The 72,089-nt window shown below is 32.3% G+C and overlaps 4 protein-coding genes and 3 pseudogenes across 4 annotated transcripts; 5 read left to right on the plus strand and 2 right to left on the minus strand.

Moving 5' to 3' along the window:
• Window positions 1–1,623: 1,623 nt before the first annotated feature.
• LOC120125754 lies at window positions 1,624–5,453 on the plus strand. Its single transcript, XM_039144105.1, has 4 exons — window positions 1,624–1,914; window positions 2,092–2,226; window positions 3,130–4,976; window positions 5,082–5,453. Exons 3-4 carry the CDS (start codon window positions 3,249–3,251, stop codon window positions 5,250–5,252), a joined length of 1,899 nt encoding a protein of 632 aa, XP_039000036.1. The 5' UTR covers window positions 1,624–1,914; window positions 2,092–2,226; window positions 3,130–3,248; the 3' UTR covers window positions 5,253–5,453.
• A 158-nt stretch (window positions 5,454–5,611) lies between these two features.
• On the plus strand, window positions 5,612–6,476 carry LOC120125805 (annotated as a pseudogene).
• A 461-nt stretch (window positions 6,477–6,937) lies between these two features.
• LOC120125762 (protein PROTON GRADIENT REGULATION 5, chloroplastic-like) lies at window positions 6,938–10,919 on the minus strand. The gene is made up of 2 exons (XM_039144109.1): window positions 10,603–10,919; window positions 6,938–7,122 (listed from the first exon to the last, which is right to left on the minus strand). Exons 1-2 carry the CDS (start codon window positions 10,885–10,887, stop codon window positions 7,018–7,020), a joined length of 390 nt encoding a protein of 129 aa, XP_039000040.1. The 5' UTR covers window positions 10,888–10,919; the 3' UTR covers window positions 6,938–7,017.
• Window positions 10,920–14,421: 3,502 nt separating this feature from the next.
• LOC120125772 lies at window positions 14,422–14,859 on the plus strand. The gene has a single exon (XM_039144116.1). It carries the CDS (start codon window positions 14,422–14,424, stop codon window positions 14,857–14,859), a length of 438 nt encoding a protein of 145 aa, XP_039000047.1.
• A 167-nt stretch (window positions 14,860–15,026) lies between these two features.
• On the plus strand, window positions 15,027–15,479 carry LOC120125773. Its single transcript, XM_039144117.1, has one exon. It carries the CDS (start codon window positions 15,027–15,029, stop codon window positions 15,477–15,479), a length of 453 nt encoding a protein of 150 aa, XP_039000048.1.
• Window positions 15,480–33,115: 17,636 nt separating this feature from the next.
• On the minus strand, window positions 33,116–36,564 carry LOC120125760 (annotated as a pseudogene).
• A 3,236-nt stretch (window positions 36,565–39,800) lies between these two features.
• Window positions 39,801–53,639, plus strand: LOC120125774 (annotated as a pseudogene).
• Window positions 53,640–72,089: the final 18,450 nt, after the last annotated feature.

A 72,089-nucleotide genomic window follows, 5' to 3' on the forward strand; every position in this document is an offset into this window, starting at 1 on the left:
GATAATAATACTCATAGTGTATTTTTTTCAATTCTTTTATATTTGACCAATTAATATGATTAATTTAATTTAAATTTTATATAATTTATTTTTGAGTTGATAATTTTTATTATATTTATTATTTATTAAATCCATAGATATACTTCCTATTTAGCAAGTCTACTCACTGTGTTTCCAGCTCATTCTCTGTTCTTTTCTTAATGCATTTTTTAATGGTTTCTTTATCAAGATTTTCCCTTTCCTTATCATTTCTAATTATTATCTTCAAACTTGACTAAAATAAAATAAAAAATATAAAAACAAAGTAAATTTCATTCAAGGTCACTTAACTATGAGTTTAGTAATAAATATATCATTTTTCTTTTAAAACTTATAAACAAGTCATTCAATTAAAATATTGTTCCAAGCATATTTCTCGATTATTAAAATTGAAATGAACATCAAATATGGTATGATATAATAACAATTTTAATCATCAAAATTTATATTTTCTATCAATATTTTTTATAATTTGAATTAATTCTTCAAATACAACTTCATCGGATCAAAGTAGTGGTTTAATAACTACACTTTACCATAAAACAATACTACTAAACTGTTATTGTACCATAAAAATGTGGAAAATGTATAGTATTTTAAGAGAAGAATAAAGATTAAAATACTTAAAATTTGAATTATGAAATGTTAAATTTATTGAATTATTTTGAATCGGGATCCCGTAAATGGACTATAGAAGTTTCAAAGGCTAAAACTGTTATTATACCATATTACATTAGTGTTCTCGTTTAATATCTAACGGCCAATGATATGTTTATAATAATATTTTAAATGTGTGGCCTATTTATAACTTTTAGAATAAAATTGACTCTTTCATTACTAAACATAATTAAGTGACCTTAGGTGTAGTTTACCCCAAAAATAAAGGATAAATTACACGTTTAATACCTAAACTATCAATTTTAATCCATTTTAGTACCTAAACTTTTAGTTTTTTCAAAATCATACCTAACATTTACTTTTTATTTTATTTTAGTACTCGTCGTTAAAAACTTAATAAATGGATTGATGAGGCATAGCTCCGATGGACAAACGACTAATCTGAACGGTGGACCATAGTAGAATGATGAGTTGACCAACATAGTCTAGTTTCAAGGTCCATCGGACAATTGACGATGAAGATCGAAGGATGAAGAAGTCGAAGAGTCCGTTATTGATTTAGGGAGATTGAGGTATTTTCCAATGAAATAGAGACCATAATCACGTTCAGATGGTCGAAAAGGTGCGGGCTTAAAAGTTTGGGCTTCATCGACCGATGAATGCGATAGTCAACAACTGTAAACGCTGCAGCTGGCGAGCCCATCCTTAAGTTTTTAACTGAGGGTATTAAAATGAAACAAAAACTAAACATTATGTATGATTATGAAAAAAAAATTAAAAGTTTAAGTATTAAAACGGATCAAAATTAATAGTTTATGTACTAAACTGACAATTTACCCAAAAATAAAATAAATCAAAGCGGGGGTCCTCCTGGAAAGTTGAAAACCATGGAGGAAACATGAACATGGAAACAAAAAATTCCACAACTAAACGTGCCTTACAACACCGTTTCTTCCTCCTTCACGCCTCCCACTACCTCCTCTGCTTAAGTAACATCGCCGTCGGAACCCGCATTCTTTATATTCATGTCGTGTTCATATTATTAATTTCAGTATTTATAATAATATCATAACGCTTATACAGCAAAGCAAAACAAAACAGTGTTTTTTGGAACCTAGCACAACACACTTCTTTCTGACAAAAAAAAAACTTGTCTCTGTTCATTCTTTCATTATATTGGTTGAATACTCGTTCCTTCACTCGGATTAAACTCAGGGTTAACAGGTGATTAGAGTGCTTTTGCCCTTTTCTCTTGAGGTAAGAGGAAAAAAAGTGAATCTTTTTACATATTTTATTCATAAAAGTTTGCAACTTTCCTCTTTATTTTTTTTATTTTTTGTCAGTTTTCTCCTGTTCTTCAACTTTGTGTTCTGGACTGAAATTTTCTGGGTTCAGTGTTTGATTTTCTTTGATTCAAAGTGTTTTTATGTTTAGCTGAGTTGCTGGTTGGACTGGTTTGTTTACACTAAGTTGATATGCTCCAAAATTCTGTGCAAATCAAACTAATCCAGTCCATAAGAATTCTTCTCATCAATCTGGTTTGGGGTTCATCTCCTTGCTGCTTTGAGGGTAAGGTTTTCTCATGGCTTGAATTTCCAGCCAACTTTCTGGTGTCTTTAAACTAATGAGATGTGATTTTCAATTTGATTTCTTTGTATATGTTCCTACAGTGAGATTCATGAACATGAGAATTAAAGACGAAGCCTTTTGATTCTGGTTATGTATGTTGATTATTGTTCTGTATGTGTTCGATTTGAGTATGCTTAAATTTTCGTTTATATTCGAATAATTAGAGTGTGTGGAGTGTTGATAGTTTAGGAATAATGAAGAGTCAGAGTACCGTAGATGATTTCGGAGCAAAAATGTTTTGTATGTCACTGATTTTGATTGCTAACTAACTTACCTTTGATTGGCATTTGCTTGGAAAGTAGGATATTTGTTAGTGTAGCTCTTGTTCATAATTTCATACAGTTTATATACATATATATATATATATATATACAATTCGTGTTCGACATGGTATGTTTCAGTTTGTAGGATATTTGTTAGTGTAGTTCTTGTTCATAATTTCATACGGTTTATATACATATATGTACATATACAATTCGTGTTCGACATGGTATGTTTCGGTTTGTAGGTTATTTGTTAGTGTAGTTCTCGTTCATAATTGCATACAGTTTATATACATATATTTACATATATATAAAATTCGTGTTCGACATGGTATGTTTCGGTTTGTAGGTTTTTTGTTAGTGTAGTTCTTTTTCATAATTTCATACAGTTTATATACATATATGTACATATATATACAATTCGTGTTCGACATGGTATGTTGTGGTTAGTAGGATATTTGTTCTTGTACTTCTAGATGCAGTAAGAATTGGTAATTCATGAGTCATGGCTTTGTTTCCATTTGTACTTTCTTCTTGTTTTCGGTTCTGTATCAATGTGATCATTCGTATTTTTCTTCAGATTTCTTGTGAGTTACGAATCCGAATAGTTGGAGCCTTATATAGCACGGAATCATCCACATCGAGTCAGAAAATGGTGATCAGTCATGTCTGTTGCTAGGCACCGTATCTAATTGGAGAATGAAGATGGAGAAAGCCTTTGTTACCGGCCGGAAAGATAATGGGGAGAATGGGGATTCGTCTCTACACAGGGATATCTTGGGAGATAATGGAATGGACTATTCCGAATTGAAGTTGAAGAAGCTGGTGAGAAAGGTAAATCCATGGCATGCTTTGATCTTGAGTGTTAAAAGATTACAAGATGGAAAAAGTCTTATAAAGGAGTCATTCCAACGGAGTATTTCCGGCATAAGTAGTAAGATTCCAAGGCATGTCGTCACTCTAGACGAGAAATATCTTCGCTGTTGCCTGGATTTGATTCATATCAATGCTGCGAAAGCAGCTCATTGCAACATCTCTGTGAACTTGAGCTCTCTAAACACAGGTATTTTAGCCGATGGACTGGATTCAACTAAAATCCCGGATGAAGGTGCCTGCGATTTTGGTAGATTTGTTTTCGACTGTCCACTCGAGGTTGAGACCGGTAGTGTCGTCATTGGTCCGGTGGATCCGTGGGTAGTAGGTTCTATAATGGGCAGCAAGAGTATGGCAAATATATTGCAGAGCCCATTGTTAAAGAAATTTGGTGTATTGGATGTTGATCCGAGTTTGAATGATGTTAAGGGATCGACGATAAGTTACGATTTCACAAGCTCTCCTGGTGGTTTCATGAATTATTCCTCGAATAAGCTCGGAAGTGAAGCACGGGTATCAAATACTTGTAAATATGGATCTGAAACTGTGCAGAAAAGGCTTGTTTCGTTGTCAAGTTCGAACTCGACATGCTCTGATCAGTCCTTTTCTTGTACTTCTTCAAAAGTTTTGCAGGGAATGCTTCACTGCACATGGAAGGGTGGGATTCCGTATTTTGTTTTCTCCCTGGATAATCAGAGAGAGGTATATGTAGCCAATTTGTTGAAGGAAGGGTCAGCTCGGAATAAAGGTCTGGGCTATACGTACTTGTTCCGTTCCAGCAAGGGTAGTCGTATGGAAGATGGGATTACTGAGAACGAGCTACATCTTGTTGGCAAGATGAAGGTATCTACTTCGTTCTCCATCGTCCCCCGAGATTCTAACATCATGGAGACAGAGTTTGTTTTGTTCGGTGGCAACGGAACTTTTAGTCCGGATCTGCAAACTTTGAGCCATAACCACAGGAAGAATAAGGGTCTAACGAGTAAGGTGTCGCAAGTATTCAAGAGTGGTCCTTTGTCCAAGCAGAGAACAATGTCTAGATTTCGACGATCAGTCTCCTTGATCGAAGGCTCTTCTTTCGATCCATGCCATGATACGATCAACAATTCTGATGCACTAGATGGCACAGATCTTTTAGAGGAACAACTTCCTTCGAATTCTGAATTGATTGCTATCGTCTCAAGGGACCATTTCCCCAAAAATACTCATTCAGAAGTCGGAGGTTGGGGCTTAAACTTTCTTGGGAAAACAGGGGTTAAGCAAAAGGTTGACCCTTCAGAAACCCCGGTTCGTTCTGCTTGTTCTCGCGATACTGGTGATTGCTCAAGAAGTATGAACATTCTAGTTCCAGCAGGTATTCATGGTGGTCCAAGAACCCGAAACGGCGGCCCCTCAAGCCTTATTGAAAGATGGAGGTCCGGTGGACATTGCGACTGTGGTGGCTGGGACTTGGGATGTCCGCTGACTGTACTTAAAGCCAGATCAAGTAAAGGAGGAGGCTCGTCTCCAAGTGAAGCATCCGTGGCCTGCAAGTTATTTGATTTTTTCATTCAGGTACACACAGGTGTCCCTGTTTTCCCTTAGATTATGGTATTTTAAACACAAAAACTATAATATCATAATCACTGTGATGACTGTCTCCAGAATTCCATGTTTCAGGGTTCCGAACACGGTTCGCCGACATTGACCATATCAAATGTTCATGATGGGCTGTATTTCATTCATTTTCAACCCACACTCTCAGCTCTACAGTCCTTCTCGGCTGCAGTGGCATACATCCATACCCAAAGCCCCACTCTCCGACCGAAAAATGTACAGCAGTCGAGGTAGCACAATCTAGAATTGAAGTTCGTGTAGTCGTAACCGAGCCCTTACTGAATCACAGCCGTGTGCAGATCGTAATTTAGGTGTTCTATACTAGAACTCGAGATTGTTAAGTTTTCATGTTTTGTTGCAGCTAGTTTGACTGTTCTTTAAGATTGTTATGTTTTCTAGGCTTTGATTTACCCTTGATTCCTCCTCATGAACAAAAATATAATGTATTTTGCACATTTTGATCGAATGTATAACTTTTAGATAGAGTGTATTGTATATTTGTATACCGTATACATTCTTCGTATGTTCGTATTAATCTGTAGATTTTTTCATGATATATCGAGTTTTAGTTAATCCGTTGAATCACGTCTGTCTGAGGAATCGGGGGACACCTTAACCACTTGCCATTGGCTTGCATTGGAGACATGGTGATGGCTACTGTTAAGAAAGGGAAGCCTGATCTGAGGAAGAAGGTCTTGCCCGCCGTCATCGTGAGGCAGCACAAGCCCTGGTGCCGAAAGGATGGTCTTTACATGTACTTTGAAGGTAGATTGTTTTATCCTTTCTAGATGTGCGAATTATCATTGTTTTGTGGTCATGGGAGCGTGAATTGAAGTTACAGACCTATCGATTTATGTCATTCGGTCTCGGTTTCAGTATCGGTCATAAGCGTCTGAAATACGAATGTTCATAGTTAGTTTAGGACTTAGTACTAGTAAAATTTGTATGGTATGGTGGTGTTTAGACTGTTTGCTGAAGACGGCTTCATTGTTAAAGGGTGTCGAGATGTATATGCTACTCTCATTTGATGCTTCCTGGCCCGCAAGCAGCATAACTACCGATTTATGTTGCTCGGGCTCGGTCGTGAGCGTCTGAAATACGAATGTTCATTGTTGCAGATGCGTTGAGCCGTTGACGCTTGCATCTGCTCCATTCGACGCAGCTACTAGTTTTGAAAACCAATCACCTCCCTTATTGTAGATGCATTATGTTCTTGGAGCATTCATCTGCTCCATTTGGGCCCTGCATTTGCTATCAAGTATATGTTCAATAGATGCAGCTGTCCGCCGTTCTAAGTTTGTGTTTCGATTGCATATAATGCCGGCGTGGTTGTCAATCCGAAGGGAGAATTTGAAGGCTCCGCCATGACTGGTCCGATCCGAAGGAGTGCGCCAATCTATGGCCAAGGATTGCAAGTGCAGCCAATGCCATTGTTTAGAGATTTTTTCCTCTGAATCATAGTTTCAAATCTTGTTGAATTAGAACAATTTGTTACCTTCATGGACGGGGGCGGAACACAAGCTGAACTTGAGGGGGTCATGGCCCCAAAATTTAAATTTTTTTAATTTTGATCCTTAAAATTAAAAAAATCAATTTTCCCCTTTAAAATTTTTAAAAATTCTAATTAAATTCTAATTTTTTAATGTTCTCAATTAAACCCTCTCATATAATTTTTAAAAATTCTTATTAAGCCTCTCAAAATTTTAAAAATTATAGTTAATCCTTAATTTTTTTTTTGGAAAAAAATATAAACTAAATCCTTCAAAAATTTTAAAAATCTTAATTTAAACCTCAATTTTTTAAAAAATTTTAAGTTAAGCCACCCAAACTCTATCACCAAATTTCGCCATTATAATCAAGGATGAAGTTGTTCCATTGTCTGAAAACTATACTATAATACAAACTAAGACTGAAGGATGTTCTTGACATAAAACTACATGAAGTTGGAACATTCGTGATATTAATCAAAAGACAAAAATACCCGTGTAGGGTCATAAAATCATGCAAGGAATCCAAGCCTCTCTCCATTCTTCTTTGCCAGTCGAATCAGGCCTTGCCTTTGTTTACCATCAGCCCCTATTGCTTTGCAGAATTCATTAATTACCTGAAAATCATTTCAATCTTTCAAAATCTCTCATTATAGTTTCAATCCTTAATATCATGTTCAGATTTATTTTTGGAAAATAAAAAATTTGATAACTGAATTATATTTTATCTCCTGATTCATTCATTGTACTTTAAATTTATTTAATTTCCTCACTGAACTTAATACATTAGATTTTTTTGTCACTCAACCGTTTTCTCACTAACAAAGTTATAAATGAATTGTTATATATATGCAAAACGAAGACGTTTTGGTGAATTTTTTTTTAAAATGGTTTCATTTTAACGCCGTTAACTATTATTTAATAGCGGAGTGAACAAAAATCCTAATATATTAAGTCCAGTGAGAAAATTGAAAACCTTTAAAGTTCAGTAAGTAAAAAAGAGAGAGAAAGTAAAGTTCAATGACGGAATTTATAATTTACCCTTTATTTTTTCTACTTTACTTTGGTAAAATTTAATTATTATTTGATAATTTTTAAAATTTAAATAATCAAAATCAGTATTTAAAATAATTTTTAAAATTTAAATAATCAAAATCAGTATTTAAAATAATTTTATAACATGTAAATATGAATTTATTATTAATCAAATAATTAGATTTTCATGTTACTCTCAATATATGAACGACATGTTGAAGAAGTTGATGTAATACTTAATTAGGGGTGTTCATTTTTCGATTTTAACCGAATTAACTTATCGAACAGAATTAACTTGGTTAATTCGGTCGGCCACCAAATTAGTTCGATTGAAGAACAATTAACAATTTTTTCAATATTCGATTGACGCTTAATTCGGTTCGAAATCGATTAATTAACCGAAATTATTAAATATAAAATATATTAAATACATATTTTAAACTCCTACTCATTAAGAAATCAAACTTAATTATTTTTTTAACCACACTAAACTTATTAAATTATCAATATATAATTAAAATTTTAACCCAAATAAAAAAAACTTCTATTATATTCTAATTAATCTAATTGAAAAAATTATAGAAAAAATTATAAAAAAAATTGGTTAACCGACCGAAATAAACAAACTTTGTTCGGATCGGTTAATATTTTCAAAAAAATGTTCAGTTCGGTTAACGGTTAAAAAAAATTCGGTTAATTCGATTAATAAAAATTTGGTTCGGTCGGTGGCCGAATTAACCGTTTGAACACCACTACATTTAACGGGATTATCAGTTTGGACTTATAAATAAAATTAGGTAAATTATGTGTTTAGTGCCTAAACTATCAATTTTGAATTATTTTAGTAACTAAATATTCAATTTTTCTAAAATCATACCTAATGTTTAATTTTTGTTTCATTTTAGTACCTTGTTCAAAACTTAATGTTAAGTTTTGAAAAAAATTGAATGCATTATATTTTTAACGGCGCAGTACTAAAATTAAACAAAAACAAAGCGTTAGATATGATTTTGAAAAAATTAAAAGTTTAGATACTAAAATAAATAAAAACTGATAGTTTAGGTACTAAACGCATAATGTACCCAATTTTATTTATAAGTCTAAACTATAATCCTATTAAATGTTACATCAACTTTTTCACTTGTCGTTCATATATTGAGACTAACATGAAAATCTAATTATGTTTGATTAATAAAAAATTTATATTTACATGTTATAAAATTATGTTTAAATAATCATTTTGATGATTGAATTTTTAAAAGCTATAAAATAATAATTAATTTATTAACTTTTTAAGTTTATTATAATATTATAATGACTATTTTATAATAGTATGTAAATTTTATTGGGTAAACTACGTGTTTAGTATCTAAACTAACAGTTTTGATCCGTTTTAATACTTAAACTTTTAATTTTTTCAAAATCATACCTACCATTTAGTTTTTGTTTCATTTTAGTACCTGGTTGAAAACTTAATGTTAAGTTTTTAACCAAATTGAACGCGTTAAATTTTTAACGGCGCAATACTAAAATAGAATAAAAACAAAATGTTATGTATGATTTTGAAAAAATTAAAAGTTTAGGTACTAAAATAGATTAAAACTAATAATATAGATACTACACACATAATTTACTCAATTTTATTTATAAGTCTAAACTAATAATTCCGTTAAATGTTACATCAACTTCTTTCACCTCTCGTTCATATACCGAGACTAACATAAAAATTAAATTATGTTTGATTAATAATAAATTTATATTTACATGATATAAAATTATGCTTAAATAATCATTTTCATTGTTGAATTTTTAAATATTATAAAATAATAATCAAATTTATTAACTTTTTAAGTTTATTATAATATTATAATAATTATTTTATAATAGTAACTAAATTTTATTGGGCAAACTACATGTTTAGTATATAAACTATCAGTTTTGGTCTATTTTAATACTTAAACTTTCAATTTTTTTCAAAACCATACCTAATGTTTAGTTTGTTTTCATTTTAGTATCCCGTTAAAAACTTAACATTAAGTTTTGAAGAAAAAAATTGAATAAGTTAAATTTTTAACAGTGCGATACTAAAATGAAACAAAAATAAGTATTTGGTATGATTTTGAAAAAATTAAAGTTTAGATACTAAAATGAATCAAAATTAATAATTTAAATATTAAACGCATAATTTACCCATTTATAAGTCCAACCTGATAATCCCGTTAAATGTTATATCAACTTATTTCAACTGTGGTACATATACTAAGAATAACATGAAAATATAATTATGTTTGACTAATAATAAATTTATATTTATATGTAATAAAATTATGATTAAATAATTATTTTAATTATTGAATTATTAAAAATTTAATAAATTTTTTATGTAATTTATCCAATTACATTTAGTCGAGTGGATAAGATTGTTTTTAAAAGAAATTAAGTAAAAGTATATTAAAATCTTCTAAATTATGTTCAAACGATTATACTCATTTATTAATGAACATTTAAAAGTTACAAAATAAATGATTAAATTATCTCATATAGTTATAAAATAGTTATTTAATTTTATTAAATTTCATTGAACTTTTATTTAATAATAAACTTTATAGTAATTGTTTTGTAGTAATTTTAATGATTTTTAAAAGTTTCGGCATAAAAATAATATATTCTATCCAAAAATTTTATCAAAAAGTTCCATGTAACTGAGTATGTTACTAGGGGAGGAACCCAAAATTTAAAAAATTGTAATTTTAACCTTTGAAATTTAAAAAAATTTAATTTGACCCTCAAAATTTTTAGAAATTCAAATTAAATCTTAATTTTTTTAATATTCTTAATAAATTCTCTTCCATAATTTTAAAAATTCTCATTAAATTTATCAAAATTTTAAAAACTGTAGTTAAACTCTAATTTTTTTTGGAAAACATATAAATTAAACCTTCAAAATTTTTAAAATCTTAATTTAAATATCTAATTTTTTTTAAAATTTTAAGTTTACATCCAAACTATTTCACCAGTTTCGTCATTACTATTAATAACAGGGACGGAACTGTAGATGGTACCTGAGAATGCAAGGCAATGGCTTTTCCTCTAAGCTGATTGAACCTCTTCTTGCCAACAATCTGGCGGGTAACCACCGCGAGCGGTGCGAACAACCCTTTCCCTTCGTTAACGTTCTTCATCACCGGCTGGGTTCTAACCGCCTTTCCGACGCGAACAAAGTTCGGAACCGATTTAGCCAACATGCCATAGTCTTCACCTCCACTAAACGATTTTCCCAAACCTCCCTTAAACCCGACTACGGAAACCGAAGAAACCGCCATCGAAGACATAGTCGAAGATCTCATCTAGCTCTGATGTGAAACACTGGTTTTCTTCTTTTCTTTGTTGTTCACTGGCTTGATATTGGTATTTTCTTGTTTATGTGAAATGATTGATATTTGTTTTAGGGTTTGGTGGTGTGTGGAGGAAAGAGAGCCATTGAAGCATTTTGTGGTGGCTACATATATACGGGTGGCTTACTGGCCATGGAAGGCGAGAATGACGTATGTGTGTTTGGTTACTGTTTTGCGATTTACCGTCCACCATTTTCCAGGAAAATCTGGATCTGGAAATCTAGTGGTTCTTCTTTCGATGGTATGATGGCATCCATTGGATTGTTCATACGACGATCGTCACCGTCAAATTTAGATTCCACTCCAAAATTTTGATTTCAATATATCAATTTTAAAATTTATTTTTAGGTTAAAGTACACATATGGTCCCCTGACTATAGGAAGTTATTTTATTGAGTCATTCAACTATTAAAAGTTATGAAATGATCTATTGATTATAGGGCATTGCTTTGTTGAGTCTCTCGACTATTAAAAGTTACAAAATGATCATCTAACTATTTATATGTTCCAAATTTGTCTTTATTTGTTAAAAAAATTGAAGACAATCTAAGTTGGATGTTAATCTGTTGACTGAGATATGATAGTCGTTTGAGATTTTATGATCAAATTTTATCATATCACAACCAGCAAGTTAATGCCTAGCTTAGAATGTCATCAATTTTTTAACAAAAAAGGACAAGTTTTGAAACATATGAATAGTCAGGTGACCATTTTGTAACTTCTAATAGTCAAGTGATTAAACAAAGCAATATCCTATAGTCAAAAGACTATTTTATAACTTTTAACAGTCGGAAGATTCATCAAAGCAACACCCAATAGTCAAGGGATCATTTGCGTACATTACCCTTATTTTAGGGTAAAATAAACTTTGGGTCATTCTATTATTAATTCGGCTACAAAAGAATCAATTTTTAAAAATAAATTATAATTTAATTTAAATATTATTGTAAATATGTAATTGGTTGTTAAACTAATAATGATAACTTGATAATTGATATAATAATAGTTTTAGTTATCAAAACTTATACATTCTATCATTTTAATTTTAATTCAAAATAATTCAATAGATTTAACCCATTCATAGATTTTTTTTTCTTCCTAAATTGCTTGTCATCTCTAATAAATTATTATTTGGTGGTAAGATACAATTATCCAACTTTTATTTTGATATGATGGATTTACTTGATTTGACAATATTACAAGTTTATAGTTGGTGCTGAAGAACCCTATTAACTATACTGATGTAATTTTTAAATACTAAAGCTTAAACTTATTGAATTAGGACTAACTTGATTGAATGTATGAGTTTTGAAACCTAAAAATATTATTATATAATGTTATAATATTGTTCTATCTAATATTGAACTACTAGTAATATGTTTATAATAATATTTTAATTGAATGATTATATTATTTTCTAAAAAAAATTTGGCCAATTTATAATCAAACTGATAATTGATAATCGAGTACCCTGACGTGCATTTTCCATAGGGATGGGTATGGGTCGGGTATTCGATCAACCCGACTTGATCTGAAAATTATACACCATCCACTTGATCCAAATCCGACTCGAAAAATATACATCCTTCATCCTACCCGAATCTAACTTTTCTTTTTTGAGAAAAAAATCCGAACTGACCCGACACGAAATAATATATTTATAAAAATATTACTTTTATTTAATTAAAAATATGGATTTAATTAGAAAAAATAATATATAGAGATGTATTATTGTAGTTATCCCTAAATATAAGATTAAATTACTTTTTTTCGGGTCGGGTCGAATATTTTTTATAAACCCGAACCAGACCAGATTTGAAAATAACCTCTAAAAAACCAAAACCGACCCGACTAATACCCAAATTTAAAAAAAAATCTATCCTATAAAATTGAGTCAAATCAAAACCCGTCAAATTCAAATATTATGCCCATCCCTAATTTTACCCTTAATCTTTTAACATAACTATTAGATTTATGAACATCAATTTGGTTATTATTACAATAAAAAGGAGTAATTGAGATATGTAAATACAAAGGATAATTAATTAGTTTTTTTTAGTTTAGTGTAGTCCATTGAAGTAGGGGTGTAAAAAGTTGGCCCAAGTTGTAAAATTGACTGAAACCGACTCGAGTTAAAACTAATTTTGACTTACGTTGTGACGATCTGAAACTAACTCGAGTCAGAACTAGTGTTGACCTGAACCCGAGTTGGACCTAGAAATTGTGGATTTGAACCCGACCTGAGAACGACCTGAACCCAAATTGAATCAAAAATATGATACTCGAACCCGAATTGCATCCGACTGATATGAACTCGAACCTGAACCCGAGATTGACCTGGTAAATAACTAGTATTATTCGATCTATTTTCAACCTGACTTGTTATGAACCTGACATGTAATTGACTCAACTTGTAAATGATCCGACTTGTTGAACTGATATGATATTTACCTAACTTTATATTTACCTGACTTATAAGAAATAAGTTACAATTAATATAATTATGTTATTTTAAATTTATAATAAACTTATGATAATTAAATTAATATGATTACTTTTTGAAATTTAGTTTTTATATTAATTATAATTTGTATATTATAAATTTGGCTTTTATATTAATTCCAATTCTTTATATTCTTTATAATTCTTATATTATAAATATTTTTATAATCATTAAATTAAATTTAGTTATTTTCTTATTGAACATGATTTTATTAGGTTATATAAATTGGATTAAAATATTCATAACTCTAATTTATTTTTAATGTGAAAATTGATTAATAATTTAACTTAAAATTTTAAAATAAATATATATAAGATGAAATGATGAACTTATTAAAGATTTTAAACTTGAATAACATAACAAATACTAAAACAAAAAATTTATAAATGAATAAATAAATTCTATCACCCTTTAATACACTAAAATTACAATAAAATCAACTAAACAAAATAAATTTATGTTAAAATAAATGCTCTCGGATCTTATAACTAAGGTTTTACAAGGATAAAAGCCTAACTTTACTACCAGAAATTTCATCATCAAGCCTTTATACCTAAATGTTGCCAACATGTTTAATTATGGGCAACTTCTAGCTTTAAAACCCAAAATGCCACCAACATAATTTAACATGAGTAACTATTTAGATAAGAATTTACAAGGTACAAAATTGATTTAAGTCAGACCAACAACAATAATTTACAAGGCATCAGTGAGCAACAATATAACACCAATATCCTGTATACCTTTCCGTATACGAAATACATATGTCACATCACCTTTTAAAGTATTTTTTTTTCAAAACTTGTAAAAATTTTGTTTTTAGATTTCTTAAAATATAACATTTAAATATAAAGCAAAACATTAATTGTAATCTAATACGAAGTTCTACTTAATTACAATTTAAAGCATTTTTCGTACTTTAATACCCTCTTTCTCCTATCTTATTTGTTCTTGCTATGAATGTGCTCTCTAAAATTCTCAACATGGCTACAGTGAAAGGCTTGTTCGGATACCACCCTAAATGTAAGAAGATCGACCTCACTCACATTTCTTTTACAGATGACGTTCTAATCTTCTGTAAAGGAAATATTGAATCTGTTGTTGGAGTCATTAGTGTACTGGACCATTTCTATGAAATGTCAGGTCTAAAACTTAATGCTGCCAAATGTGAAATATATACAACAGGAATCACTTCCAGAAATCTAGAGCATTTATTACAATCAACGGGATTCAAACATGATTACTTGTCAGTGAGATACTTAGGGGTTCCTTTAACCACAAGGAAACTCAAAGAAAAGGACCGTGTGGTTCTCATTGAAAAGATCAAATCAAAGCTTCATCATTGGTCGGGAAAGTTCTTGAGCTATGCAGGAAGATTAGAACTCATCAGAGCTGTCATCTTCAGTATATCAAACTACTAGTGCAGGCAATTAATTCTACCTCAGACCACGATTAAGAGGATTGAACAACTTTGCTCTAGATTTTTCTGGAAAGGTACCGATAAGACCGCCACTGGAGCCAAAGTTAGCTGGCAGAAAATCTACCAACCGAAATCTGAAGGAGGGCTAGGACTAAAAGATGTTAGAATATGGAACAAAGCATGTATGATACAACTTATACGAAACATCCTTGTAGGGTATGGATCATTGTGGGTAGCTTGGATAAAAACTATGTTATTAAGGATAAAGACTTTCTGTTGATGGAAGATGTGACAAATTCTAGCTGGTGTATCAGACGCATTTTGAAACAAAGGGCAGTTGCCATCTCAATTTTATCTACAGGAGCAACTAAAACAAAAGATATTTGGAAAGCACTCCGGGTGAAAGGAGAAAAAGTCTCATTGTACAAATTGATATGGTTTCCTCTTCACATTCCAAAACACAACATGATTACATGGATGACACTTCTGAATAGGCTCCCAACTAAGGAGAGGCTTCTTAGAATGGGAATAGTTACTGATGGCACATGTATAATCTACAATGAAGTTACAGAGACTAGAGACCACATGTTCAGTGAATACTCTTTGGCAGTTTCCCTATAGAAGGTCATCATGAATCTCTCCGGCCTGAACACTCCAACTTTACCATGGGTGAACATGTTAGTCTGGGCCAATGATTCTTGGAAAGAAAAGTCACTCCTCACTACTATCTTGAAACTTGCTTGGTGTGCTTTAATCTATACCATATGGAAGAAAGAAATAGAAGATTGTACCAAGGAAGCAAAAGAAGTGTTGAAGAAATTCTGAATTCAATTAAAGAGATTATAGGTATTCAATTCAGAAAAAGGAATATAAATAGATTAGATAGTATCAATATTTATCTTTGTAATCGTTGGGGTGTTGACCACCCATCTCTGTTGTAAGTAGGCTTTCCTTATCCCATTAATGGGATTTTGTTGTAGCAAAACACTGTATTATTGGGTAATAAAATTAAAATTATAAAAAAAACTAAGTTTTTTCAAAATAAATCAGATTGTCCTATTGTTACTGACGATTCAACCTTAATTGATGATAGTCGCTGCTACTGCTGCACTCCTAACTTGACTAATCTCTGTCTTTACCTACGCGTGAAATCAACACACGTTAAATATGTACTTAGTGAGACATAATATTGTAAAGAAACATTAATATATATTTAAGTATAGCATGATTATTTGATTTCGAACTAATTCATATCATCCCTAAGGATTTAATAAGTCCCAATTATTGAAACCAAACTTCTTTCATACTATCATCATAAACATTCTTAGTATGTCCAACATACCTTTCTTTCTTTACATTTTCCCATTTTTCTTGAGTAATTATTCATTATTTTCATTTATGACTTCCTTTCATGCCTTTAATGCACCGTTATGCATTTCATTTATGGCATCCTTTTATGCCTTAATGCACCGTTATGCATTTCATTTATGGCATCCTTTTATACCTTAATGCACCGTTATGCATTTCATTTATGAATTCGTTTTATAATAGTTCATACTCTAAAACTCATTCATTATATCCTTTCCATACATATAATGATAACATATTAATACTATAAAACATACATTAAATTAAAACATTCTAATTTGAATCATTGTGAATCTTCTTCATCTCGAATAATTACAATAAATGTACTCACCTGGTAATCCCCGCTAATAATATGTAGAGATGTCTGACTAATCAGCAACTTTGTCTTTCCCCTTTGTCTTGCTAGATTCAGGAGCTTGGTTATGATCTACACAAGCATCCATTAAAGACATATACACACCAAATGTTAGTATATTCCCTAACATTTATACTTTAATAATATTCAAAAGTACCATTATTTCAATAACTATAACAATTTCAATCGATCTAACAGTTCCAGGCTTAATAGTATCGATACCCCTACCATGGTATCGATACTTCTATACTATGGTACTGATACCTTTCTCTCAGTATCGATACTACTACACTATGTTACCGATACTCCCATTCGGTATCGATACCATTTTGGCATTCTGTTATCCATGGTATTGATACTTCCCCTTGTTAGTATCGATACCCCATCAGTATCGATACTACTTTCATAGGTACCGATACTGTTTGTCACATTTCTATCCATTTATACCTATAGTATCAGTTAGGGGTGTGCAAATCTGGGTACCCGGAATATCTGGGTCAGTGATTTCTCAGCCCGTGTCCCGACCCGGATGTTTCGAGTACCCGACATACCCAAAAATTTTCATTTTTTTGATATATAAATAATTTATACTTGTACATTTACAGAAAATACATGAGATTCACAACATTTAGATAGCATCTATCATAAAATAATAGAGCAAGTAGGAACAAAGAGGTTTTAATATGTATATATCTTCAAAGCTGCAAACCAGATGCCTACTTTTGACTATTAGAAACGAAGTGTATTAAGCATATTAAACAAAACAGGGAAAAATGTTTTACCAAATGTCAAGAGTTTCCAAACAAACATAGTAAGACGGGACTGCAGGTAAGCTACTTTCAGAGAAACTTGGAAATGAATATGAGGGAGCTTCGTGGGATTGGTAACCAACCAGAAAATGTGGTGGTTGATCTTGCTGATAGGTTTGATAGTTGTATGGTTGAGGGTATATGGGATTTTCAGATTAGTTTCCAGGAAATGATGGATGGAAGTCTCGTTGGGGTTCTTGCAGGAAAGATTAATCGTTAAAAGGGTAATCGGTATAAGGAAATGAAGGAGGTACTGATGAAATATTTGAATGCTGGTTGTCGATCTTATCATGGAACTGTGGTGATGGTGGAATATTTACCAGAATGCTGGTTATTTGCTTCATGGAAATGAGGTGATGGTCGAATATCACCAGAATGCAGGTTATTTGCTTCATGGAACCGAGTTAATGGATCGGAACTTTGATGAGGAATGGTAGCAGCAGGATCATGTGGCCTATATTAAAAAAAACTTAACCGGGTACTCGGGTAACCTGGAACCCGAAAAAATCAAATTTTGTGACCCGGGCCTGACCCAGCCGGGTAATTTTTTAAAGAAAATTACCTGCTTTTTTTTATCCGGATCGGCGGGTCGGGTAATTTTGCACACCCCTAGTATCGGTATTGTTCTATCAGTACTGATACCATTACCCAGACTTACCATTTTTCAGCTCGATTTTCACTTAATTTTTCCCTCTAATCTTTTACTTTTACCTCCAACAATACTATAAACTCTTCTTTACTTAATCCAACTAACTTTACTTCATTTAGCCTCTTACAACATCTAAAATCTCCATAGAACATCTCAACCCAAGAATCATATCACTTTTTCTAACATGTTTTTAATCATATCCAATGTTTCTAATCTCTTATTTACTCCTTTGACAAGTCAATTCTACTAATAAACCTTAATAAAAAACTCATATATTAACATATCATTCAAAAACTCATTTCCTTAAATCTCATATAAAATATCCACCTCTTTGTTTTAATCTTCTTTACCCCTTCCTAAAGCTTACACATCACTTAAAGTTACAAGAGCAAACCAGAATCGGAAGGAAGAACTAGCTAATTGAAGTTTACCTTATGTTATGGAGAAGAACACTACCCACATGAAGAAGAAGAAGAAGAGTAACATAAATTAACTTTCCTCTTTTCCCTTATTTAAAATCCCTAATAAAGAATGTATTTTAAATTCATTTCCCCTTAAAAGACCAAAATGCCCTCTTAATTCATCTATTATTACAATTTAGTCTAAAACACTATTCCAAATCAATTTCTTATCTTTTACCATTTATTCAAATAAATCTTCAAATTTTAAATCTTTTTAATAAAGTCTCTGACCAGATATTTGGGGTATTACAAACAGACACCAGCAACTGACAAGCATCACTGTATCAATTCAGCAAGCATCATTACATCAATTTAGCAAGCATTATTGCATCAATTCAGCAAGCATCCTTTATTCAGAATGCATACAATCAGTGGTAAAGCCAAAGGGAATTAGATGACCAACAGTTCCAAACATTTTCGACTTTACCAAACCCTTAGAAATATCAAGCAGAATAAACCAATATCAAACATAAGTAAACAATATAAAACATAATCAAGCAATATCAAGAAGAATCAAGCACCAACTATTGTATGTTGCAAGGCACCCTACAAAAAAATAGAATTATTAATGAACTATTTGAAACTTTTATTAAATAAACATAATAAATATAAAATATTAAGTTACCTTTGAAGGGACATTATATCCAATTCCAATGGTTCCACTAACCGTTAGATACCCTAAAAAATAAAAGGAAAATTAAAATAATTAATAAACAATTTGAAATATTAATGACATTAAAAAAATTTGGCATACCTTTACATAGAAGACTCATTAACCACAATAAGATATTCTTCATCATTATCCTCCGACTCAAAACCATACAACTAATTACGAATTGTTACAAAAATCTCAACATTTTTAGGTAAGCGTTTAGCTCTTAATTTGTTCAAAATTTAACCCCCATACTAAAGAACGATTTAGATGCAACTAAAGTAATTGGAATGACCAATACTCCAAAATATCAAAGTTAAATTCTCCAGTATGAGGGACAAGGGGAAAACTAATGTAAGAATCAACATCAGATCGTCCACTCCTTGAAGCATCTAAATTGGCATAAAATTCTAAAAAATAAAAGACAAAAATTAGTAAATGAAAAAAGGAAATAAATGAGATAATATTCAACTCGAAATTATAATAACTAACCTGAAATAGATATAAAATTAGCTGACCTTATTCCCATATGTAATGGGGTAAGGGGGAGGTAAGGTAGTAGGTTGCCCCCAACGGGTTGAGAACAACTTCCGTGGAAGACCTCCGACAGTCAGAATTATGAATTGCCCACCGTGGGACTCAATCCTACGACCACAAGGTTAATAGCCTTACGTTCTACCAACTGAGCTGGACGGGCAATTCTAACCTGAAATAGATATGATTTTCTAAATGTTCGAGGCTGATTGGAACTTGAGTCAATTCTGCCTAAGGATGTGTTACATTGGAATAAGAAGAAGAGAAAGAACCACAAGGTGCATTTTTTTTGAATAAAATACATATAACTCAAGAAACACATTATAAATGAGACTTACCCTCCGTTGAACCTCATCCTCAATAAAAAGAATGTAACACCCCCAACCCGTACCCGACCCGGATACAAGTCCGAGATGTCACATTAACTTATTAAAACCATATTCTTAACAAAATAATAAAATATTTGGACTTATATAAGTAAAATATTATAGTACACATTGGTTCATATAAGTTTGTCAAAATACTCAGAGCATACACAACTTGACCATTTGATTACATGCCAACATTCATTTACATAACAAAATGACCTACTGATTAAGTTGCTTCTGATCTGATAGTTGCAGGAGTAATCTTGTCCAGCTGCTTAATCTATCTCTTCTACTTCTTGGATCCTACGTGTGAAACACTCACACGCTAAGTCGTTGACTTAGTGAGGCAATATAATAATAGTAAGTAAATGTAATGAAAATGCCATAATGAGATAAAGTGAAATGAGAATATGTATTTAATCAATGCAATATCCATAACCATGTATCTTACACATAAGCATATTAATTTAACATTCATGAATTCACAATAATAAGTTTATTGGCCAATGATACCATACTGAGAACCTAAGGTATGCGAGTAATGTGAGGTTGTGCACTATGCTGTCACTACAGCTCGTATAAATGCACTGAAGTACCATATAGAATTGCACCGAAGTGTCGCGTAGAATTGCATCGAAGTGCCACATAAGATGTCCCGAAGGACCACATAGAAAATTCCTTAAGAATCATATACATATACTAAGGATCAAGTATGTGTCTCAAAAGATCTCACAAATGTTCCAAAGAATACATATATGTCCCGAAGGACCGCTTAGACCCTCTACTCTTGGCATCCCAACTATACCTGTAGTTCTCATCTACATAACATGGGCTTTTCTCAGTTTTCATAGTATATCACATAGACATATCATTTACATTTCCTTACCTTCATCACATAGTCCATATAATTTTGCATACATATTCGTTTAAAACATATTACACAATGCACATAGTATGAATTCCCATTATATTTCATAATATGAGATGAATCATGCATCAACGTATTGAATCTAGACTTATCACAAGTCTAGAATCTGGATGCACTACTATAATCATGTTATGCATATGCACTCACCTATATTTATTTGCTTTTCCCTCGATCGATCCTACTAGGTAATTGTTCCAGAACTTGTTTAGGCTCTGAATATACATAAATATAATTTTCAAAATGATTATTATATGCCTAAACCTTGTAATTAACTTCTAATAGCTTAAACAAATTTAAAGAATTAATATTTCATTTTTCCTTTAAGGGGTATCGATACCCTACTTAAGGTATCGGTACCCTCATGGCATTCTGTAATTTTTCGTTCAAGGGGGTATAAGTACCCAACAGGGGGTATCGGTACCCTTATGACATTCTGTAATTCTTCTCGTTTGAGAGGGTATCAGTACCTGTTGAATGGGTATCGATACCCCTAGCCCAGAAATGCCATTTTAAGCACGAAAATCACTCTCTTTTCAGTTCAACTCTTCATATTTCACCTCCTTTAATATCCCTAACTTGCATACATATACTTACACTCATTCCTACTCAATAATCACTTCCTTAAACTCCAAATTCTATCCTTTATATTACATTCAAGAATCACACTCAATTTCTAACATGTTCTAATTCTCATTCTAACGCTTCCTATTCCTTAATTCCATTAATGACAAGTCAAATTTAATCTTGAAATCTAATTAATACCTTTCTATCAAGATTTCAGTTATTCACCTCCTTACTTTAATCCTTCCTAACTCCATCCTCTTGTTGTTTTAGAGAAAATTAAACTTCCTTTAAGCTTAACTATTGTCTAATAGTCATAAATCAACCATAAATTCAACAAGAAATTCACTAACAAGAGATGTTACCTTAAGCTCGGGTCTCACGTATGAAGAAGAGGAGAACTCTGGAAACTTGTTTTTGGTTTCTTATACTTCCACGTGGGTTAATATAATACTAACCTAAATAATTATCTTGCTATAAAAAGACCATCTTGTTCTTCTAATCCTTATTTTTTATAAATTTATCATACACATTATAGCTCAAACAAGTCATTGAACTTTTCAATTATTCTACTTTAATCACTAAAATCTGAAACCAATATCAAGGATGTTACAAATCTCCCCCTTAATAAAATTCATCCTCGAATTTTCATTGCACGAACATATGGGGGTATTGAAGTCGCATATCTTCTTCACGTTCCCACATGGCTTCTTCTACCTTATGATTTCTCCATAGCACTTTTACCAACGGAACCATTTTATTCCTTAATTGTTTGACTATATAAGCTAATATTCTCACTGGCTCCTCTTCATAAGTCAAATCAGGTTGGACTTCTACTTGTTCGGGTGCAACGATGTGAGAGGGTCAGATCTATATCTTCGTAACATGGACACATGGAAGACATTATGGATCTTCTCCATTTCCAGTGGCAAAGATAATTGATATGCCACTGGTCCTATTCTCTTAACAACTTCATATGGCCTGATGAATCTAGGACTTAACTTTCCTTTCCGACCAAATAGTAATACTTTCTTCCATGGAGATACATTCAGAAACAGTTTATCTCCAACTTCAAATTCAATTTCTTTTCTTTTAAGGTCAGAATAAGACTTTTGCCGATCAAATGCCACTTTAAGATTATGTTAAATTTCCCAAACTTTCTCTTCAACATCTTGAATCAAATCCAGACCAAACATGCTTCGATCTTTGAGTTCATACCAGTTTAATGGCGTACGACATTTTCTCCCATATAACGTCTCATAGGGTACCATCTTAATACTAGATTGATAATTATTATTGTAAGCGAACTCTGCCAGTGGTAAATATTTCTCCCACGACCCTCTCAATATATCTTCCAATATTTGAATAGTCCTCTCTAATTGTCCGTCCGTCTGGGGGTGAAAGGCTGTACTAAAATTTAAACGAGTCCCCAACGCTCCATGCAATAATTTCCAGAATCTCGAGGTGAATCGAGGGTCTCCATCAAAAACTATAGAAATAGGTATTCCATACAATCTAATAATTTCTCTAATATAGAGTTCCACATACTTTTCCATAGAGAAATCAGTTCTGACGAGAAGGAAATGTGCTGACTTGGTCAATCGATCAACAATTACCCATATTGAATCTCTTTTGTTCGGAGTCAAGGGTAACCCCAAAATAAAATTCATCACAACATTTTCCCATTTTCATTGAGGAATAAAAAGTGGTTGTAATAATCCAGACGAAACTTGATGTTCACCTTTAACCTGTTGACATGTTAAGCACTTGGACACAAATTCAATGATGCTTCGTTTCATGCCTGTTCACCAATATCGATCTTTTAAATCCATATACATCTTGGTTCCACCCAGGTGCATTGTCAATGGACTGTAATGAGCCTCTGTCAGTAGATCTTTCTTCAACTCTTCATCGTCAGGTATCACAATGCTTTCTTTATAATACAATTTCCCATCCGATTTAACCTCAAAATCTTTAATCTCTTTATTCTTTACTTGCTCTATTCTTTTCAAACATATTTCATCTTTGTTTTGTAATTCTCCAATTCGATCCAACCATGCTGGTTTAAGCTTTAACTCTGCACATAAACCACCATCTCCAGTTAAAGATAATCTTGTGCTCATAGTTCGTAAGGTTGCAAACATTTTTCTGCTCAAAGTATCCGCTACCACGTTAGCCTTTCTGGGATGATAGTCAATTATCATATCATAATCTTTTAAGAACTTAACACATCTTCTTCTCCTCAAATTAAGTTCTTTCTAAGTCATCAGATAATGATACCAAATCGTGAGAGCGAATACCACTGCAACTATTTCTAAATCATGAGAGTGAATACCACTGCAGCCATTTCTAAATCATGGGTGGGGTAATTATTTTCATGTGGTTTCAAGTGTCTCGATGCATGCGCTACTACTTTCCCTTCTTGCATTAATACACAACCCAAACCATTATGAGATGTGTCACTGAATATTATAAAATTCTTGCCAGATTCAGGTTGAACCAATACAGGAGCTTCTGTAAGAATTCTCTTTAAAGCTTCAAAGTTATCTTGACATTCAAGAGTCCAAGCAAATGGTACGTTCTTTCTCATTAACATTGTTAAAGGCAGCACTATCATTGAAAAATTATTAACAAATCTTCGATAATAACCGGTAAGTCCAAGGAAACTCCGAACCTCCAATATATTCTTTGAAACCTCCCAGTCCATAATAGCTTTTATCTTTTGAGGGTCCACCCGAATCCCGTCTGCATAAATTACATGCCCAGGAAAAATCACTTAATTTAGCCAAAATTCACATTTGGACAGTTTAGCGTGAAGCTTCTTATCCCTGAGAATTTGCAAAACTATCCTCAGATGTGCACTATTCTCTTCAATGGATTTCGAGTACACCAGTATGTCATCAATAAAGACAACCACAAACTGGTCCAAATAAGGTTAAAAAATCTTGTTCCTAAGATCCATGAAAGCAGCAGATGCATTCGTTACTCCAAATGGCATTACGATGAATTCATAATGGCCATATCTCGTTCTAAAAGTTATCTTTGGAATGTCCTCCTGAATCTTCAATTGGTGATAACCCGAATGTAAGTAAATCTTCGAGAATACCGATGCTCCTTTTAACTGATCAAACAAGTCGTCAATTCGAGGAAGGGGATACTTATTCTTGATGGTTACCTTATTAAGCTACCGATAATCAATGCAGAAACGCATTGACCCATCTTTCTTCTTAACAAATAACACCGGAGCTCCCCAAGGTGACACACTTCGTCGAATAAATCCTTTCTCTAATAACTCTTGTAATTGATTCTTTAATTCTTGCAATTCTTTCGGAGCCATCCGGTAAGGTGCCATGGCAATCAGAGTTGTTCCTGGCATTACTTTGATTTGAAATTCTACCTCTCTATCTGGAGGTATTCCTGGCAACTCAGCCGGGAAAACATCAGGGAATTCTTGAACTATTTGAATTTCATCTAATCCTTTATCCTTAGCTCTTGTATTTATCACATTTGCAAGAAAACCTTGACATCCTTGTAGCAATAGCTTCTTGGCAGACATCACTGATATTACATTTGCTAAAGGATTAAACCTTTCACTGATCACATTCACTTTTATTTCTTATGGACTCTTCAGAGTTACCTTATTCAATATACAATCGACATTCCCATAATAATGAAACAACCAATTCATTCCTAGAATTACTTCAAACTCGTCAAAGGGTAGTTCCATCAGATTAGTAGGGAATTCAATTCCCTGAATCTTTATGGGACACCCCTTAAAGACCTTGTTCACCCGAGCACTATGCCCTAAAGGATTAGTTACTATCACCTCATTACTCGTAGCTTCTAATGGAATCTTTAATTCCTTTACTAATTTACTTGTAATATAAGAATAATTAGAACCCGGATCAATCAGTACCAATAATAATTTATCATACAACTGGAAAGTACCTGCTATTATATCAGGATCATCACAGTCTTCACTTGTCTTTAAATTGTATACCCGTGCAGTTAATCAAACTTTAGGTTGGACATAGGATTCAGACTGGTTCCTTTCTCTCCTCTTCCTCGTCCTCTCTGTGAGACAAAACTCACTCTCTCAGGTGGTGTTGACTCACCAACCATTAACGGGAAATCCCAGATAAAATGTTCGGCATCTCCGCATCGAAAACAAGTCCCAAAAGCCATCCAATATACCCCAAAATGGTTATTCCCACAATAGTGACACTGTCTCGCTTGGCCCTGATTGGATCTCTCAGCACCAGATCCCATTGACTGTGTCTTCTAGGTCTAGCTTGACTTGCTCCTCTAAAAGAGGATGCAACTGATTCTGATCTAACTTGTGATCGAAATCCTGAATCTCTTCTTTTTTTTGGTGGTGCTGAGTTGGAAGAAGTACTTGTTCTCTTTGATGTTTGAATTCTTGATTCCCCAAATCTCTTATTTTAAGCTCTTTCAAGAGCTTTTGCACGATTGATCACCTCCTGGAACGAGGACAAGTTTAATACTATCAACATTTTCTTAAGCCTAGGGCGCAAGCCTTCCACAAACCATTCACAAGCATCTTTTTCAGTAGGTACAAGCTCAGATACAAATCGACTCAGCTTGTTGAACTCGTATTCATACTCATATACAGAGCGGTTAATCTATTTTAAGTTCATAAACTCATGCTTCATTTGTCGAATAAACTGATCTCTAATGTACTTGTTTTTAAATTCTTCTAAGAACAAAGGCCAAGTCAACTGGTCACTTGACATCCTCATGGTGACATTTGTCCACCATATCCTTGTTTGACCCCTTAGTAAAGAGACAACTCCAGCTAACTTCTCCACTTCAGAGTAGTGGAGATCATATAACATAATCTTCAAATCATTTAACCAAAGGTCTGCTGCAACCGGACCTTCCTCGGATTCTCCCTTAAATTCGGGAGCTCCCAAACTTCTCAACTCTTTTGTTACATTCATTCTTTGAGTTGGTGGGTCAGCAGGTTTAAGACGCGTCAGAATAGTATCCAACGTCCTGAAGAAAGTGTCTTGGTCTTGTACAGGCACTCCCTGAGATGCTTGTCCTTCACCTTACTTGCCCAGGGTAGGTGAATTACTACTTTCAGTAGGCCTATCATCTCCCTCTTTACCTCGGGAGCTACTACGTCTGGACATCTAATAAGAATAAACACATCGTTCTATTAGTAAAACAACATACTCATACTATACTAGATCAGAAATTCTCACTATATGTTGGCATGTATTCCATTTAAAGACTCTATAGACTTTGGTTTATGCCTAGAATCAACTAAACCATGGCTCTAATACCATTAAATGTAACACCCCCAACACGTACCCGACCCGGATACGAGTCTGAGATGTCACATTGACTTATTAAAACCATATTCTTAACAAAACAATAAAATATTTAAACTTATATAAGTAAAATACAATAGTACACATTGGTTAATACAAGTTTGTCAAAATACTCAGAGAATACATAACTTGACCATTTGATTACATGCCAACATTCATTTATATAACAAAATGACCTACTGATTAAGTTGCTTCTGATCTGATAGTTGCAGGAGTAATGTTGTCCAGCTGCTTAATCTGTTTCTTCTACTTCTTGGATCCTACGTGTGAAACACTCACACGCTAAGTCGTTGACTTAGTGAGGCAATATAATAATAACAAGTAAATATAATGAAAATGCCATAATGAGATAAAGTGCAATGAGAATATGTATTTAATCAATGCAATATCCTTAACCATGTATCTTACACATAAGCATATTAATTTAACATTCATGAATTCACAGTAATAAGTTTATTGGCCCATGATACCATACTGAGAACCTAAGTTATGTGAGTAATGTGAGGTTGTGCACTATGTTGTCACCACAGCTTGTATAAATGCACCGAAGTGCCACGTAGAATTACACTGGAGTGCCGCGTAGAATTGCACCGAAGTGCCACATAAGATGTCCCGAAAGACCATGTAGAAAATTCAGTAAGAATCATATACATATGTTAAGGATCTAGTATGTGTCTCAAAAGACCTCACACATGTTCCAAAGAATACATATATGTCCCGAAGGACCACATAGACCCTCTACTCTTGGCATGCCAACTATACATATAGTTCTCATATACATAACATGGGTTTTTCTTAGTTTACATAGTATATCACATAGACATATCATTTACATTTCCTTACCTTCATCACATAGTCTATATAACTTTGCATACATATTCGTTTAAAACATATTCATTTACATTTCCTTACCTTCATCACAAGTCTAGAACTGGATGCACTACTATAATCATGTTATGCATATGCACTCACCTATATTTCTTTGTTTTTCCCTCGATCGATCCTACTGGGTAATTGTTCCAGAACTTGTTTAGGCTCTGAATCTACATAAATATAATTTTCAAAATGATTATCAGATGCCTAAACCTTGCAATTAACTTCTAATAGCTTAAACAAATTTAAGGAATTAATATTTCATTTTTCCTTTAGGGGTATCGATACCCTACTTAAGGTATCGGTACCCTCATGGCATTCTATAATTTTTCGTTCAAGGGGGCATCGGTACCCAACAGGGGGTATCGGTACTCTTATGACATTCTGTAATTCTTCTCATTTGAGAGGGTATTGATACCTGTTGAATGGGTATCGATACCCCTAGCCCAGAAATACCATTTTAAGCACGAAAATCACTATCTTTTCAGTTCAACTCTTCATATTTCACCTCCTTTAATATCCCTAACTTGCATACATATACTTACACTCATTCCTACTCAATAATCACTTTCTTAAACTCCAAATCCTATCATTTATATGACATTCAAGAATCATACTCAATTTCCAACATGTTCTAATTCACATTCTAACACTTCATATTCCTTAATTCCATTAATGACAAGTCAAATTTAATCTTGAAATCTAATTAATACCTTTATATCAAGATTTCACTTATTCACCTCTTTACTTTAATCCTTCCTAACTCCATCCTCTTGTTGTTTTAGAGCAAATTAAACTTCCCTTAAGCTTAACTATTGTCTAATAGTCATAAATCAACCATAAATTCAGCAATAAATTCACTAACAAGATATCTTACCTTAAGCTTGGGTCTCACGTATGAAGAAGATGAAGAAGGGGAGAACTCTGGAAACTTGTTTTTGGTTTCCTATACTTCCACGTGGGTTAATATAATACTAACCCAAATAATTATCTTGCTATAAAAAGACCATATTTTCCTTCTAATCCTCATTCTTTATAAATTGATCATACACAATATAGCTCAAATAAATCATTGAACTTTTCAATTATTCTACTTTAATCACCAAAATCTGAAACGTTTCAATTTAGTCACTAACCCAATATCGAGGATGTTACAAAGAACATTGTATAACTCTTTTAGAAGTTGTAATTTATATTGAGGATCAAGTAAAAGAACAAAAGACAGAATCATTGAGTGATTAGACCAATATTTCTCATATAGTTCAAGCATGGGTCCTACCATTACAGAAATACCTTCACAGAGATCATTATGAGCATCACACAATAATTTTTCAATTGCAACAACGTTAGCCAAATACAAGTTAGAAGTGAGATACTTAGAACCAGAGAACAAAGTAGTAATTTCATAAAAAGGCTCAAGAAAATCACAAATTGTTTGAACAATTAGCCACTCATGATCAGTAATGAAATACAACACATTTTCCCTATTAACAAACAAGTTAATTGCTAATCTAGCCTCAAGTGCCCTATAAATCATCAAGTAAGTAGAATTTCATCGAGTAGGAACATCCAATACTAACTTACCAGAGAAAGAATAATCACAGTCTTTAACAGTTAATTCAAATGCACAAAGTGGAGAGTCAGAAGAATCAATAAACTAAACAATCTCATGTAGTTTAATAACAAAAAATCAATTACCTTCAAACCTTTTTGAACTATCAAGTTCAAAATGTGGGCAACACATCGTATATGGAAGTACTTACCATTGCAGGGAAGAGGAAAAATGCCATTCAAATCATATTTCAGTATTCTGACCATTTTATCATTTGCAGAACCATTATCAACGGTAATGGTAAATGATTTTTTTCAAGACCCCACTCACATATCATCTTTTTAACAAACTTAAAGATTGACTCACCATCATGAGGATGAGGAAAACGAAGAAAATTAAGTATTTTAAACTGAAGTTTCCAGTTATTATCAACATAATGAGCAGTAAGAGCAAAATAAGAACGTGAAGTGCAGGCAGACCAACCATCACATGTAAAACAAACATGACTTGAAACAGAATGCATTGAATCAAGTAGCAATTTTTTTTATTCTTTTCATGCTCCAACATGCAATACTTAGTAACAATGTACCTAGATATATCCTTAACAGAAGAATTAAGGTAACGATGCAAATCCCTAAGTTTTTCATGCTCAACAATATTATATGCATAACCATGACACATAATAGCCTCAGCAAACAATTCACAATATTTGTTTTGATTAAAAGAACTTACCAAAGCAGGGTTTTCAGCAAGATATTCCTTATAAGATTGGCATTTATGAGTATGCCTTCTAGGGTTAGATGTACCAATATAAGAATAAACTTTATACCTTTTATTTTTGCAATACTTACACTCGTCATAAACAGAACCATCGACAAATTTGATGAAGGTGTAATGCTCCCAAACAGGATAAGTTCTTCTCCCGAACTCGGCTGAACATTTAGCCTTCCTCTTATATGATTTATTGATATCAATTGCTTCTGACAGTAGATCATTTACATTACCTTGCAAAAAACAAACTCAGGGTTAGTATACAAAATTAAAATTTTTAAATATTTATATATAAAGCATATACAAAAAAGGAATAGGCAGCTTACCTCTTTGAGAATGTTCTTTACTCTGATTTGTTGGGTTTTCTCCTACAAAACAAATAAAGAATATATTAATTTGAATATTAAAATAAAAATGAAAAATGAATGAAAAATACCTCAATAATTCAACTCGTAAGACAAACTATCCATGAAACCGTAGAAAAAATAAATGTTTCGAATAGTTTGGATTCAGGTTCAGGTTCGGGTTCGGGTTTGGATTTAGATTCGAATTCAGGTTTGGATTTGAGTTTGGGTTTGGGTTTGGGATAGGGTTTGGGTTTAAGATGGGGTTCAAGTTTGGGTTTGGGTTTGGTTTCGGTTCGGGTTTGGGTTCGGGTTAAGGTTAGAGAAGATGAAAAGTGGTGGGTTTGATCTAAACAAACAGTTTGGGTTTCGATTTTTAGTGTTTGTAAGGACAAAGAAGGGTTTTAGGATGAACTGGTGTTTGATCGGGAGAAAAATAAGTTGGTTTTAAGTTTTGGGTGTTTGTAAGGGTTTGGGGAAGAACACAGATGAACCATGGTTTAATTTTTGGGTGTTTGATCAAAAAAATAGGAATGAGTTTAGGTTTTGGTGTTTGTGAAGATCAAATAATGGTTTGGGGAAGAATTGGATGAACACAAATGAACAATGGTTGAATTTTTGGGTGTTTGATCAAAAAAACATGAAATGGTTTGGGTTTTGGTGTTTGTGAAGATCAAAGGAAGGTTTTTGGGATGAACACGGATGAAAAAAATGAACACATATGAATTTCTAGAGAGAAGTCAGAGAATTTTGAGAGAATCGGGGAGTTAGAGAGAAAGATAGCAAAATAACAAAATGAGAAAAGAAAGAAAAATGGCTGAAATTGGAAAAATTTTGCCTTTTATACGTGTTCGTTTGGGTTTTGAACCGCATGTTTTTTAATTTCATTTGGCATTGTAACGTTGTCTCCTAGTTTTAAATTTGGACTAATTTGAGTCCAAATTTAATGATGCAATGTATTAATTTAAGCTTTATATTTAAAATTTGTTGAATTTGATCCTTATATATTTTTCAATTCTTTCAATTAATATATATGTTTATATTAATATATAAGTTATATATACTAATGAACTATATAATATATAGTTTATATATACCATATACTTTATATATATAGTTTTTATATATAGTTCATATGTAAACTATATAGTAAATATAAACTATATATGTAGTATATACTATATAAATAGTTTATTAATTAATATATTCTACCATATAATATTCATACATATAATATATACTTTGAATTTATATAATATAAATTATACAAATATAAATTATATTATATAGTATATAAATATCAACTATAGTATATATTATATTTATCAACTATAATATATAGTTTACGTATAAACTATAATTTATATAGTTTATATATATAATATATAGTATATAAATATAAACTATAGTATATAATATATAAATATAAACTATAGTTTATATATATAGTATATAGTATATAAATAATTTATATAGTTCATTAATAAACATTATATATATAGTTCATATGTAAGCTACTAAACTATATATATTATATAGTTTACGTAGTTTATATATATAGTATATATAGTTTACATGGTTTATATAAGTTAGTATATATTGTTTATATATAGTTTATATACTATTATCTATAAACTATATATTTTATATATAATTCCATAAATTAACTCTAAACCATATATACTATATATATATATATATATATATAAACTATATAGTTTATATATAATTCATATAATTTATAAATAAACTATATAATTTATATTAATAAACTATGTAGTTTATATATAGTTCAATAGTTCATATATAAACTATATAGTTTATACATGGTATATATAGTTTATACATAATATATATATATATATATATATAGTTTATATATAGTATATAACAATATAAATATAAACTATATAGTTTGTATATATATATATATCTATATTTATATTATAGTTGTTTCAAATTTTTTTCAAACTTTTGAAATGAATGTAATTAAGTCTATTTTACAAACTTTGTTCACATTTTACAATTATTTTGATTTGATCCCTTTGTGTTGTTTAATTTATTTAAATTTTATTTGTAATTTCATATTTTTTCAATTTAGTCCTTAAAATTATATTTGCATATGAAATTTACCCCTACTTATTACTTATTTATATTTTTTAATTGGCCCATAAATTTTTAAATGGATATAATTTAATACTTTTTTGTATTAATTTTAACCTCACATTTTAAAATTATTTTGATTTGGTCCCTCATCAATGTGTGTTGTTTAATTAAATTAAATTTTTACTTGTAATTTCATATTTGTTTAATTTAGTTCTTAAATTTTTATTTTTCATAAAATTGATCAATAATTATTTATATTCTTAGTAATTTACTCTAAATCATATACAATTACAAATTGCAATTCAATGTTCGCGAAAGACGAAAATAATTAATCCACAAATAAACCTGGTCTTTAATTGCTCCGGACTTGAACTGACATCGATCCGAACTAAAAGTAACCCGACCTGTACCTGGTGTCAAATCAACCTGAAAATGACTCGACTTGATTTGACCTGGACCCGACCTTATTCGAGTCGAAGCATCAAATTTACCTGACTTGACATGTATCCGATTTTACCCAACCTAACAGTATCCGACTGAAACCTAAACAATTACCCGATTTTACATCCCTACATTGAAGAAGAGAAGTTGGGCATTGTCAACCATCGTCTACGGAAACGCACAAAACCATGGATTTTAATCCGGAAATGGATTCTCTTTATCTTCTTTGTGATATCATGATATCTTCGTTTGATCATTTTGGATTTTGATGTTAATCTCATCCATTTCTTCATCTTCTTCCACCCTGCATTTCCTTCCAGCCAAACAATACAATGAGAAAATAATTATTTCCAAATATATATATATATATGTGTTTGTTTGTGTATGTGTGCTAATAGTTGAATTCATACCTTTAACCATTTGAATATCTCCATTCTCTTCTATCATTGATTTTTCCAGGACCTGAGGTTGATCAAACAACATTACTGGTTAGTTAGCTCGAGTTATGGAAGTAACTGATACTACTAGGATATCGATATGTTCAATATTTTTCTTTTTCCCCCCGTATATTTGGAAGATCATACCCCTTGTACTACTCATTTACCAGGTAGGGTGTGTGTCAACAGATATCTATATATACTACAAACCCTGATTATACATCGACATTTTTAAAAATATTTGTGTTCGGATATCCAAACTCGTGTCGGTGTCAGATAGTTATACGTATGCAGTATGATCATGAACTGAGCTCAGCACCTGAACTAAACTATCCATTCGCCTTCTCATCCTTCTTTGAATGAAGCCTCTGGTGCACTGTGGAACAAAATTGCCATAGGGACATTTAAAGCTCCTGTTCTTACAATTCCAAATATGAAAACAAGGATTTAAGGAAGTTTTGCAGTTTACCTTTACATGGTATTTCACATAGGCATAGAAATTTAATAAACTCCTCACGGTCTTGTCTAGTCTTTTACGTTCAACATGGTGTGAAGATATATCTGTTAAACAAAAAGACATAGGAACATGTTACTCGGATTTGGACGTGAGTGTCGCATGTAATTTAAGATTACGCTATGTTACTCAGACCAGCATGTGAATATCCAATACCGAGTATTTCAACAAAGAACAACGACGATACCGAAAGAGATAAATCCTCCATTAGTGCTCAAATCTTCAAAAGGTTCCCCTCTGAGTTCTGGAGGAGAAATAGGTGACCAGTTGCAAGGAGGTACTTTAGCCCATTTCCCAGAACTTCCCACACCCATTAGCTCCTATCAAGGCAACAAAGTATGGAGAAAAACAATCCCATTATTTTACAGATATAGTTACAGTGAGAATTGTTGAGGGATCTCCCGATTATGAAGTTGGTCGGAACCTCCAACAACCAGGTATTGTATCTTTGAGACGGTACTGCCGTAGGTAAGTCACGGTAAGTGCTCTACACCCTGCCCTCCCTGGGATTTACTAAGGGTAGGGAGACAAAACCCCGAACATTCCACGGTAGAGCCATCCTGGGATACAATATCTGATTGTTGAGAATTCCAACGACCTTGCAATCCAAAGATTCCTCAACAAAAATGAAAGTGTTGTGCTCTTAATCAGAAACCTGAAAGAAGGATGTTGCAATGATGACATCTGAATGATCTTTGAACCTCATGGGAAACACTGCTATTATTTTTTTGAGGCTGCCAAAATATTCTCATTCATTTAGAAAAGAAAGTTCGACATATATCCGTTTTTGATATTCACACCCGAGCTCCGAGTAACATAGGCAGACAGCATTCATTTAGTAAATTACCTGTCTGATGACATAGAAAGGCTCTCTGGGATGATAAATAAGTTTGATGGGTTTATACATCCCCTGAGATATATCCCAAGAATTCACATTCTGCAACATCTCTTTCAGTTGTGAACTTAATATTACTGCTTGGACCGAGGAAACTTCTGTGATCACCTTCAAAGATTCTAAAAGGAAAAAGAAATATCAGAAAGCATTAACATTTCTGTGATATACCATGTTTAGGTTTTATATGCTTTCAATTCAATATATTCAAGCAAAGACTTGTAGTTGTATCTCTTCTCTTTTTCATTGCTTAAACCGTTACAATTCCCCATTTCCCATTTTTCATGGGGATAAAACAACTTTTAAACCTTGAATTTGACAACTTTTCCCATTTTTAATCCTTCTGATGATGTAGCATTTTGATAATGTACCACATTCAGGGATTAACGTGGACAAAAATGTTCAAGGACTAAGTTGGGGAAAATGATCAAGTTCAGGGATTAAAAGTTGCTTTATCCCTTTTTCATAACTATGTGCCGACACTTGTGTTCCATACATATTGGACAACTTTTTCAATTTTTAGTTTTTGATCCACGTTATTCTTTGAATTTATCAACTTTTTCTCATTTTTAGTCATTTTGGTAATGTGACATTCTCATAATGTGTCATGTTCAATGACTAATATGGACAAAAAAAGAGTTTAAGGACTAAGTTGGGAAAATTTGTCAAGTTTAGAGACTAAAAATTGCTTTATTAATTAGTTCCATACATATTGGATATGGATATGGGAATATAACTTTCAAATTATATTTTTAACACATTAAAAAAAATGAACATGCACCCTTCGGACATATACTTATATCCGACACTCGCATCCCATATAAATATTTTTATAAAAACTTGGAAAAATCATTGAGATGAAACCTTTGTTATGTGGGAGCTTGGGAAAATCAAGTCTTAGAGTAAGCTGGTATCAATCTGTTGGAGGCTCTATAATGTCAAGAACATCAATGGAGATTTCCCTTATCATTTTCAGGATATATGGCGATAGCCCATGTGATAGAAACACTCCTTGGGACAGCAGAGGAGTCGATATCGACAGGTAGGTAAACGGTTCGGATGCTGAAGACTGTTGAAAAAAACCCAGGAAGATGAATAGTTAAGAACATACAGAAACCTATAAACATGATATATCCAAATTTAGGATGGCAACAGAATGTGGCAGAGCAGACCTAATTTGATTCTAATTTATATATTCATTCGAATGTCTCTCGAATTCGGTATCGTTTAATACATTAGTTCCTGATGGCTGATTGGCCATATTCGATCTCGACATAAGGTAATGGCAGACAATGTTGGAAGATTACCTTAATGTAGTATTCAACAGAGCCGAATTCATACAAGTGATGATCAACCTCTATAGGCTTCTCTGCACTGCCGTGAAAAACAATTAACATTTGATCAGAGCTGTTTCCGTTTCCAATAATGCAAATTAGATTAACACAAACTTAATCTCAACGGTCTATTTTCGTTCAGCAACGGTTTGTATCTTACGAACACATGAATTGCAATGGACTGATTCTTAATTCTTCCAACATAAAAGAAAAATGGCTTACTTGTATATTCTGAGAAGTATCTCCTTCAAAGCTGGTGAAGCTCTCTCAAAAATTGCCATTTTGGATCGAAACAAAAACACCCAATTCTTCTCCCTCGATTATATCCTCAAAACTCAAGCACCCAAAGTGTTTAAAACCTCAACAATGGCGGTTCTGAACTGAAATATAAAATGCATTTGAAAAAGAGAGAGAATGATTTGTTTGTTTAGGAGTGAAATGCAAGTTCAATGTTGCAATCATAGTTAGCAACCTCATAGGCAATCAGTCACTTTCCTCTCTCTCTTTGTTTTATTAGATTTGCTTTACAAATTAACTCATTTGTAGAGTAAGCCAAATCGATGATTTGTCAGCTATCGTCGTGTTCCTCCCCCGCTGATCAGTTCCCACCGTGAAAAGATGAATCCTCTCATGATGTTTCGCAACCATTGATTTGGAATTTTGATTTGTTTTTTTCTGTAACTTTGTGCTGAACCTAAACATTGGATTCAATTGATTTTTTTCTTTAATAAACTAATTAAATGAAGGTGGAATTTCACTTCAGAATCTCATTATAGATTTGTTGGCACTTCCAAATTTAAATGCTATGCATTCCCTCGTTCTTTTGGGAATATTTTATAAGAAATATTTAGGGTATGTTTATTCTAAAAAATATATTTTATTTTTATTTAAAAAAAAATGTTTGATTGTAAAATTTAAAAATGATTTCTGAAAATTAAAAACAAAAATAAGCGAAAATATAAAAAACATTAAAAAGATGTTTTCAGTACTTTTATTAAAATTATTTTGGAAATTTGAAAAATAATGAAATATGATATCTAGATTTTTAATTTAACTTATATGAGTTTAAATTATTTCATCAATAATTTTTTTATTTAATAGTATTTGAAACTCTCAAACTTTTGCAAAAAAAATCAGTATGTTCCGTGAATCTTTTTTACACTCACTATAGTTTTTAGATTGATTTTTTAATAATTTAATTTTGTAGTATTTTTACATTTAATGTATTGAATATATTAATAATTTTTTATATTTTATAATTTAAATATATATATATATATATATATATATATATTTTTAATTTTTACACTCAATATAGTGCTCAAACTTTTTAAAAAATCAATTACGCCATTAAACATAGCCAAAAAATCAATTAAGCTCATCTACCACATCATCATTGATCATGTACTGCCACAACAATATCTCAAACTGTCAAATCAATATTGTAGATTGTTATGTAAATTTGTGAAATGTCATGTAAGCATTGTGACAATCAACATTTGATTCTTTTTTAAAAAGGTTAGATTAATTTTTTTTTTCAGTGCAAAAAACGTTCAGAGGCTATACTAATTATTTTTTCACAAAAGATTGAGGGCTTCAACTATCATTAAACATATTTCTATTTTAATGACACGCTTGTGTGCTCTTGCTTATAACAATATTTTTGTGTATTTTTAAATTTTAATTGATACCCAATATACAATAACATTGTATCATTACTATAAATTAAAATAAATTTTGTGTTAATAAAATATTATTATTTTATATTTGCATAACTCACGTGTTAAATTAATGTAATGAATTTTTTTAATAATTATAATTTAATTTACTTTTTAATAAGTATTTATTCATTCCCATTTTTAAAAATTATATACTAAATACATTTTTACTATTTTATCTTTGGATTCAAGTTTTCATTTATATTAACTAAACATGTTTTCTAATTTTCAAAAAACTAAAAATGAAAATTGTTTTAAAAAAAAAAATAATTTCTAGAACCAAACAGACTCTTAATCTTTATTTGAACTATATCAATATGTTACAATCGATGGTCAATCTAATTGAAACATGATCGATTTAATTAAAAAATAGATTTATTGATCAAATACATTTATTATAATTCAACCTCCGTCTCACCAAACTTGATGTTTAAATATAAAATAATAAATCATATAAAATCGTCTCTTTTAATTGATTAACCTAATTGAATTGAAAGTCAAATATTAAATTAATTCGATTATATATTCAATTTTAACCATCGAATAAAAATTTAAATCATACGTATTCACACAATTATTATGGAAAGAAGGCATTAATAAAATTGAGTAAACTACACAAATAGTCCCTCGATTATAGGGTGATGTTCTGTTGAGTTCATCGACTATTAAACGCTACAAAATGATCCATCTACTATAGGGTGTTGCTTTGTTGAATCTCTCAATTATTAAAAGTTACAAAATGATCACCCGACTATTTAGTATGTTCTAAACTTATCATTTTTCGTTAAAAATGAAGACAATTTGAGCTGGATGTTAACATGTTGACTAAGATATGATATATATATTTTTAAATTCTGATATCAAATTTTATCATATCTCGATCATATTAGATTAACATTCAGCTCAGACTGCCGTCAATTTTTTAACGGAAAATGATGAGTTTGGAACATACTAAATAGTTGAATGACCATTTTATAACTTTTAATAGTTGGGGGACTCAAGAAAATAACACCCTAAATCGAATGACTATTTTGTAACTTTTAATAGTTGAGGGACTCAACAAAGCATCACCCTATTGTCGAGGAACCATTTGTATACTTTACCCTTAAAATTTTTGAATTCAAAATTTATTCAAAAATAAAACATAAGAAAGAAGAACCCAAAAAGAAAAAATTCCTAGTTGATGTATGTGTTTTACTAACTTGTAATCTTGCAAACTTTATTATAGATTACAGTGCAAGTCTCATCGATGATTACCAATTACCTAAAGAAAGTTCGTTGGACCAAATCATCTTAATAGTAACGATACAAATCCGATAATTTATGTATTTGAATCGAATTTATATATATTTTTTTATTATGATATAAGTTTTTAATATTTATATTTTAGAAAATTTAAATTTCCTTATATTTTAGGGTTTTTTCTTTATATTTTCTATTGATTATCTAATTTCGTATCTCCGAAATGTTATAACTTCACACTCCCTAATATTTTTTAACATAACTTCTTAAGTTCACACCTCTGACATGAATTCCTATATCAGTCTATGTTGTGTTTGATCATTGTACCAATAAAGTATTGTATAGTATTTTAGTGGGATGATACACTAATTTCTTTAAGTAAAGTTGAAAGTTTGAATTATGATGTTCGTGAATGGAGAAAATTAAATAAAGAGAATCACAATTATTTCTGCATAATTTAATTTAGATTAGTTGATTAATAAATTAATTAATGATGATTATAAAAAAAACAAGTTTTGTGTAGTGAAACACACGTGCATTAAATATTTTTTTCGTATTATGTTCTAACCGAGACAATATACTTAAAAGGAACAATCCCCATAGTCGCTCTCCCCCCTCTTTTTTTTTTTAGTAGAAAAGGGTGGAAAAAAGGTGTCTTCTGCCTGCAATTTCTAAAAGAAAAGACCCCTTTTTTCTCTTCTTCGTCGGTTCTTTTAGATAGCTTGGTAGGAGAGATGGCAAAAGTTCTGGCTCAGTCCGCTCTTGTTCCTGCTCTAGTTACGAATCGAAGTCATGGCCCATCCAAACAATCTGGAAAATCGAAAACGTCTGCTAAAATGATGTGCAGTTTAAGAACACCTGGATTGACTATACGTAGTTTCTCAGGGTTGCGTGGTTCAACTTCTTTAGATAATATGGTCAGAGTCGGCCAAGATTTTCATTCTAAGGTAGCAATTTCAATCTCTTATCGACGTGGAAGTGGAAGCCGATGTGTACCTAAAGCCATGTTCGACCGCTTCACGGAGAAAGCAATTAAAGTAATCATGCTTGCTCAAGAGGAAGCGAGACGACTTGGTCATAATTTTGTTGGTACCGAACAAATTTTGTTGGGCCATATTGGTGAAGGTACTGGCATTGGTGCAAAAGTTCTGAAATCCATGAGAATCAATCTTAAAGATGCGCAAGTAAAAGTCGAGAAGATAATTGGAAGGGACAGTGGTTTTGTTGCTGTAGAGATTCCATTTACTCCTCGCGCCAAACGTGTTTTGGAACTCTCTTTGGAAGAAGCCTGCCAACTTGGCCATAACTATATTGGATTCGAGAATCTTCTTCTTGGTTTGCTATGTGAAGTTGAAGGTGTAGCCAGTGTTTTGAAAATCGGATTGGATAGGTCGGTTCAACCGGTTTAATCGAGAATCGTTGTTTAGTCCGGTTCAATCCACATCGGTTGAACCGCTACTAGTGAACCGGCCGGAACCGCTGAGCCGTTCGAACCGGATCGGCTGAAAATCGAAAAAAAACCGAGCAAAACCGAAAAAAACCGCCAATTTTGTTTTTTTTTAAAAAAAAAATTAAATCAAACGACGTCGTTTGTTAAACGAGCCAAGTCGAACTCGAGTATTGCTGAGCACGACTCGAACTTGAAAACTTTAAAAGTAAGCTCAACTCAACTCAAACTCACGAGCTAAAAATTATCAAGTTCAACTCGAACTCGAAATATAATATTGAAACTTGAACTCGAAAAGGCTTGAACTCAAAAAAAATTTAGAAGCTCAATTGAAGCCTAAAATTCGAGCTTGATTGAAGTGAAAGAATAGTTCACTCAATGCTCACCAAAAGACTCCATGATTTTGAATGCCAAATTACCTCTATTATTTATAGAAGTTAGTTGGGATGCTCTTCTATGTTTCTTAGCCATGTGAGATTGTTTTGTTCTCATATTTTTACTCTTTAGACTTTTGGGATGCTCTTCTATGTTTCTTAGCCATGTGATATTGTTTTTTAAAAAAAAAATTAAATTAAACAATATCATTTTTTTATGATTTTTTAGCCCCAAATTTATTTTTTAATTATAGTTATATAATTATATTTATTATTTAATATGTTTTATCTTAAATATTATATTGTAGTTAATTTGAATCATTTTGTTTCATTTGATTTTATGGTTTTTAACTTATATATATGTTATGACTTGCTTTGAATATGACTTGTTATAGAAAAAATTATTTTTTATTAAATATTTTTGGTATTTTTATTTAATTTTTTAAATAATTATGAAGTCGTCCGATTCTTCCGATCGGTCGGACCGGTTCGACCGGTTGAACCAGTGAACCGGTAGCATGGCCGGTTCGCTAACCGGTCCAGTTCAGAAAACCATGGGTGTAGCAGCTCGTGTTCTTGAGAATTTAGGTGCTGACCCAAGTAATATCCACACACAGGTTATTCGTATGGTTGGTGAGGGCAACGAAGTTAGTGTTGTTAATAGAGGATCTGCTGGAAACACGATGATGCTGAAACTTGAGGAATATGGAACCAATTTGACCAAGTTAGCTGAAGAAGGTAAATTGGATCCTGTTGTTGGAAGGCAGGATCAAATTGAACGTGTTGTCCAAATATTGGGTAGACGGACAAAAAACAACCCATGTCTCATTGGAGAACCTGGTGTTGGAAAAACTGCTATCGCTGAAGGCCCTGCCCAACGAATTGCGAGCGGTGATGTTCCCGAGACAATTGAGGGCAAGAAGGTTATAACTCTTGATATGGGTCTTCTTGTCTCTGGAACAATATATCGTGGAGAGTTTGAAGAGAGATTGAAGAAGCTAATGGAGGAAATCAAGCAAAGTGATGAAATAATATTGTTTATTGATGAGGTACACACTTTGATTGGAGCAGGAGCAGCTGAAGGTGCCATTGATGCAGCCAATATCTTGAAGCCTGCTCTTGCTAGAGGTGAATTGCAATGTATTGGAGCTACAACCCTTGATGAATACCGAAAGCATGTTGAGAAAGACCCAGCTTTGGAAAGACGTTTCCAACCAGTCAAAGTGCCTGAACCATCTGTAGATGAAACTATACATATTTTGAAAGGTTTGCGGGAGCGTTACGAGATCCACCACAAGCTTCGTTACACGGATGAGGCCTTAGTTTCTGCTGCACAGCTGTCATACCAGTACATAAATGACCGTTTTCTACCTGATAAAGCAATTGACTTGATCGATGAAGCTGGATCTCGTGTTCGCCTTCGCCATGCACAGCTCCCCGAGGAAGCTAGAGAGCTTGAAAAGGAGCTTCGGCAGATAACAAAGTCAAAGAATGAAGCAATTCGTTGCCAGGACTTTGAGAAGGCCGGGGAATTACACGATCGAGAAATTGAGCTCAGTGCTCAAATAACTGCAATCCAAAAGAAGGAGAAGGAGATGAATAAGGCGGAGGCGGAGGCAGGGGATGGAGGGCCTGTTGTGATCGAAGTTGACATTTAGCTTATAGTCTCTTCATGGACAGGTATCCCCGTTTAGAAAGTAGCAACCGATGAATCTGATCATCTACTTAAAATGGAAGAGACTCTTCATAAACGAGTCATTGGTCAGGATGAAGCTGTCAAAGCCATTAGCCGTGCTATTCGACGTGCCCGTGTTGGTCTCAAGAACCCCAACTGCCCAATTGCAAGCTTTATCTTCTCTGGACCAACTGGTGTAGGAAAGTCGGAACTAGCTAAGGCACTGGCTGCTTACTATTTTGCCTCTGAAGAAGCCATGATCCGACTTGATATGAGTGAGTTCGTGGAAAGGCATACAGTTTCCAAGCTCATACGTTCACCCCCTGGGTATGTTGACTATACTGAGGGCGGTCAGCTAACCGAGGCTGTTAGGAGGCGACCATACACTGTTGTACTTTTTGATGAGATTGAGAAAGCCCATCCTGATGTTTTCAACATGATGCTCCAGATACTCGAGGACGGGAGACTGACAGTAAAGGAAGAACTGTGGATTTCAAGAACACTTCTGATAATGACATCTAATGTTGGAGGCAGTGTGATTGAAAAGGGTTGACGGCGTATAGGATTTGATCTTGATTACGACGAGAAGGACAACAGCTATAACAGAATAAAGAGCCTGGTCACGGAAGAACTGAAGCAATATTTCGGGCTGGAGTTCTTGAACAGATTAGATGAGATGATTGTTTTCAGGCAGCTGACCAAGTTGGAAGTGAATGAGATTGCCGATATAATACTCAAGGAAGTATTTGACAGTCTCAAAGAAATCGAGCTTCAAGTGACGGAAAGGTTTAGAGAGAGGGTTGTGGAGGAAGGATACAATCCGAGCTACGGAGCGAGGCCTTTGAGAAGAGCCATTATGAGACTTCTTGAGTATAGCATTATTGGTAATGCTCAATCCAGGTAGAGTTAGAAATACTATTAGGAATAGATATTTAAGGCTTGTATTCTCCACTCTCTTGTTGAGTGATAGAGAACAATGGGGACTCTCGCGCACCGTCGTTTGTCTTGTCTCGGCTCGTGATCGTGGTCGTGGTAATACTTGTCTTTGACACATTTAAAATTCGTGAGGAATTTCTCTCTAAAAAACAAATGAAAATGTGAAATATTTCATCTGATATTTATAGGATGTTGAGGTCTGTTTAAATTCAAAATATTTCAGATGATAACAATTGATTAATTAGTTGTTTTTTATTTCTGAAATTAAATAAATTTAACAGTTATTTTTCCTAAATTAAATCTGAACGTTAAGATGTATCTGGACTGATTTGCAGCTTTGTTCAAAGAAGAGACAAGCTGTTAATATCATGAGTTACAGTAGTTACAGGATTTAATTTCATGAGTTATAACAGCTGAATATTGATGCAACGGACCTTGACTATTTTTGAGCCAGCTTTGTCAGGACGTTTCAACAGATATAACAGAGTTTAATTCCATAATTAAAATCATATATTAATCTGATTTTTTGTTTGACGATTATACCCCTATTTCTAGCCTATAAATAGAGAGTTTTATTTAGCTTCTCAACTCACTCCACATCTTACTATTCACTCTCAAAGTGTTCTAAAAGCTACTATCTCTCTTCTTTCTAATCAAAAGTGCAATACCACCAGTAGTCTACTTCGATTTCGAGTGTACGAAATTTGGAGCGACCATGTTAACCTTGGGGGACGAACCGCCTATTGGAGCTATTACACACATCGAGACGAATTCGTTTCTAAGATAGAGGTTTTTACCACGACACAATTTACTATTTCAACTTTTGAATTATTATTTATTTTTCCAGTCAGTGCTAACGGTGTGATTTTGAAGTCCATATTTCCAACAATTTAGAAACGAATTCAATATATACTGCAAATATGACATCACCTTTGAGAAAGTTGATCCCCGATCTTTCCAAGCTTAATGCACTTGATGGAAAGAATTATTGGAGGTAGTCCCAACGAATCTTGATATTTTTTGAGTAGCTTGACATGGACTACATCCTGCTCAAGCCACCACCCACTATACCGCCAACCCCAGTCGTTGGAAATGATACTGATGTGTTTCTAAACGAGGTCGCCTTAACTGTTACTGCTGTTGCCGTCGCTACTAACGAAAAATATGAAAAGGACAATAAGACGGTGCGAGGACACTTATCAGGCACATGTATAACAAGTTGTTTGACATGTTCCTTAGGGAAAGAAGTGCCAAGGCGATTTGGGACACTTTGGAGAAGAAGTACGGTGCTGACGATGCGGGCATCAAGAAGTACGTCGTCGATGAATAACTTAAATTCCAGATGACGGATGACAATCCGATAATGGATCAAGTCCATGACTACGAGAACTTGGTCACCGTCATCATCGCTGAAGGAATGCAAATATGTGAAGTGCTTTAAGCCAATGTCCTTATCGAAAAGCTGCCCAAATCCTAGTCTGACTATCGCAACTCTCTCAAGCATAAGAATAGAGATATTTCACTAGAGGAGCTGGTGGACCATATGAAAATTGAAAAGGCAACCCGGTTAAAAGATAAGGTTGCTAATTCCCATAGTAATTTATCTTTTAAATCTAACTTAGTTGAGTCCAAATTTAAGAAGATCATGAAACGAGAGAATCATGATAAAAAGAAAAACCTAAGAAGGTTGTCAACTTCAAGAAATCTGGAAAGGCCAAAGCTGAAGGGAAGACACTCAAGTTCTATGTCTACGTTCTAGTCGGTCACAAAGCTTATCAATGTTAATATCGCTCAGACTGCTAGAATGAAAACAAGCCACAGATGCACATTGTGGAAAATGATGATGACATCATTGCTGCGGTGGTTTCAGAAGTTAATTTGGTGGAGAACAATTTTGAATGGGTGGTTGATATTGTTTCTTCAAAGAACTTCTGCGCAAGGAATGAATTTTTCACCGAGTTTAAGGATGTGAACGAAAGTGAACGTATGTACATGAGGAACTCTAGAAGCTCTGAAGTGCTAGGCAAAGACAAGGTTTTACTCAAGCTGACTTCTGGTAAAACTCTGGCCTTGAATAATGTTATGTATGTACCTACCTTGCGTAGAAATTTGATAAGTGGTGGGCTTCTAAATAAGGCATGCATTAAGTTAGTTTTTTAGGAAGATAAGCTTTTATTTTCCTGAAAAGATAATTATGTTAGGAAATGTTTTTTAAACAGTGGTTTACTTGTCATATAAACTCAACTTAATGAAAATAAAGCTACCACTTCTGCTTACATTGTTGAATCTATTGACATGTGGCATCCTAGATTAGGACACATAAATATTCTTGCTTTAAATAAATTGATAAATATGAATGTTATGCCTAAAATAGACATAACTAGCTTTAACAAATGTGAAATTTGTGTAGAAGCCAAGAATGCTAAATCTCACTTTAAGACCGATTCTGATAGAAATATTGAATTCTAAGAACTCATTCATATTGATCTAGACGACTTTAGAAACACTGAAAGTAAAGGAGGAAAACACTACTACATAACTTTTGTAGATGATTATTCAAGATAGAGAAAAGTTTATATCCTAAAAACTAAAGATGAGGCTAAAAATGTCTTTCTTGTTTATAAGGCAGAAGTTGAGAATAAACTAGATAGGAGAATTAAATTGGTTAGATCTGATATAAGTGGTGGATATGGATCTAATTTCTTAAAAGATGTTTGTGAGAAGAATGACATAATTCATAAAACTTCAACTCCTTGTTTTCCTCAACAAAACATTATAGTCGAAAGAAAAAATAGAACTTTAAAAGAGATGATGAACTCATTATTGATAAGTTCTGGGTTATCTGATAACATAGGGGCAAAATTATTATGTCAGTAAATCATATCTTGAACCGAGTACCTCATAAGCAATTAGATTCCACCCCACACAAGTTGTGGAAAGTATATGCCCCAAATCTACAATACCTGAAAGTATGGGGGTGTCTGGCCGAAGTGGGCTTGCTGGACTTTAGGAAGACAACTATCGGACCTAAAATCGTTGATGCAGTGTTTATAGGGTATACTACAAATAGTTTCGCATACAGATTAATGCTTCTACAAGTTTATTATATTTGTGAGTGAATAGATGTTGTCTTCTTTGGAAATATTTTTCCCTTAAAGAAATCGAGATTAAATGTTGAAACACAAATAGAAAATATTTCATACACTTATTCTAGTATTTCTCCTAGGTCTTCTGAAGAAATTGTCTTCGAGCCTAGAAGAAGTAAAAGATAGAGTTGAAACCTCTTTTGGACCAGATTTTATTACTTCCTTTATTTATGAGATAAATTATTTAGACTCTCTTTTTGATCCTAAAACTTATGAAGAATCTATAAGATCTATCGATGCTAGTTTCTGGAAAAGCGCTATCAAGGATGAATTAGAATCAATAATGTTTAATCATACTTGAGAATTAGTTGACTTGCCTAGATGATTCAAACCAATCTGCAACAAATGGTCTTCTGGAAGAAATTGAGACCAGATGGTTCGATCCAATAGTACAAGGCAAGGCTAGTCATCAAAGGTTTTACTCAAAAGTTTGGTTTAGACTACTTTGATACTTACTCTCCTGTTACGAAAATCTCAACGATCTGTGCATTATTTGCACTAACCATTATTCACAAGTTGTAGGTACATCAAATGATGTTAAGATTGCATTTCTGAATGGAGATCTAGATGAGGATATCTACATGGAGCAGCCACTAGGTCTCAAAGCACCTGGTATGGAAGGAAAAGTCTGTAGACTTAAAAAGTCACTTTATTGACTTAAGCAGGCTCCTAAACAGTGGTACGAGAAATTTCATACAACTATACTTAGCTTTGGTTTTGTTGTGAATGGTTAGAATGCTTGTGTGTATTTTAGGATGTTTGGCACTAATTGCGTCATCATAAGTTTATATGTTGATGGCATGTTGATTTTCAGTTCCAACATTGAGTCCATTAACAAAACAAAAAGTTTCTTGTCCACTAAGTTTGAGATGACGAATTTGGGAGAAGTAGATGTAATCTTAGGAGTCAAAATTACCAAAACTGAAAAAGAGATTTTCAGTCAAACACACTTTATTGAAAAAGTGTTAAAGAAATTTGACAATTTTGACATCGTCCATGTTCGAACTCCTTATGACCCTAACATACAACTCTTTAAGAATAAAGGAAGTAGTGTTTTATGCTAAATTGATTGGAATACTGATGTTCTTAATGAATTATACTCGGTCTGATATTGCTTATGTTGTGAGCAGACTTAGTAGATATACTCATAATCCGAGTGGTGAACATTGGATTCCTCTTAGACACTTACTGAAGTATTTTAAAGGTACTATAGATTGGAAACTTGAATTTGTTGGATATCCTGCGGTACTTGAAGGATATTATAACGCCAACTGGGTTTTTGACAATGATGAATTAATCTCTATGAGTGGGTATGTTTTTACTTTAGGTGGAGCAACAATCTCATGGAAATTAACAAAGCAGACTTGTATTGTTCGTTCTAGTATGGAGTCAGAGTTTATAGCTCTTGACCTAGCTATGCAAGAAACTGAGTGGCTCAGAAGTTTGTTAGCAAAAATTCCATTGTGGGGAAGACCAACTCCTCCAGTTTCTTTTTTGTGTGATTCACAAGTTGAGATATGTGTGGCTAAGAACCAAGCTTAAAATGGTAAGAAAATACACATTTATATAAGACATGAATCAGTTAAACACTTAATTAAGAATGGAGTGATCTCTTTAGAGTATGTGAAGTGGGAAAAGAACCTATTAAATCCTCTTACCAAAGGGTTAAGCAGGAAGCTGGTTCTAGATTCGTTAAGGGGGATAGGTCTAAAGTCCATTGGTTGAAGAATTCATGGTGGATACCTTACTTAGTTATCTAAGTTCAATGTGATCAAACGAAACCATGAAAAGACTCATAGTGTACATTCCTACCTATCTATTGTAACATCCCAAACTATGGGTTAGTGACTAAATTATAAAATTTTAGAATTTGATGATTAAAGTGGAAAAGTTGAATAGTTTAATGACTTATGTAAAAATAATTCCTGAAGGGTTATTAGTAATTATTAAAAGAATGAGAGGACAAAATGGTCATTTGATAGGAAAGATTTTTTTTTTCCTATATATGAATGAATCACGTGGGGAAAGGGGGAAGTTATCTTCTTCTTCTTCATTTCTTCTTCTCTATCGTGAGCAAGAGAGCAAAGGTAAGATTTCTTAATTTTTGATTATTAGCTGAATTTTAAGTTGGGTTTTGATCATTAGATAATAACTAAGCTTAAGGAGAGCTTAAGTTGTCTTATAATCAAAAGATGAAGAAGTTATAAGAGATTAAAGAAAATGGGTTTTTAATTGAATTTATGGAAAAGAGTTGATAAGTTGAATTTGAAGTTAAATTTGACTTGTCATCATGCTAATTAAGGAATATGAAGTGTTAGAATTGTATTTAAAACATATTGAAATTTGAGTATGATTCTTGAATTACATGTGAGGGATAGGATTTTGAGGTTAAAGATGGTTTTCATGGATATAAGTTGGTTTAAGTAATGGTGGTTGGGTTTAATGACATGATAGGGGTTTAAAATAGGAGAATTGAGTGAAGAATTGATGATTTTCGGGCTTAAAATACAATTTCTGGGGATAGGGAATCGGTACCCTATGAAGGGGTATCGATACCCCCTCTTGAACAAAAATTCCAGTATGTGCAAGGGGAACAGATTCCCCCCTGGGGGTATCGATTCCCCCTAAATGAAAAATGGAATTTTGGTTCATTGAACCGGCTTAAGTTATTAACATCAAGTTTAAGGTTTAGGCTTCTGATAGTTGTTTTGAAATGTTATATTTATGTAGATATTGAACCTAAACAAGTTCTGGAATAATCAAAGGATTAGGATTGAATCAAAGCAAGGGTAAGGTGAGTGCAATTTAATTATACTTATGCTATCGAAAAACATTGGCTTGCGATGAGCCAGTGACGGAGTTACTATGGTAAGAAGTGACTCCTAAAATGTTATATGATTGATATGATTCTTATGAGTGCATTTTAGTTTATAGGATTATAATGAATTGGACTTTTGATAAGTCTATTTCCAATAGTTATAGTGTATGGAGTATTGATTATAAGGATGTGAATGACATGAAATGTATGTATACTTGATTATATGAACTGATATGTGCTTATATGTGCTATGTGATTTATGTGATATGCCACATGTGAAAATAAAATATGAACTATAGGAAAGGATTATATGATGTATATATAAACATATGTGAACAAAATAGGACATGCATGTTTACATGAACACATGAGAAATAACATAAGTTATATGATACGATTTATATGATTACATGCACATGTAATATATGTTATATGATATGGATCTATGTGACTACGTGAGAAAGAATATATATCTATGAGAAGACATAAGAACAAGGTATAAGCTATGTGACATGTGAACATGAATCATATGAAAATGTTCTATGTGTAAGTGAACTATGTGTCGATATGAATAAGTGTTAAATATGAAAAAATAATGCCCATGTTATGTGTCATGAGATCTAGAGGTATAGTTGGCATGCCAAGAGTCGAGGGTCTACGCGGTCTTTCGGGATATATATGTATTCTTTGAAACATGTATGAGGTCTTTTGAGACACTTACTTGATCCTTGGTATATGTATATGATTCTTAAGGAATTTATATGTGGTCCTTAGGGACAAATCTTAAATGGCATTACGGTGCATTTCTACGTGGCACTTCGGTGCAATTCTACGTGGTCCTTCGAGACAAATTCTACGTGGCACTTCGGTGCAATTTATATGAGCTGTGGTGACAACATTTGTGCACAACCTCAATGTATTCAAATACCTTAAGTTCTAAGTAATGTACATGGGCTAATAAAGAGACAATAACAAATACAATACCTATGATGTATATGCTTATGGTGATATGAAATATATTACATGAATTGTATGATGTTATGTGTGTTATACGATATACAGAAATGATAAGTACAAAGTCATATGATAAATAGAGAGTATGATGATGATGGTATATGTATGCATTTTATTATATGAAATGTTCTATAGTTTTATTACATGTTTTATATGTCTCACTAAGTCTATGACTTAGCGTGTGATTGTTTCACACGTAGGTTTTGCGAAGAGGAAGATTGATAAAAGTTATGCAAGACAGGTCAGTTTCTCCTTTCCAAAGATCATATAAGAAAAGAAGTTACTAGTATGTATTTTGTAATACTTATAGGGGTTGGCATGTAAACAAAGATTTGAATCCGATATGTTTTAATCAGTTTTGTAAAATCATATTATTGAATTTTCTAATGTTTTAAATGTGTATATGTAAATGAAAATTTTATACGGATGAAACCTTAGATTTTTATAAATTTATACGTATTTTACGGAAGTACTGTAGCAGTACTGTAGCAGGGTATCGGTTCCCTGTAGCAAGGGAATCGGTTTCCCTCTGACAATCTGGAAAATTTTAACATTTGGGCACTGTTCAAAATATTGTTCACAGTACTGTTCATACCCTATTTTACTATTCATAAATATGTTTTTGCCTCAAAATTTTATAACAAACACAATTAAACAATATATGATCGTATTTTCTTTAAAAGAGTTCAAATGTTCTCATATTTTACAAGAATAAAGGTTTTAAAAGTTAATGTGACATCTCAGACTCGTATCTGGGTCAGGTACGGGTTGGGGTGTTACATTTAATGGTATCAGAGCTACGGTTTAGCCGATTCTAGGCTAAAAACAAAGTCAAAAGTGTTTTTAAAAGTATACATGCCAACTTAAAGTGAAAAAAATTCTGATCTGATAGTGTAAGGAGTATACTGTCTTGATAATAGAGTTAAAATGTTATGTTATATTAGATGTATGATTATAAGAGTTTCCAAAGTGAAACATAAGATAATAGACTGAAGGTAATAACATTCACCTGCCCTGGCCATGCAAGGAGAAGAGCGAAAAACCTCAGGGCGTGCATGTACAAGATTAGAGAATGTTTCATGATGATAAATGATATTATGATGTGTTTTTAATTTTATACTTCTATAATTCATATAATGAATGTATCGAAAAGATTTGAGAACACTCGAGTTTAAGGGTGAATTTGAGAAATGTTCAATTGTTATGAAAATTTGATTAAATGATAGAAAGATAATGTTAGAATGTTTTCATTTCTCCAAAGTGGAGAAGTTAAATTGAGTAGTTTCGTTACTATGTCGGTAAGCTAGAAGTATGGTGAACAAATGTCACCATAAGAATATTAAAAGATCAAGTGATGTGGTTATCATTTGTAGAAGAATTCAAGAATAAGTACATGAATGATTAGTTCATAAGACAAATGAAGCTCGAATATATTAGCTTGAAGCAATGGAACTATACATACATTTGTATGAGTATAAGTTTAATAAGTTAAGCATATTTATTGTTGAGTTGATTCTGATTAAGAAGGATAAAAAAAGATACATGTAATTGGTTGTTTAGGGCTTGCGCCTTAAATTTAAAAAAAGTGTTACTGGTTTTGAATTTGTTCTCATTTTAAGAAATGGTTAATTGCGTTAAAGCTTTAAAGAGAGCTCAAAATGAAAGGATTGGAGAATAAAAATATTAGATGATTAAGAGAATTAATGCTTTATAGAGTTAAGCACCATCAAAGAAAGATAGAGATTCTGGTTTTCAACTTTAAATCAGATATGAATTAGTTGTATTCTCCGCCAGAGAATCAAATCAGATGAGAGTCCGACAGACTCAAGCAGTAGGGCTTGATCTTGAAAGATTAAACAAGGAGTTAATTGTTAATAAGTCAGGGTTAGAGACAACCTTTGTTAATTAGGTTAAAAGATCTGTTAGAAGTTATGAAAATTTAAGTAGGAAAATTATTTTAAAGGGATGATATGAGTATTGAGATCGGGTAATTGTTGAAACAAGTGGAGAAAACACAAGTATAAGAATGATAAAGAATAAGGTTATGTGCAAGTAAAGATGACTATCAAATTTATGAAAATATGATAAAGAGTGATAGTTAGGATAAATATATGTGATATACAAGAGCATGTGAGTATAAAGGACATGATATGAAAGGAATGAAAAAGTATAAGGGAAAAAGGGGTAATGAAAGAATTAAAGTAATGAAGTGAAGTACATGATAGCATGAAAGATTTATTGAAGAGGTGGTATGAGAAAAGGAATAGTAGACGTGTAGATAGTATTGTATATCAGTAAGAGTATGGATATGATAAGAGTTTATACTTTATAAGGAAAGAGTTAGCATTGGCTAACAAGATTTTGTGATGAAAAATGTATTGGATATAATTGTATATTTTGACCATAATAATGTGATAAAAATGAAGTGAGGATTCATATGGTTGAGTAAAGCTGAGGATTGATAAGAAAAGTTTAAGAATTAGTATATTGGCAATCGGTTTATAAGACAAAGCAAATTATAACGTTTGATTTTGAAATAGAGGAATAGTATTGTGTGTGAGTAAGAGTTCGAGTTTTAAAAAAAATTGAGTAAGATATGGTTGAGGAAAATTTTGATGGAAAAGAATGTATATGATTTGGATTGATAAGGGTTGTATCCTAGTTCAAAAGTTAAGGATTGTGTTCAGAAAATAGAATGTGCAACAGAACAATGTTAGAGAATCTCCACTATCTTAAATTGGAAAAATTAGATGAAGTAATTTAGTTGCTATGCGGTTGAGCTAAAATAAGGTAAATAAATGTTATAATGGGAATAATGGAAGATTCATTAATGTGAATATTGTTTCGGAAGGAGTTTAAAGAAATAGGTACATCAGTGATTATTTTATAAGATAAAAGACGTTGAAATGTTGAGTGTGAACTAATAAAATTTCATGATGCATGAGAATGAATGTGGATTTGATAAGTTAAGTAAACTATTGTTGAGATAATTCTGATTGGAAAAGGGGTATATGATTAATTGATTAGGGCATGTGGCCTAAATTGAACAATTGTAAGAGTAAAGGTGATAGAGTTATAAGATTGAAAGAAATTATCAGTATATGAGATGGTAAAGGAAAACGTTTTGTATAAATAAAGGGAATTATCAAAGTTACGAAGATGCGATGAAGATCAATAATCAGAGATAAGTATAAGTGATATGAAAAGAGTATGAGAGTCTGAGAAAAAGATATGACATAGGTTGTAAGGAGATTTGGATTTTTGAAGGAATGAAAAACTAAGGAAATTAAATGATGAAGTTTAAAAGCTCAAGTATGACAAGAATTATGATCAGGTATAAAGTATGAGTTAGTATAGAAAAAAAATGTTCATAAGACTATATGAAAAATTGTTGGATTTTGGCAAAGTGTATGTATTAATCATCTGTAATGAGGATTTAAGATTATGTTTCTTGGTCAAGTGGACGTGTACAGAGAGATAAAGAATGATTCATACGTATTAAGGAAGTTAAGATGTAGATAAATAATGATAGAATAAAAGTTGGTAATTAGAGACTTATGAGGAAAGTGAATGATTTTGGATTTTGAGTGATAAGAATTGATGTTACTATTTATATGATAAGGGGTATGATATAGATGTATAAAAGAAAAAGGTAATTGAAGGATTGAATTAAGTTAGCACCTTTTGTTATAAAAGGGTGATTATTCCTTAGACAAGTACGTGAGATTATATGAAAAGATTTTTTTTGCGTATTGTAGTACATACAAGAATTAAGGAATGAGTAAAGATTTGGTTTATGGTGTAAAGCGATTAAAGAATGATGAAGGAAATCAATTGATTCATAATATTGAGTAGTAAGGATTAGAGTATTGTCTATATAATGAATGTCATTATATGGATTTATAAAAGTCGAATGTATATGGAGAATTGAGTAAGGGAAAAAGATAAGTATGTTAGCGATAAACAGGAAAGATTAAGGAAAGGAAGCAACATGAGAATATTAGAAGATATGTTCTTATTAATGTGGGAAAGGAAAATTTGAGGATGGATTTTCTTAAAAGGAGGGGAGATTTGTAACATCCCAAACTACGGGTTAGTGACTAAATTGTAAAATTTTAGAATTTGATGATTAAAGTGGAAAAGTTGAATAGTCAATGACTTATTTAAAAATAATTCCTGAAGGGTTATTAGTAATTATTAAAAGAATGAGATGACAAAATGGCCATTTGATAGGAAAGAAATTTTTTTTCCTATATATGAATGAATCACGTGGGGAAAGGGGGAAGTTATCTTCTTCTTCTTCATTTCTTCTTCTCCATCGTGAGCAAGAGAGCAAAGGTAAGATTTCTTAATTTTTGATTATTAGCTGAATTTTAAGTTGGGTTTTGATCATTAGATGATAACTAGGCTTAAGGAGAGCTTAAGTTGTCTTATAATCAAAAGATGAAGAAGTTATAAGAGATTAAAGAAAATGGGTTTTTAATTGAATTTATGGAAAAGAGTTGATAAGTTAAATTTGAAGTTAAATTTGACTTGTCATCATGCTAATTAAGGAATATGAAGTGTTAGAATTGTATTTAGAACATATTGAAATTTGAGTATGATTCTTGAATTACATATGAGTGATAGGATTTTGAGGTTAAAGATGGTTTTCATGGATATAAGTTTGTTTAAGTAATGGTGGTTGGGTTTAATGACATGATAGGGGTTTAAAATAGGAGAATTGAGTGAAGAATTGATGATTTTCGGGCTTAAAATAGAATTTCTGGGCATAGGGAATCGGTACCCTATGAAGGGGTATCGATACCCCCTCTTGAACAAAAATTCCAGTATGTGCAGGGGGAACAGATTCCCCCTGGGGGTATCAATTCCCCCTAAATGAAAAATGAAATTTTGGTTCATTGAACCGGCTTAAGTTATTAACATCAAGTTTAAGGTTTAGGGTTCTGATTAGGATTGAATCAAAGCAAGGCTAAGGTGAGTGCAATTTAATTGTACTTATGCTATCGAAAAACATTGGCTTGCGATGAGCCAGTGACAGAGTTACTATGGTAATAAGTGACTCCTAAAATGTTATATGATTGATATGATTCTTATTAGTGCATTTTAGTTTATATTGTTATAACGAATTGGACTTTTGATAAGTCTATTTCCAATAGTTATAGTGTATGGAGTATTGATTATAAGGATGTGAATGACATGAAATGTATGTATACTTGATTATATGAACTGATATGTGCTTATATGTGCTATGTGATTTATGTGATATGCCATATGTGAAAATAAAATATGAACTATAGGAAAGGATTATATGATGTATATATAAACATATGTGAACAAAATAGGACATGCATGATTACATGAACACATGAGAAATAATATAAGTTATATGATACGATTTATATGATTACATGCACATGTAATATATGTTATATGATATGGATCTATGTGACTACGTGAGAAAGAATATATGTCTATGAGAAGACATAAGAACAAGGTATAAGCTATGTGACATGTGAACATGAATCATATGAAAATGTTCTACGTGTAAGTGAACTATGTGTCGATATGAATAAGTGTTAAATATGAACAAATAATGCCCATGTTATGTGTCATGAGATCTAGAGGTATAGTTGGTATGCCAAGAGTCGAGGGTCTACACGGTCCTTCGGGATAATTCTACGTGGTCCTTCGGGACATATATGTATTCTTTGGAACATGTATGAGGTCTTTTGAGACATCTACTTGATCCTTGGTATATGTATATGATTCTTAAGGAATTTATATGTGGTCCATAGGGACAAATCTTAAATGGCACTACGGTGCATTTCTACGTGGCACTTCGGTGCAATTCTACGCAGTCCTTCGGGAAAAATTCTACGTGGCACTTTGGTACAATTTATATGAGCTGTGGTGACAACATTTGTGCACAACCTCAATGTACTCAAATACCTTAAGTTCTCAGTAATGTACATGGGCTAATAAAGAGACAATAACAAATACAATACCTATGATGTATATGCTTATGGTGATATGAAATATATTACATGAATTGTATGATGTTATATGTGTTATACGATATACATAAATGATAAGTACAAAGTCATATGATAAATAGAGAGTATGATGATGATGGTATATGTATGCATTTTATTATATGAAATGTTATATAGTTTTATTACATGTTTTATATGCCTCACTAAGTCTATGACTTAGCGTGTGATTGTTTCACACGTAGGTTTCGAGAAGAGGAAGATTGATAAAAGTTATGCAAGACAGGTCAGTTTCTCCTTTCCAAAGATCATATCAGAAAAGAAGTTACTAGTATGTATTTTGTAATACTTATAGGGGTTGGCATGTAAACAAAGATTTGAATCCGATATGTTTTAATCAGTTTTGTAAAATCATATGATTGAATTTTCTAATGTTTTAAATGTGTATATGTAAATGAAAATTTTATACGGATGAAACCTTAGATTTTTATAAATTTATACGTATTTAATGGAAGTACTGTAGCAGTACTATAGCAGGGTATCGGTTCCCTGTAGCAGGGGAATCGGTTTCCCTCTGACAATCTGGAAAATTTTAACATTTGGGCACTGTTCATAATATTGTTCACAGTACTATTTATTACTATTAATACCCTATTTTACTATTCATTAATATGTTTTTACCTCAAAATTTTATAACAAACACAATTAAACAATATATGATCGTATTTTCTTTAAAAGAGTTCAAATGTTCTGATATTTTACAAGAATAAAGGTTTTAAAAGTTAGTGTGACATCTCAGACTCGTATCCGGGTCGGGTACGGGTTGGAGTGTTACATCTATACCTATGATGAGTAATGTAAATGTAACACCCACAACCCGTATTCGACCCGGATATGAGTCCGAGATGTTATATTGACTTTGCAAACCGTTTACTTTTACAAAATAACCAAAAGTTCAATTTCATATTCAAATAAACTGAATAGTTTACATTAAATACAATCATATTGTTTTACAAAACCAATCAGAGCATAATCTTCTCAATTCTCTTATTACATGCCAACTATATTCATTTTAACAAAATGCATATGATTCAAATTGTTTTTGATCTGATCTTTGGAAAGGAGAAGCTGACATGTCCAGCCTATCTTTGCTCATCTTTCTTCTCGGAACATACGTGTGAAACAATCACACGCTAAGTCGTTGACTTAGTGAGGCATATAAACATATAATGGAAACTTAATTACCTAACAATTTATAAAAATTTCATATAATATTATCATACAAAACCATATAACAAATATATACATGCACATATATCATCATCAATATTATTATCGTTATCAATATTATTATCATTAATTCCTTTAAGCATATAATCTTGTACTTATCATTTATACACATCATATAAGATATTTAACAAAGCAACACACATATCATCACATACAATTTATTTATGTTATCTCTTTTAATATCCTATGTACACTTCTCAGAACTTAAGGTATGTGAGTGCATTGTTGTGCACAAATGCTATCACAACAGCTCATATAATTTGCATTGACTGGCATATAAAATTATCCCAAAGGACCTCGTAGAATTGTCCCGTATGACCACATATATGTTCCAAAGAACCAAATATATGTCCCGAAGGACCGCATATATGTTCCAAAGGACCACATATATGTCCCGAAGGACCGCGTAAAACCCTTGACTCTTGGTATACCAATTATACCCCTAGCTCTCATATCACATAACATGGGCTTTATCATTTACATCATTTCAAATATTCATATAATCATGTAGTTCACTTACACGTAGAACATTTTCACACGATTCGCATTCACATATCACATGTTCACATAATCATCACATAGGCATATAGTCACATAGATCACTTTCATATAGCTTATATTTTATATTCATGTAATCATATAGATTTTGTCACATAGCTTATATTCTAGTTTCATATGTTCACTTAATTCAGTTTCACATAGCTTATATCATATTCTCATATACTCACATATGTCACATAACATATAGATTATTGTTACATAATATATATAACATTTTCATATAGTCACATAGTTCATGACCATATAACTTATATAACATATACATATCACATAACATATACATATCACATAACATATAATACCAACAATGCATATTCATATTGTACAAAGTCATAACTATATTTTTATTCATGCATGCATATATTCAAAACAGAGAAAATAGACTTATCGCAAGCCTACTTTCCATATAACAATATACATAGTAATAGTATGCATTCACCTATGCCTCACTAGTTAAAGCAATATTTTGAATTCTCACTTGATCAATCTTATCTCATCGACTCGTCTAGTACATGCCTTCATTCAATATCTACACGATACATATAACCAATATGAATGTCTTAATTCGAGTCACTATTAATCAATCGCATATAACATAAGATATACAAAGTACTTAATACACAATTTCTACATGAGTAGTATCGGTACCAAAGGTACAGTACCGATACTTATATACTATGGTATCGATACTACACTTTAGTATCGATACCCAATTTTGATTCTAGAATTCATCTTCAAAATGATATTGATACTTGCTCAATGGTATCGATACCCCTAGTATTGATACTACTCCTTCGGTATCGATACTTCTTAAAGATTCTGCCCACTTTTACCTTATGGTATCGATACTGTTCATACAGTGCTGATACCCAAACCCAATTATCACATACATTTACTTTAGAATATCGGTACTGTTCATCTAGTACTGATACCCCTTGCCCAAAATACACTAATTTAACCCAAAAATTTATCAAAACTTATATAAACTCCATACTTTGAACTCCTTTCATTACTTCAAATTCAACTATACTAAAACCATTTTATATCACTTGAACACATCATAATCTTCAATATCTCACTATAACACTTAAACTCGAAATTCATACCAAATATTCAACATGTTCCAAATTCATTTCTAACACTTTAAATTTCTTATTCTGAATGATGAAAAGTCAATTTTAACCTCAAACTTCACTTACTAACTCTTTCTCAATAATTCAATTAAAAACCTCTTATATTCAATCTTCCATAACTTGCAAATCTTTTAGTTCCTACTTCTCTTTTAGTTTCCTTAAGTTTTCTTATCATTCCAAGAATCAAAATCAACTTTAAAATGAAAGGAATAATCAACTTGAGACCAACTTATATTTAACTAAGCACTCGCGGTAGAAGAAGAAGAAGAAGAAGAAGCTAGACTTCCAAATTTTTCTTTCCTTCTTTCTCCCCTTAATACATGTGGATATATAATACCAATGAATGAATTTTTAATTAATTACCTTACTAAATGACTATTATGCCCTTTCATCTTTTACACTTTGCCATTCAATCTTACACAAATTACTCTAATTAAGACTCTGAACTTTTCAATTATTTGAATTTGACCACAAAGTTTCAAAAACTTGCATTTTAGTCACTAGTCCAGTTTTTGGGATGTTACAAATCTCCCCCTTTAAGAAAATTCGTCCTCGAATTTTCACTGCACAAATGGATAAGAATATTGTCTACACATATCTTCTAATATTTTCATGTTACTTCATCTACTTTAATCTTTCTTGTTTACAGTTAATAGACTTGCCTTTTTTTACTCCTTCAATTCTTCACTTGCATTCGACCTTCATAACTCCATATAATGTCACTCATCATGTAGACAGTAACCCCAATCCTTTCCATTCAAGATCATGAGTCAGTGAATTTCTTCTTCATTCTCTAATTACTTTGCAACATAAACCAAACCTTTATTCTATTATCATCTAAAAAATAACATACATGTCCTTAACAACTTGATCAAAGAGAATATAATCATTCGACTATATCTTAAACTTCCTTAATACATATAAATAAATTCTTATGTCTCTCTGGCTATGTCTACTTGATCAAAAAACACAACCTTAAATCTTCATCAGATATGATTAAGACATATATCTTTCAAAATAAAACAATCTTTTCATATAACCTTACGTACTTTTCTAAGAAATGCTCACCTCAATATAACCATTATCACACTTGATCCTTTAAACTCCAGCATTTAATTTCCTTAGATATTGATTCCTTCACAATTGAAAATCTCCTTGTAACATAGATCATATCTTTTCTTTCATGCTCTCATACTCTTTTCATATCACATTTACTTATCTCTGATTACCAATCTTTATCACATCTTCATAACTTTGATAGTCAACACTACTTGCACAAAACCTTATTATTGTAAAAATCCTTATTCTAATTACAAAACACATATTATGTTTATCATCTCAAACTTTTCTACTACATCCTTAGCTTCCTTCAAATATATGAATCCTTATCTCCTTAACTACATCACATCTACATGGTTTAAATACACAACAATACACAAATCCACACCATACTTGATAAGGTCAATATGATATTTTCTTCAAATCTTTTAACTTTATACACTTTCCATCACATAACCATGTTAGTCAACACCAACTCTTTCAATCTAGGGCGCAAGTCCTCATCAAACCAATCATATACATCATTTTTAGTCAGAATAACTCAACAACAATTTTCTCAACTTATCAAACCTGCACTCTTACTCATACACGGTACGATTCCCCTGTTTCAAACTTATAAACTCTGGCTTCATTTATCTTATAAACTTGTCTCCGATGTCTTTATTCTTGAACTCTTCTAAAAACAATAACCACGTCACTTGATCTTTTAACTTTCTCATGATAACAACTGTTCACTATACTCTAGCTTGTCCACGTAGTAACTAAACTACTTCATCTAACTTCTCCACTTCAGAACAGGGGAGACCCTCCAACAATATCTTCACATCATTTAACCAAAGGTCTGCAACAACATGACCTTCCTCAATTTCATTCTTGAACTCGGGTGTTTCTAACCTTTTTACTCCTTCTACAGGCACTCCCTGAGGTATTCACTTTTCACCTTGCGTGGCCAGGGCAGGTGGTTGTTACTACCATAAGGTCTATCATTAAATATCACCACTCACTTCAATTCAAAACTCTTATGATCATACTTTTAATATAACATAACAATCCTTTCTAATAACAAGACAACACACTCCTTACACAATCAGATCAGAAAATTTTCCTTTTTGTTGGCATGTACACATTTTAAAACTCATTTATCTTCGGTTTAAGCGTAGAATCATCTAAACCTTAGATCTGATATCATTTAATGTAACACCCCAACCCGTATTCGACCCAAATATGAGTCTGAGGTGTTACATTGACTTTTCAAATCGTTTACTTTTACAAAAATAGCTAAAACTTCAATTTCATATTCAAATAAATTGAATAGTTTACATTAAATACAATCATATTGTTTTACAAAACCAATCAGAGCATAATCTGCTCAATTCTCTTATTACATACCATCTGCATTCATTCTAACAAATGCATATGATTCAAATTCTTTTCTGATATGATCTTTGGAAAAGAGAAGCTGACCTATCTCGCCTATCCTTGCTCCTCTTTCTTTTCAGAACCTACGTGTGAAACACTCACATGCTAAGTTGTTGACCTAGTGAGACATATAAAAATATAATGGAAACTTAACTACCTAACAATTTATAAACATTTCATATAATATTATCATACAAAACCATATAAAATTTCATATAAAAAATATATACATGCACATATATCATCATCAACATTATTATCATTATCCATATTATTATCATTAATTCCTTTAAGCATATAATCTTGTACTTATCATTTATACACATCATATAAGACATTTCACAAAGCAACACACATATCATCACATACAATTTATTTATGTTATCTCTTTTAATAGCCCATGTACACTTCTGAGAACTTAAGGTATGTGAGTGAATTGAGGTTGTGCACAAATGTTGTCACCATAGCTCGTATAATTTTCACTGAGTTCCATATAAAGTTGTCCTGAAAGACCACATATATGTCCCGAAGGACCTCGTAGAATTGTCCCGAAGAACCACATAGAATTGTCCTGTAAGACCACATTTATGTTCCAAAGGATCAAATATATGTCCCGAAGGACCTCATATATGTTCCGAAGGACCACATATATGTTTCAAAGGACGGCGTAGAACCCTTGACTCTTGGCATGACAATTATACACCTAGCTCTCATATCACATAACATGGGCTTTACCATTTACATCATTTCACATATTCATATAATCACGTGATTCACTTACACGTAGAACATTTTCACACGATTCATATTCACATGTCATATGTTCACATAATCATCACATAGGCATATAGTCATATAGATCACTTTCACATAGCTTATATTTTATATTCATGTAATCACATAGATCTTGTCACATGGCTTATATTCTAGTTTCATATGTTCACTTAATTCAGTTTCACATAGCTTATATCATATTCTCATATACTCACATAGATCACATAACATATAGATTATTGTCACATAATATATATCACATTTTTCATATAGTCACATAGTTCATTACCATATAACTTATATAACATATACATATCACATAATATATAATACCAGCAATGCATAATCATATAGCACAAAGTCATAACTATACTTTTATTCATGCATTCATATATTCAAAACAGGGAAAATACACTTATCGCAATTCTACTTTCCATATAGAAATATACATAATAATAGTATGCACTCACCTGGGCTTCACTAGTTAAAGCAATATTCTGAATTCTCATTTGATTGATCTTATCTCATCGACTCATCTAGTACTTGCCTTTATTCAATATCTACAAAATACATATAACCAATATGAATGACTTAATTTGAGTCATTATTAATCAATCGCATATAACATAAGATATACAAAGTACTTAATACACAATTTCCATATGAGTAGTATCGGTACCAAAGGTATAGTATCGATACTTCTATACTATGGTATCGTTACTATACTTCAGTATCGATACCCAATTTCGATTATGGAATTCATCTTCAAAACGGTATTGATACTTGCTCAATGGTATCTGTTGAGTTAATCGATTGACGGAATCGGTCAAGAGGGGGGTGAATTGGCAATAAAAATTTTGGTGGAAGCTTTTGCAGAAAATTGAAAGAAATTACACAGCGATTTAGAGTGGTTCAACTTTCTCAATCAAAGTCTACGTCCACTACCTTAGTTATCCACACTAAGGATTTTCCAACAAATTCACTAATTTGTTCTTTCTTTTGAGGCCAAAGAGATAACCTTAAAACACCCTCAAGAATATACCCCAATTCTTGAGAACACTCTTTCCCAAAGAGAAGATTACAAATTTGCAAACTTACAAGGAAAACCTCACAAGGTAAGATGTTTGCACAATTCTAGAACAAGAAAAGAACACTCACAAATAATTACAAATGAGCACAAATGGTGTTCTTTGAAAGCAAAATGAATATTGAAAGGACAATTGGCTTGATTTGCACAAACTTGGTATTTGATGCTTTCACTCTTGTTTCTCTATAATTTCTTATTGATCAAAGGCTTCAGAACTTGCTTAAATACACCTTGAATCACTTCTGAACGTTGGGGATGATTAGAGAAGATAATATAGCCGTTTTAGTGTGAAAACAATTAATAAAACAGCTTGGAGCGTGGGGGGAATCGGTACCCCCTATGGGGAATCGATTCCCTAAGTGTAAAATTCAAATATTTCGACCGTTATACAAGGGGGGAATCGGTACCCCCTGGGGGGGAATCGGTTCCCTCCGAGCATACTGGAATTCTTGGAGCCAAACCATTCAGGGGGAATCGGTACCCCCTTAGGGGGGAATCGGTTCCCTCTGAGCAATCTGAAATTTTTGACTTTGAAATGATTCGAAATACTTTGTAAAATTATTTTGAAATTGTTTTAAGATTAAAACTTAATTTTACACTTGAGTAGGGATTAAAAATGATCTTTAAAAGATTTGGAGTAATGTTTTGATATTCGAATAGTTATATTGAATATACTTAGAAAATCATTTGGAAAATCTTAAAATTCATTTAACTTAAATTGTTATATCGAAATATCAAAATGTTTTCAACAATCTCCCCCCTTTTTGATATAACAAAACATTTTAGTAATTTTAAGATTTTGAGATTTTGAAATCAAGTTTTGAAATTACTCCCCCTTACTTTAACACTTCTCCCATTTATCATTTAAAAAGCACATTTAACATTTCTTCCCCTTTTTGTTAAATCAAAAAGACATTTTAAAGAATTAAACAAGGTTTTGAAATCATTTAGCCATTTGATTATATTTTAAGCTGCTAAGATCACAAGCAAGAGAAACGTTAGCCATTAGTTTCATAATCAATATTCATAGTTAATGTGAAATGACAAAATTGGTCATATATCTAATCATGAAGTAAATGATGCAATAATGAATAAATTTAATCACACCAAATAGATAATTTCTAACCATTCATAAATACAAACAAATTCAAAGTTAATCAATCCACAAATTCAAACATTCCAAAATATTCAAAATGTTAAAACAATAAGTTTGGAGTTTAAAGAAAAAAAAAGAATCACATATCAGGATCAGTAGGAGGAAAACGAGCTCGCATAGCGGCCATTTCGTGAGTGACGTCATTAAAACGCGCGTTGGTTGCTTCATTGTTTGCACGCATCTCCCGAAGAATTTCTAATTGTTGAGCTCCCATTGTGGATAAGTGGGACTCTATAGAAGAAAAGTGTGAATCCATGGTAGCGTATCAAAAATCGAATGTCTCCATAAAGGATTAAAAATATGGAGGCATTTGATGCGTTTGTTGTGCTTGCTCTTCGGGCTGCTCAGGCTCATCTTCGGCTTCATCGATGTCTCACATTAATTGCTCAAGCTCGAGATCTTCGTCAGCTTCGGGTGGAGCTTGTGAAGAACTAGCTCCCGGAGTATTTGCAGAAGATCGAACCCATTCATCGGTTTCCTTATCCTTAATCCATCCCGCTCTTGTTAAAGAAAGAAGGTTAATTTGTTTTTTAAGGGGAAAACGACATCTAGACCGACTCTAAGCCCGGCTTTGGAAAACAGATTACTCAAAATGCAACCGTAAACAAGAGATGAATAGAGTTTCTTGTTAGGAACAAGATTTACGGTTTCAACAATTTCAGTAAAAATAATATGAGGTAGGTTAATTTTAATATTATTTTCGAAACAATGTAACCACCAAATATCTAAGGCTCTAACAGTAGAATAATGACCTCCGGATGGTCGAAACCACCAAGAAATCATAAGATGAAGAAAACGTTCATGAAGGTCTAAGACACTTACACTATCCCTTCTTTTATAACGAGATCCTAAAACCTGTTTTTCATTTGAAATACCATCATTATCTAATCCGAATGTATTGTCTATGTAAGCCGAGTCAATATATAAGAATTGTCCTAGGAGGTAGGAACGAATTCCTATGGTTTCAGTTTCAGTTTGGTTTTTAACACAAACGGCATTAGAATAGAAAATACGAACAAGTTGATGGTAAACGATGGGTTCAAGGTCAAAGAGTTTATCAAATTTCCACTCTTGTAAAAGAGGAAGATATTTAAAATTGATAGCTAACATAGCTTGACGAGAAGGAATACGATCTTCCCGGATTTTGTAAGAATCGAAATATTGATAATACCAAAAACGATGATTTCTAGGACCAGGATGATTGAAACATGAATTTTGGATAGTCAAGTTATGATCAATGGGATTAGGATTAGAAATTGGAATAGGAGGAGGATTTTGAGGTGGATTTGGTTGACGGTGTGAGCGACTAGATGATGACCTAGCACGTTTAGGATTGGACATGGTTTAGGAAATCGGAATAGAATTGATAAGCTGCAATTTAGAAAACACATGTATGCAATTCAATCAATCCCAAAACTCAATTGAGTCCTCAATATTTCAAGGTTCTCTAAATCAATCCTAATGGGCAAAGTTTTTGAAAAACTTTTGAAAAATATGGTTTTGAGAAATAATATACGTATAGTTTTCATAACAACAACATAATTTAATCAAAACACAATAATTTGAAAATTAACATTTTTTTAATTTCGAAAATTTTAAAAAATTTTGGAAAATTCTTGTGTTTTTGATGAAATTGGTTGTAATATCTAGTTTCTAATCACTAAACAATCAATGCTCGATCTAAAGTTCATCCTAGAACTAATTAAAACTAGTCCTATGTTCAAAATCAATAAAATAGTGAGTTTAGAAAATTTTACCTTTAAGGATGAGATTGAGTGGATTTTGATGTTGTTTGCACGATTTTAATGATGATTGCAAGTTTAGGAGATAATATTTGAAGTGAATTCCGATTTAAAATCGATGATTTGAGGCAAGAATGGAGATAGGGAGAGAGTTGAGAGGGAACGGCGGAAGAGAAAGGAGAGGATTTTTGAGGATTTTGAAGGGTTCTGCCGTGTATAACCAGAACCCCAGGGGGTATCGATTCCCCTGTGGGGGGAATCGGTTCCCCTTCAAAAGGGGAATTGGTTCCCTCATGGGGGGATCGATTCCCTCTGCACCAAAATGCTAAAATCCGATTTTAAACACTCAAAATGCTAAATTAATTTCCTCTAGTGGTATTGGCAACTCATATATTAAAAATTAATCATGTTCAAATAATTAAACTAATCTTTAAACGATATTTGAACTTAAATTAATTTTTCATTAAGAATCATAAACTCCCCCTAACTAATAGCAATGAATGCAATCAAAAATTACTATTATAAGCATTTTTCATTTATTATTAAAAGTGCTAAAATTATTTTAAACACTAAGTGAAGATAGGTTGGTCAAACCTAATTCTCTCCTAAGTGTCCAAAATTTTTCCTTGTCTAAGGGTTTTGTAAAGATATCCGCTAATTGGTGCAAAGTATCAACAAATTCTAGAACTACATCTTCCTTAGTGACATGGTCTCTAATGAAGTGATGTCTTATTTCAATGTGCTTAGTTCTAGAGTGTTGGATGGGATTTTTAGTGAGACAAATAGCACTAGTATTGTCACACTTGATAGGAATGGTACCTACTTCAATTCCATAATCAAAAAGTTTTTGTTTCATCCATAAAACTTGTGCACAGTAACTACCAGCTGAAATGTATTCGTCTTCAGTGGTAGATAATGCAACATAATTTTGTTTCTTTGAAAAACCAAGAAATTAGCATATTTCCAAGGAATTGGCAAGTACCGGAGGTGCTTTTCCTATCTAATTTGCATCCTCCATAATCCGAATCAGAAAAAGCATGCAAGCTAAAGCTAGAGTCTCTAGGATACCAAAGTCCTAAACTAGGAGTGTCCTTAAGGTATCTAAAGATTCTCTTAACAGCTAGTAAATGTGATTCCTTAGGACATGATTGAAATCTAGCACATAAGCAAACACTAAACATAATGTTCGGTTAGATAAAGCAAAGAGCCAATCATTGACCTATATAATTTGACATCTACACATTTACCTCCTTCATCTAAGTCAAGCTTTGTTGAAGAGCTCATTGGAGTGTCATGAGGTTTCCCATTTTCCAGTCCAAACTTCTTGAGCATATCTTTGACGTACTTAGCTTGATTGATGAAGATGTCATCTTTTCTTTGCTTGATTTGGAGTCCCAAGAAAAATGAGAGCTCCCCCATCATGCTCATTTCGAATTCACTTTGCATTAGCTTAGAAAATTCTTGGCAAAGAACATCATTAGTAGAACCAAATATTATATCATCAACATAAATTTGAACTACTAATAAATCTTTACCTTTATGCTTTAGAAACAATGTAGTGTCAACCTTCCCTTTTGAAAAATCTTTTTCAATTAAAAAATTTGACAATCTTTCATACCAAGCTCTAAGAGCTTGCTTTAAACCATAAAGAGCTTTTGTCAATTTTAAAACATGATCCGGAAAATTTGAATCTTCAAAACCTGGAGGTTGTTCCACATACACTTCTTCTTTTATAAACCCATTTAAAAATGCACTTTTAACATCCATTTGATATAATTTAAATTCATTGAAACATGAAAATGCTAATAACATTCTAATTGCTTCCATCCTAGCTACAGGAGCGTATGTTTCATCATAGTATATGCCTTCTTCTTGAGTATAGCCTTGAGCAACAAGTCTAGCCTTGTTTCTCACTATATTACCACTCTCATCAAGCTTATTCCTAAATACCCATCTAGTACCTACAGTAGATTTATTACTAGGCCTTTCAACTAATTTCCATACTTTACTTCTCTCAAATTGATTTAACTCTTCTTGCATAGCCATAATCCAATGTTCATCATTTAATGCTTCTTTAATATTCTTAGGCTCTATGCATGAGATAAATGCAACATAATTACAAATATTTCTAAGAGAAGATAGAGTTGTTACCCCTTTGGATGGATCACCTATAATTTCACCATCCTTGACATAATTGTACTCTCTTGGATAAGATACTTCCCTTTCTTCAATGGTTGTATTCTCAAGAGGATCATGAGTTTCCTCATTTTTCGTTTCTTCCTTTGATGATGGTTCTCCAACGTCATGTCTAACGTCATTTGTATTTATAACACCTATATCATCATTCACACAAGAATCCTTCCTCGGAAGGGGATTATCATCGAAAACAACATGTATATACTCTTCTACAACTAAAGTTCTTTTATTAAATACACGATAAGCTTTAGAATTTAAGGAATAACCCAAAAAAATTCCTTCATCACTTTTAGCATCAAATTTGCCAAGGTTTTCTTTACCGTTGTTTAAAACAAAACATTTACATCCAAAAGGATGAAAATAACTAATGTTAGGCTTTTTATTTTTTAAAAAATTCATATGGAGTTTTCTTTAAAATTGGCCTAATCATTACTCGATTTACAACATAATAAGCGGTATTTGTGGCTTTCGCCCAAAAATATTTTGACAAATTATTTTCACAAAGCATGGTTCTAGCCATTTCTTCTAAAGTTCGATTTTTCCTTTCAACAACTCCATTTTGTTGAGGGGTTCTAGGTGCTAAAAAATTATGGCTAATACCGTTAGAGTTACAAAATTCAGAAAATCCAAGATTTTCAAATTCAATTCCATGATCACTTCTAACACTAGTGATAGAGTAACCTTTTTCGTTTTGGATAATTTTTGAAAATGTGATGAAATGTTCTAATGCTTCATCTTTTGTACTTAAGAATAGAACCCAAGTATATCTAGAATAGTCATCTACCAAGACAAATGCATATTGTTTTCCACCCAAGCTAGTAGTTCTAGTTGGCCCAAAAAGATCTAAATGAATCAATTGTAAAACTCTACTAGTTGATACATCATTAATAGATTTAAAAGAAACTCGCTTTTGTTTTTCTTTAGCACAAGCATCACATATTTTATCATTATCAAATATAAGCTTAGGCAACCCTCTTACTAGGTCTCATTGAATTAACTGTTGCAAAACACTCATACTAGCATGTCCTAGTCTCCTATGCCATAACCAACTATCATGCTCATCCTTAGCAACTAGGCATAAATTAGTCATATCAAAAGAATCTAAATGCACCATGTATATATCTCTATTTTATGACCAACAAGCATAATCGAAAATAGATGCAATGTCAATCAATTTTGCAATCATTTAAAATAAAACATTGTATCTTTTATCAAATTTATTTTTCAAAAGATTATGCTTTTAACCCATTCACATATAAAACATTATGCAATGTTGATTATAGAGATTAATAGCACATGCATAAAGTTTTTGAAAATGTTATGCATTAAAACTTTATAATATTTAAACAAAAATCTATGCATAAACATTAAGAAAAATTTCAGGTCAAAATTTTAGCAAAACCAAAGTTCTTGAAAAATCGATATCAATTGTTAAAGAGATATCAATTATTTTTTAAAAACAATTTTGACCAAAAATTAATATGATGAACTAGAGTTTATAAAACATTACCAAAAATTACCATGTTCATCATACAATATTTTTCAACATACATGAGATAGAACATAATTCAACATTTAAAACCTCATGCATGCATAAACTAAATGAGCAACCAAATAATACAAATATTAAGTTTAGAGGTTACCCATTCCCTTTTTATGTGTGGCTAGAGCATCTTGAATATCATCATCTTTATCAACATTGCTCTCACACACCTACAAGAGACATTTAAGTAGATTTTGGTATCCAAATTGCTTTGGATCCTTGAACATTAGTTTCAATGCCTCTTGTTCCTTTTGGAACCCATACTTGTCTAATTTTAAATCGTTTTCCTTTCTTTAAAGGACATTTTAAATCGTTTTCCTTTCTTTAAAGGACAAGTATGTTCCTTATGACCATGATAATGACAATGTGAACATATTGTCATTATTGAACTAGATGAATTATTTAGAATGATCTCTTTTTCTCTTGTTAAACATTCAAGCTTATCTTTCAAATTGAAATTTTCTTTTTCAATACTTTCAAATTTCATTTTTGAGAGTTCTAAATCCTTCTTCAAGATTTCATTTTAATTTTCAAAATCCATTTTCATTTCTAGAAGAAGTTTGTTTAATTTGAAAATTTCTTTTTCAAAGTTTTCAGATTTTATTTTTAAAAGCTCTAACTCCTTTCTCAACATTTCATTTTGATTTTCCAAGTCTGTTTTAGCTTTCAAAAGAAGATCATTTTTAGCAATAAATTTAGAAATTAATTTATTGTATTTGGAGTTCATGGTCTCAAACTCCGAATATAATTTATCATAAGCATCTTGTAACTCATTAAAAGATTTTGAATTTGATATATTTGAGTTAGAAGATACCTTTGGCTCTGTGAGAGCTAATAGAGACATCACTTTTATTGGTTCTTCTTCTTCCTTGTCTCTATAGATCTCCTCAAGCTTATCCCACATTTCTTTGGCACTTGAACAAGAAGAAACTCCTTTATATACATTAGGATCAATTGCACAACACAACATGTGCATAGCCTTTGAGTTTTGTTGAGCTTCCTTCCGTTCTTGAACACTCCACTTCTTTGCCTTCTTAATAGGAGAGGAATATCCTTTCTTGATTATCATCCAAGCTTCCATATCAAATACTTTGATGAATATCATCATACACCTCTTCCAATGACGATAATTTGTTCCATTGAAGTGTGGAGGCATGTCAATAGGTCTGGATTCTTCCATGGAGAATGAACCGGAAGTAGACGCCATCTTTATCGATTTAACTCTTCCCGAATCGACTCAAGAGGTGATTAAACCTTCAAATGAGTGAGGCTTTGATGCCAATTGTTGAGTTAATCGATTGACGGAATCGGCCAAGAGGGGGGTGAATTGGCAATAAAAATTTTGGTGGAAGCTTTTGCAGAAAATTGAAAGAAATTGCACAGCGATTTAGAGTGGTTCAACTTTCTCAATCAAAGTCTACGTCCACTACCTTAGCTATCCACACTAAGGATTTTCCAACAAATTCACTAATTTGTTCTTTCTTTTGAGGCCAAAGAGATAACCTTACAACACCCTCAAGAATATACCCCAATTCTTGAGAACACTCTTTCCCAAAGAGAAGATTACAAATTTGCAAACTTACAAGGAAAACCTCACAAGGT

The sequence above is a fragment of the Hibiscus syriacus genome, unplaced genomic scaffold, assembly GCF_006381635.1.
Source record: "Hibiscus syriacus cultivar Baekdansim isolate YM2019G1 unplaced genomic scaffold, ASM638163v2 tig00110443_pilon, whole genome shotgun sequence".
NCBI lineage: Eukaryota > Viridiplantae > Streptophyta > Magnoliopsida > Malvales > Malvaceae > Hibiscus > Hibiscus syriacus.

Coding starts and splice junctions, on each gene's coding strand:
- LOC120125773 (XM_039144117.1), top strand. CDS start 15,027: ATGGAACAAAGCATGTATGATACAACTTATACGAAACATCCTTGTAGG.
- LOC120125762 (XM_039144109.1), bottom strand. CDS start 10,887: ATGAGATCTTCGACTATGTCTTCGATGGCGGTTTCTTCGGTTTCCGTA. Junction 7,123..10,602: donor CCATTGCCTTGCATTCTCAG/GTACCATCTACA, acceptor AATGATTTTCAG/GTAATTAATGAATTCTGCAA.
- LOC120125754 (XM_039144105.1), top strand. CDS start 3,249: ATGAAGATGGAGAAAGCCTTTGTTACCGGCCGGAAAGATAATGGGGAG. Junction 4,977..5,081: donor TATTTGATTTTTTCATTCAG/GTACACACAGGT, acceptor TCCATGTTTCAG/GGTTCCGAACACGGTTCGCC.
- LOC120125772 (XM_039144116.1), top strand. CDS start 14,422: ATGGCTACAGTGAAAGGCTTGTTCGGATACCACCCTAAATGTAAGAAG.